Raw genomic sequence first — 57,928 nt, forward strand, 5'->3', positions numbered from 1 at the left:
CCGATCTTTCTACGAAAAATTTTCCAAGCGAAAATTTTCGTCAGCTTCATTATTTTTTCTAAAGCATTGTGCCGATCTTTTTACGAAAAAAAATTCGAGCGAAAATTTTCGTCAACGTCGTTATTTTTTCTAAGGCATTGTGCCGATCTTTCTACGAAAAATTTTTCGAGTGAAATTTTTTGTCAGCGTCATTATTTTTTCTAAGGCATTCTGTCGATCTTTCATCGAAAAATTTTCGGAGCGAAAATTTTCGTCAGAAAAGCTTCATTATTTTTTCTAAAGCATTGTGCCGATCTTTCTACGAAAAAATTTTCGAGCGAAATTTTTTGTCAACGTCGTTATTTTTTCTAAAGCATTGTGCCGATCTTTCTACGAAAAATTTTCCGAGCGAAATTTTTTGTCAGCTTCATTATTTTTTCTAAGGCATGCATTGTGCCGATCTTTCTACGAAAAATTCTCCGAGCAAAATTTTTCGTCAGCGTCATTATTTTTTCTAAGGCATTCTGCCGATATTTCTACGAGAATTTTTCCGAACGAAAATTTTCGTCAGCGTCATTATTTTTTCTAAGGCATTAAGCCGAGCTTTCTGAGCGAAACTTTCCGAAGCTCGTACAATCGTCGTTTCTCCGTGCGGCAAAAATTCACATGACGTTAACTTTATAAGCGAAACCTTTATTCAACTTCGTTATTATTATTATTATTATTATTATTTTTACGGCATTGTGATCTTTCCGTTCGAAACTTTTCGTCAATATCTTTTGCTCGTAATTCCGCCGTTTCAACCTGCGACACAAATACAAATCTTTTCGTTAGTCTTTCAGACTTAACAAAGATTTGAAGCTAACTAGAAAAAAAAAATACTAACATACCTGTTTTATGCTGTCAAAACTCTTTGACACCGCTTTTTTCATATTATCCGAATTTTTCTCCGTCTTCTTCGGCAACCCAAATTCAATTTTGATCAAAACAAACAATTTGAACTTAATATCCTAGCAGATCCAATTTGAAACTAATCAATCTTGGCATAGCTTATGCGGTCATCTGCACGAGTATCTGTCATATATCCTACCGTCACCAGTAGTTTCTTGAGCAATGATACTAGCCGCGGCGACAAAGCTGCGATCGAATTTCTTCAACATCCCTTCCAACCAGACACAAACTTCCAAGTCAAGATGATTTGTAGGTTTATCAAGGAGAAGTATGGTCAGATTTATGAACAAGGCACGTGCCAACTCAATTCTCATTTGCCATGCACCAGAAAAATCGAGTTTTCTTAGCTTGCATCTTCTTCTCAAACCCAAGTCCAAACAAAATCTCAGCCGCCCACTTCTCAGCAATCGCTGCATCTAATGCATCTAAGCGCTCATAACTACAAACCAAGGCCTCTCCACCACCACCATCCTCCCATTCCTCTGCTGCCAACGCTTCTGTTTCTTTCTCCAATTTCATCCTCTCCTCATCCCAGCATATAACAGACTCCAACGCAGACATATCAGCAACTTCGATCTCCCTTACGCTCATAGTGTTGAGACGCGAGGGATAGTACTTCCAGAACAAATAGTGTTCATATTTTCTTTTAAAGCCCTCCTAATCTTCCGTATTTTGAATCAATTCTAACTCCAAGTTAGACACAAACACACTTTTTGTCTTTTCCAACATGTGCCTTCACGTGAATACCTCCTCTACAATTTCCAATATGTTTCCTAATTCAATTCTTAATTTGTCTTTGCTCCACCATCTCTAAATAATACACAATTGTATTTAATTCTTGATACACATACATGTGCCCCTCCTCAGTATATTAAACCACACTTACTTCTACCTAGCTTATTAATTCGCTTCACTCATTTTCATCTTTTGTTACTCTATCCCTTTATTTGCCTCTTTGACTCAATGTTCTCATTCCATCAGTAAGCCTTCCCAAAAAAGCACGGGTTTTCTCTTCTTTTATGATAAGATAAGATAAGGAATTACAAACAACTTTGGACTTATCTTATCATAAAAATAAAAAATAAAACTTTAAACTTATCTAGTTAAATACATATATCTCGGTACACTTCTTTTGTTTTTTATGAAATACTAATTACGTACCATTAAAAATTATCCAAGTCCACTACTTACTCCAATTCATTCTGAAGTTCTTTTCTTCCTATTATTATTAAATTGCTCCTACATATAATTTCAACGGTCTAATCCTAGTATCGCTATTCCGGTGGCACGCGTCGTCGAAATCAACTTTCGTAGTATTATCACGTAATACGTTCGGTGCAGTTTTCGGCAATCACTTTCTTTCGAAAAAAAATTTCTGTACATTTTTCAGCCATTTTTTAACTACAATGCGTCCCGTATACGTTAGTTTGACATTATTTCGTTTTCGATAATTCACGAATTTTTTCCGATTGTCCATTTTCCTATCGTTTACGTTCACGCGACACTTTGTTATACATTCCGCTTACTCTTTTCTTATTCAATTTTTTCCTTGCCTTTTCTTCTCTTCTTTGCCATGTGAACTTTGTTCTCATGACAAAGAGGGGGTGGTGTTTCGACCCCCACATATGTGGCAAACGTCTATTATTAGGGGTCTATTTCATTCATTTAATCGACAGGGCTAAAACCCAATTTGCAATACCATAAATCAATGTACAGGGCCATTAACTCATGTGTCTAAGGCTGAACCTTAGCCACATGGTTTGTCACTAATGTACAGTGATTTATGTCCAGATTCATTTCTTATCAAAGAGATAATTATTAGTTGAGAGTTATAGTCTATCACAATTACTTGAGCTACAAGGACTCTCTACTCTACCTCTATAAATACCAAACTATTTTTCATAAGGAACTACGTGGAAACTTGATCCCTAGATAATAGATCTTAGGTACGTAGGCAGCCATTATTTGGCTCAGTTTCATCTCCCCCAACATCAAATTCCTCTATTTCTTAGTGTGTTTTTTACCATTGCTCTCGTTGTGTTGAAGCAGCTTACTGCCGAAACAATAATTATGCGTGATATTTGGACTTGAGTTGTTTTTTCTTTTTTTAAAGTCGTTTCATTTTGATATTTTGTGGAATGGACTTATATTTTGATTATTTATATACTATTTATATTGTGCACAACTGGAAATAATGCGTGCCTTTGATGGTGACTTGAGTTCACATAAATATATTGAACGAATACATTACCTGATTGATTACTATTATGAGTTGCTACTTAAATGAATAGTAGTATTTATGAAGGCTTGAGATATTCCATATGGTGTAGTGCAATATATGATTGGCACGTGAAATAATAAGTTTTGAGATTTGATATAGAGATACTTGGATATCGTGCAATGAATAGTATTGGCACGTGATAATGTGGATTGTATCATAACGAGAAACGTTGAACTTCAGTACAATTAAGTATACTGGCATGAGATAGAACAAAAATTATTATTGAGATTATCCAAATATGGTGGCTTAGTGCAATAATTTATTTGGCACGTGATAGAGTGAAATAGTTATGAGATACTAATGTATGACACCTGAATAAATTACGTAACGAAAATCCTAGAACCTAACTACCACAACTCATGTGATTTAGCCCTAGTGATGGGCGTATGTGATATGATGGCTCTTCTGGCGTAGCCGAATAGTGGCTTGATTATTCCGTTCGCAAAATTTAGAACGAGATGCACGATATTTTATGTCGAATAGTGGCAGTACTTACATAATGGCTTTCGTGTGAGGGTTACCTGGTGTGCGGCATCCAGCTCAGGGTAGCTATGCACGGAGTGGTTTATTATGTGAGGGAAGGTATGTGGATGTATATGTTCGGCGTTGGGTAGCGATTGTGGTAGCCAAAGAAACTTGGTAAGACATAGATACAACGTGATTTTAGGGACACTCAAAGAAAGCCTTAAATAATATAATGATGGTAATGTGTTGGTTAATGATATATCTTTAAAGATATGATTGTATATAGTTTTGCAGAAGGGTGGGTCAAACTAATTACTTATGCAGAGACGACTCGCTTTGTAATTGATCGAGCATGAAATGCGGTAAGTATAGAATATGCTTGGCTGGTTAGTAGTTTAGTTAGAACCTAAGGCGCCTCGGTGGAGGAACTAAATGCCTTTGTATTATTGTTGGGAAGCTAAGGCGCTTCAGTGGAGGAACTACCTGTCTTAATTATTGTACTTAAGGATGTTGTATTATTCGTTGGAGGTTAAGGCGCCTCGGTGGAGGAACTAACTGCCTTATTTAGTGTGTAAATATATGTATTAGTATATGTTGTATTTTAGAGCTACTCACACCAGCATTTTTATAATGCTGACCCGATTTGCATGTTTGTTTATCGGGTGTGTTCATTAAATGAACATAGTTGATAAGTCTTGATAGGTTTAGTGTTGAAGAAGGTTGGTTGCTGCTTGTGGTTTGCATTAGCGTCGCATTTCAAGATAGGTTTTGTTTTCCCTTGAGGTGATATAGATTTTCAGTTTAGACAATGTTTTTGTATTTTTATTTGTAATTTTAATTAAAGAGTTATTGAAATGAGAGTTGTAACCTAATCTTATTTGTGAATTTTTGTAATGAAGAGGACTTTTGTTTAAAGTTAAAATTTTTATTGGTTTTTAATTATCTGCATATTTAAACTGTTTATGGGTTTTTGGGAGTTGAGAGTGCATCCTCAAAAATCAAAGAGTCGAGAACAAATATTGTTTTTCCGAACTCTGTCGAAATTCGGGGTGTGACAAGAGGAACGTGAGATACCTCATGAAGAAGAGAATATCGAGCATTACGATGCAGATATCCCCCTTCAAGGGTAGGTAACTAGCATCGATGGACTAGTCGCTCTAGGCGCAGGTACAAACACTCAAGGAGAACGTCAAAATGGCGAGAATATTACTCTTACCACTCCAGGGTCTGTTCAGGCAAGTTAGGCAGTACAGTCTCTGGAACAGCAAAGGTGAAACCTCAAGCGGGAAGTACAAGGCAGTTGTATCAAAATGACACAGGGAAGGAGCCGCACATCGATCTCAATGGTGACGGCCTTCCAGAGAGCGATCAGATTAGGATCCCTAAATGACGGGACCCAGTTCGGCGCGAGCCATTAGAATTAGAATACAGCAGTTCAGACAAACACTCAAACTCTGCTGAAGAGTCAGAGTCATCTAATCAGGATCGCAACATCAACCCTCGACACCAAGTAAGAACTCAGAACAAAAAAGTTTATAGCAAAGAAAGCGCATGGGAGACCAAGAAGAACGACCTGATTCGTCAGATGAACAGGATGACTGCTATAATGGGGGCAGGCCGATCTCCTTTCTCATCACGAGTGGTCAATCAGAAAGTCATATCTTCACGGTTACAAACAACCTAAATTTAGTATTTTTAGTGGCAAGTCAGATCCAGTTGATCACGTGTTCAGGTATAGAGCCACCATGGGACTGTATGAAAGACATGACCACGTCATGTGTCAAGAGTTTAAAGCTTCCCTACTGGCCCTCCATCATCATCTTGAGGACGAACATCCCACTCATCACCCAATACTCGAATGTGGTGATCAGCTCAACCATCATCACTGTGTTTCCCCTAAAAGAAGACGATCGGAGCGTTCTTGTTTCTGGTCATAAGGTAGTAGCTAGTAAGATTGGTCCCGAATGCGATGAACCTCATAAAAGTACCCAAACACCCATCGATTCAAGACGAATCCATGTTTCTTTGCCAGTATGGTAGAGTACATAACAGTTCTGTAGAACATGGGCCCTGCTTGACCCAGGGCAAGATTGAAGTGAATCAGACATTCCCTCAATAACGGGTGGAGAGGAAGAGTGAGACCAGCCCTAAGTTGACCAATTGTGACGAGCGCAACCTCTTTGTAGGCCAACTCATCAATAATCTCCCCCTCTTAAGCCCAATATTAAAAGGGATGTGAAATTTCTCCCTGATCAGTTTTAGGGAAGAGAGATCCCTGAAGTTGATAAGTGACCAATTGGGATTCGTCATGATCAGAAAAGATAGAAAGTTTGAATCTTTAGTTTAAAACCTAGCGAGAGGACGAAAGGTTCAGTATACAGCGAATGCTAGCTGAAGAGATAATGAGGACTCTCTCATCCAAAACTCTTTATATATGGATAAGATGAATGGTTTGAGATTGCCTCAAGCGTTGCGTCTTTTCGGGATGGAACTACCATCATTACTTTTTTTTGGGAAACGGTGTGTCTACTCGAGCTGTCTTTTCAAAATCTTAATTAGGTAAGACCATAAGCAGTTGCGACAACTGTTTATGGAAAAGATTCTCGCACCAAAAGCAGTGTCATTTCGAACGCCCACGTGCTAGATGGCACGAGAGGGGGCATCTGTAAGGGGGATTTCTCGTCAACTGCAAAAAGAGATGTGGACAGAGAATAAAGGGAACTATAAATACCCAGAATGAGACGAGAACCATCAAATTAGTTCTGGGAATAAGTAATCTCGTGTTTATCACGAGTGTTGCATAAATATGTGCTAGTCATGTGACAGGCCACTATGCAAGGTTGTTACAGATTTATAAGTATATCTCCTAGAATATGGGAGGAGATCAATACAACTAGCTAGCAAACTAATAGATAAACTAAGAGTCCTGAATAATAGGAATCTACCACGTCATTACTCCCCCTCAAGGTGGAGCGTGAATGTGAAGAACGCCTAGCTTGGAAATCAAATTGTGAAAAATATATTTTCCCAATGGTTTAGTGAAGACATCAGCCAATTGAGAAGATGAAGAAACAAATTGTGGAAGAAGAAGCTTGGACATGATCTTCTCATGAACAAAATGACAATCAATCTCTATATGCTTAGTCCGTTCATGAAAAATTGGATTATTAGCAATATGTACAGCAGCTTGATTGTCAAAATAGAAGAGATAGGGAGAATTACTCAGAATACCAAAATTTTGAAATATAAAACGCATCCATTGTAATTCAGAAGCAAAAGTAGCCATGGCCTTATATTCAGCTTCAGCAAAATACTTTGAAACAGTGTTTTGTTTCTTTATTTTCCAAGAGATCAAATTAGCTCCCAAGAAAATATAGTAACCAGTCGTCGAGCGGTGCATTTGAGGACAACTAGCCCAGTCATAATCACAAAAACCACGCACATCCAATGTGCTAGAAGATGAGAAAAAATGTATTTGCCAATGGAACCCTTCAAATAACGAACCAAACGATGAGCAACATCTAAGTGAGCACTTCGTGGAGAATGCATAAATTGGCTTAAGACATGAACTGCATAGTTAATATCTAGTCTTGTCATTGTGAGATAGATAAGGCTACCCACCAAACGCCGATAAGAGGTAGGGTCTGTTAACAAAGTACCATCAACAGGAGATAAACGAAGATGTTGCTCTATGGGAAAAGGAGAGATACGACCACCAATAAGACTAGTATCATGTAGAATATCAAGAACATATTTCTGTTGTGATAATTAAAATGCCTCTTTTAGAGCGAGCCACTTCAATCGCCAAGAAGTATTTAAGCTTGCCAAGGTCTTTGATAGAAAATTTGGATGCTAAAAATTGCTTGACACTCATAATAGCCATATCATTGTTGCCTAAAATGATAATATCATCGACGTATATCAAGACAATTGTCATAGAAGTACCTTCTCTTAGAATGAATGAAGAGTAATCTGCTTTAGACTGAGAGAAGCCATCACTCAAAAAAACATAAGAAAGTTTAGCAAACCACTGACGCGAGGCTTGCTTTAAACCATAAATAGACTTATGAAGATGACAAACTCGCCTCTCCCCTTGTCGAGCAAATCCTGGAGGAAGAGTCATATAAATCTCTTCATTTAAATCACCTTGTAAAAAGGCATTATTAACATCAAGATTTCAACAAGCTTTGAGTTTGAGACTTAACATGCATAAGATAAATCCAAGTTCTAGTATAATCATCCACAATAGTTAACAAATAACGAGATCAACCATTTAAAGAAGGTTGCGAAAAAGGACCCCAAATATCGCAATGTATTTAACTCAAAAGCATGCAATGTAGTAATGGAACTAGAAGAAAACGGTAAACATGTTTGTTTTGCTTGAGGACAAACATCACAAACATGATAATTCGAACATGAAATGAAAGAAAACTGCTTAACTAGGTGTTCTAAGGAACGAAAAGGAATATGGCTTAAACACCAATGCCAAAGATCAAGAGTAGGAGGTGCAACAACTACTAGAGCCACTGGTGACTCTTTGTAATAATAAAGACCATCATGGATGCTCCCTGTCCAATCATCTTCCTCGTTGATAGGTCCTTAAATGAATAAGAGTTAGGCAAAAAAGTGACATCACAATTTTTAGTTTTGGTGAGTTGAGTGACAGATAATAAGTTGTATTTAAAGTGAGATTTGGTGAAAGAATAACAGAGCCAATATGAGAAATATGCGTATCTGAACCATTAGGGAGTTGAACAAAGGATGGCTTAGGACATGATTTGTAAGATGCAAATAATGTCAAAGAAGAAAACATGTGATTGGCGGCACCAGTTTCAATAATCCAAATGGAATTTGGGAGAATAGAAAGAGCCATACCTGCAAGGTTAGCACCTGAATGGATGTTACTTGTAGCCATCATAGCAAGAAGCTTATGGTATTGCTCTTGAGTGATATGCGGAGATGGTGTAGGTCCTCCATTTTTCGGTGTGCTACCTGAAGTATCTGACTTCTTTGGAGGACATCCATGAAGTTTGTAGCAGGGATCAATGGTATGATTATCACGACCACAATGATCACAATTTAATGAAAACGTGACTGACTATTGGAACTGGTAGCCCGAGGTACATGGCGAGTAGGATAGGTCGAACATAGCCACTAGATTTAGTGCTGGTATATATAGCTTCGGCTTTAGTCTTGCAAGATTGAAACGAATGTATCTCTTGCTGCTTTTCTTCTTGGCGGACAAGAGAGTACATTTTTGTTGCGGTAGGAAATGGTTCCATAAGCAAAATTTGGCTCCGAATAGCGGCATACCGGTCATGTAAACCTTGTAGGAATTCCATAGCTCGATCTTGTTGAAAACTTTCAGCCACAGCCTTACCATTGCCACAGGTACATGGCTGCAAAATAGTGAATGAGTTTCAATTTCGTAAAATAAGCCGAAACTAACAAATCATCCTATTTGAGAGAAGAGATGGATTGCTTTAATTGGTAGATCTTAGGTGCATTGGTTTGAGAAAACCATTCAGCAAGATCAGCCCAAATATTGTTCGCGGTATTGGCATACAAGATGCTACCATGAATTTCAGCAGAAACAGAGTTAAGGATCCACGAGCTAATGAGGTCATTGCAGCGTTCCCATTGATGCAGGTCCTTTAGAGATGTTGGAAGGGGTTGTTTGATGGTGTCATCAACAAACCCTAATTTGTTTTTGGCATGAAGGGCATAGTGATAGCTCATAGCCATGAAGAATAGTTATCACCAGTTAAAGGTGGTGGAACAAGAATAGTAGTTGGGTTATCAGAATTATGTATAAAAAAAGGATCAACAGAGTGAGTTTCAAAGATAACAGTTGAGAGAGTATCTGTTGGTGTTGTCATTATTGTTGAAAAAAAAGGAAAGATTAGGATGTTTTAGGCTGTTGGTACCATGTAAATAATAAGAAGGCTAAGAGACTGAGTTACGTTTTGATTCTCACGAATTGTTGAGAGTGTTCACATTTCATATATATGCAAGGTTGTTACAGATTTACAAGTATATCTCCTAGACGTTATTACTGTATTTCACCCTTCCAATGTGCTTTTGTCCCTAAAAGACAAATCACAGACAATATCATTTTGGCTCATGAGATTATGCATACACTCAAAAAGAAAAAAAGGAAACACTGGTTTAATGGCTATTAAATTAGATATGTCCAAAGCTTTTGATAAAGTTAATTGGTCTTCTCTTCTGACCATCCTCTCATCTATAGGTTTTGATAATAAAATAATCCACCTTGTTACTTAATGCATCTCATCCTCGCAGTTCTCTATCATTGTAAATGGTTCACCTGTTAGACATTTCAAATCTTTTAAAGGGTTAAGACAAGGTGACCCCTTGTCACCAATCCTTTTTCTTCTTTGCATGGAGGTCCTCTCTCGCATTCTTAACAAAAAAGTGGAGAACAATAAAATACATGGCATTAAGATTTCACAGCAGAGCACACCTATATCACACTTGCTCTTTGCAACCTTCATCTTTTGCAGAGAAAATCTTAATGAAGCTGGAGAGCTTCTTGATGCCCTTAACACTTTCTACCAAATCACTAGCCAAGAGATAAACTACACAAAATATGGTGTCCATATTTCAGTAAAAATATGCCACAAGATCAAGCTTCTTTGACAAAAAAATATCTTGACATAAGGTCTATTGCAATTGGAGAAAAATATCTTGGAGAGGGGAGGGGGGTTCTTGGGCCAACCAAAGTCTGAGATCTTTAATGTTATTTCTAAGGTTAATAATAAGATTGCTGGATGGAAAAGCAAGCTGCTCTCCCGGGCAGCAAGAACTGTGCTAATTAAATCCATTTCATCTGTTATCCCTTTGTTTCACATGCATGAACACTTTCCTCTTACCACAGCATGCCACACAGTCAATAAATGTTCTTCAAAGAGATTTTTGGTGGGGTACTCCACAAGGTAAGAAGCATCCTGTATATCTTAAAAGCTATAATTTCATTTGCCAACCAAAGCTCAATGGGGGTTTAGGAGTTAGAGATATGACTCTAACTAATCATGCTCATCTCTTCAAAATTATTTGGAATATTGTCACTAATCCAAACTCTTTCCTATCTAAACAGCTTAAAGGTAAGTATTTCTCCAAATGTAATGTCTTACACTCTAAGAGTAATCAAGGGATTTCTTGGTTTTGGTTTGGCATGATACACATGATACAAAACATTAAAGATAACTCTTTATGGCAAACTGGAACAGGTATGAACATAAATGTGTGGGCTGACTCTTGGATCCCTAGTCTTCTTAACTATAAAATACCACCCCACCTAGCTGTAAATAAAATCCCTCTCATGGTATCTGACCTTAGCTTATTGATCAACACACTAGGACATGGAATGTAAATATCTTAAATAGTTTGTTTGACAACAAAACTTGCCCTGAGATCCAAAAAATCTTTCTGCCTAGAAGTAATCCTATAGATTGTCTTAAATGGAATCTTGAAAAAACTGGAAAATTCAGTATTAAGTCTATGTACATTAAGCTTAGTGAAGTTACCTCTACTATAAATCTAATCTAGTTTTCTGGAAAAATACTCATAACCTGAGGGCCTCTTTATTTGCTTGGAAATGTTATTATGATATATTGTTCCTACTAGAGATCATCTTAGCAAATTCATGTACATACCTGATAAATCTTGCCTACTATGTGGCTTACATATAGAATCCATTCATCATATCCTTCTGAAATGCAGTTTTACAAGAGCCCTATGGTATGCCACTCCTTGGCTGATCCATATATCAAATTTTGATAACCTACAGGTAAAGGAGTGGATAGATATGTGGTTTGCACCCACCGCTAGGTGGCCCATTGACAATGAAACATGGACAAAATTATGCCTGATGCTGTACTAGAACATCTGGCTAGAAAGATGTTCAATCTTCCACAGTAAACTTCCACCAAATTTGTACAAACTAATTATTTTAGTTCAAAACTTTTTTGCTTCTAATCATTCTAATGTGAGCATTTCATGTGGCCTACATACAGATGCCAGAAAAATACCAGAACTGGAAACCCCCTTTGGGGAATTATCATAAACTCGATACTGACACAAGTTTTAAAAAACAGGGAGCCAAATCTAATTATAGCTATGTCTTAAGAGATTCTTATGGAATCTATATTGTTGTAGGAAGAGAACAGGGATGGGACAACTGCTATGAAGAGGCAGTATGCAGAGCCTTACTCAAAGGAATCAATTGGTGTAGGAAGTTCACTTCAAACAATATAGAGGTGGAGACAAGTTCCTAGGCAGCAAAAAAACTTTTGGAGTGGAAGTGTAATGACCCGGAATTTTACCTATGGATAAACCGGTCATTTTACGTGTTAGTTCAGTGCTACTCTAGGTAATTACGTACTATATGGCGAGGTTTAACATTTATCATTTGGTGGGCATGATTAATTGATATGGGTTTTTCATTGATGGGTAATTTTATGTTGGGCCAATTATATTTTGGGCCTTATTTATATTACTAGTGTAAATTATGTGGGCTTAGAACTGTTTTGGGCTTTATCGTAATGTATTTGGCTTATGCTATTACATGGGTTGTTCATATATATTGGGTTGCTCTTACTGTCCTACGGAAGGGGTGGGGAGGATAAGGATAAAAAAAAAAGGAAAAAGGGAAGGAGGAACAGACTCTTCGTCTCTAACCATACAAAAGCCAAATCGGAAAGGGGGGGGGGTTCAAAATTTGAAATGAGGGGACACCTATTGAATTTGCAAGTACATTTCGACCGGTGGGAAAAAGAAAAGGGAGAGGTCTGGAGGGAGGTGGCCTCGCTCTCTCGGGAATACGAGATATTTTGGGGAAAAAATAGAGAAAAAGAAAATGAAGCTTTATGCAGGCGTACAAGAGGAGGTGTCTGGGGGATGTTCAATTTTTTGGAATTTCAAGCTTAAAGGTTGGGTAATATATATATAGGGCTCGCTATGTCGACATACAAAATTGATATACTAAATTGACATACGCATTCCAAAAGAAGATTTGCACATTGAACTAAAGGTTGATTTTTGGTAGAGATGACTTACCTACTATGGATAGTATCTCCACAAAAAATCACCTCAATCGGATATGTCTAGTCTTGTCAAAAGAGTGTTAAAATTCTGGACCATCAGATAAATTTCAAATTTGAACTCAATTTTTGGTAAGGTTTGGTGGGGTTAGAAATGTTCAAAGGAGCTGATTTTTTGTGGAGATGATCTCCATGTTGTAGAGATCACATCCTCAGAAAATCAGTTTTTAGTTCATTATGTAGATAAGTAGGATTGCGTATTTCAATTTAGTAGCAAGCCCGTATATATATATATATATATATATATATATATATATATATATATATATATATATATATATATATATATATATATAGTAGCGGTTGCTCAAGAATTTGGCAAAATCCTCAAAAGATTAAAAGTAAAGGGACGTACGATATAGTATGCTGATTCAAGTTTAAGAATCGGTTAGTGGACGTTATATGGTTAGAACAAGAGTGAGGAACCTATACCGCCTTCCTCATCGGAATGGCTTAATCCATTCCTATAGATCCTTATCCCAATAAGAGAACTACGATTGGCTTGATCCCGAAATGGGTACGTAGGCAGCCACCCGGCTCAGCCGCTTCCATAGGAAAACCCCTACCCCTTTGAGAAAGGAAACCGAATGTTTAATATTCTTTTATCGCTGTTGAAGTTGGGTATGAGAAATATATAATTGTATGTGTTATGCATGGATATATAGAATTATATGGAATGCTAACATTTTTCTTGAGTTTATGTTAATCGATGCACTCACGAGGATTTAATAAGGAAATGGTAAGTGGTATTAAGCAGCGCGCTAAAGGTATGTGTTAACCTTGTCTTTTGTTTTCAATTTTGTTTCAAGTTGATTACTATATATTGACTACGTATCCAACCTTGAGCGTTGGAATATCTTCACAGGGATGAACAGATGCTCCCATAAGACAAGAAAAGGCGTACGAGCAAATTAAGAACAATTTAATGAGAATGAAGCGCACTCTGAGTGATACAACGGTTCCTTTCCCTATTTATTTTAAATTCCAAAGTTATTCCGTCTAAGAGCGTGTTGTAATAAATTATTATTTCTTTATTGTCTTTAAGAATGAATCCATATTAGAATGCATCCATTATGTAGAAATTATGACGTTGAGGAGCGTTCCTAGTGTGGAAGACTGATCTAGAGTAAGAGATTGGTTTCGGGGCACTGCAGCTACTTGATTTAACTAGCATTTGTCGAGATGGTTAAGTAGTCGAGTGCCACGAATCAATATCTTTTAGTAGTTGGGTTTACGGCTGAGGTTTTAATATAATAAATAGAAGTATATTATGTGATCTTCAGGTTATGATAGGTTGTAAATTTATGAAATGTTAGAAATACAGAGGAAACTCTGCCGAATTTTTTTTAGAACACGATGTTCAGAGGGGGTTTTATATTTTAGTTCTAGTTTGGACTCGTGTGAGTCAAACCTGCTCACATCTTGGTTTATTAGATTGTTGAATATTCAGATTCTTTTACCTGAATATTCAATTGTCTGGAAAATCGGGGCGCTACAGGAAGAATTTGAACCTTTCATTGACATCACAGCTCATCCTAAATGACGTACTAGCTTTTTTTGGTTGTTTTGAAAACGTCACTACAAATTGTGTAGGACGTACATGAAACAAACTTGCACATATCCTTGCATCTTTTGATAGTCTGTATATGAATAATATCCATCTTCCTTGTGAATGGGTCCAGCTACCACCTATATGGCTGATAGGAAGAGGATAGACTATATGTAAATTCTGCTTCTTAATATATAAAATATATGTTGATTTACAAGAAAAAAAAAACACACACCTTGTCAATTTCCAAGATTCAGATGTAGCTACTTCTCATTTTCAACTGGTGCTAACTTGTTAAAAATGTACTATGCAATAAGAAATTAAATTGAGAACAGAGATAGGACCATATGCATATATTGGTCTGCTATGAAAATCTCTTTTTTCGCAGGAAAATTGTGAATATTATAATAATAATAATATAAGGTTACAATATAGAGGTGAAGCACCACTTGGGCTAGATTAAGGTCCACTTTGAACACAAAATCATAACCAAAATAAACTAGTTTCCAACAAAAATACTGAAGGTTCCGGTGAATAAATTTAGTTCATTTATATCCTGATGGAATATTTCTAGTCCTGGGTGGAAGAGGGGTAAGATCCACATCTTTACCCTGGGACTTGCTTCCTTTTTTCTTCTAAACCTGCCCTTCTACCCCTTCCTTATACTTAGCCCAATTGATGGAGCTCAGCAAACTTTGGGATTCAAGGAGAACACAATTTCTTTGAGTGGTGCATGATGTATGCAACCACTTCCCGCTCAGTAGGAGAGGAGGTTGAAATTGTTCTTGTAGGTGGAGGAGAGTGCTCCTGCAACATCCAATTGGGCCTATAGTTTTTCTTTGTTTTTGTCTGACCGTATTCTTCATGTAGTTATCTAGTATTCAAAACAAAAATAAGATTGCAACTAGAAACTTATCACTGAGGATTGTGCCAGCATCTTTTGGAAGAGGAAAGATTTTTAGAACGTGCACTAAGGTTTTCTAGAGCTCCCAAGTCCCACCTCCCGAGAGCCCCCAAACCAAGGCGGCCTTGTGTGTGCGAGCACCTCCTTATATATCTCTACACTATCCCTCAATAAGGACACAAAACAATATAAACTTAAGAGACTTAAGTTTAGTAACCAATGTGGGACTAAAGCTCCCCACATTAGAGAGTAGTAGAGACATAAGTTCATGGGTTCAAACCCATAAGGACACAATTTCATTCAAGTTTCCAACACTTGATCATCGTCCTCACTATCCTTGTCATCAACTAGATCAGTCCAATTGATTTGCTTAGTAGAAGTGAATTAGCCGCTCAAGACATTGAATCTGTTACCATTGCCAAAGGGCGGGGAATTGAACTCGGCCATTCCTTTGAAAATCTCTATAATCTTCAATTCGCTGTCTCATGTGATCTTTGCACAATGTAGTAAACAAAAGCATCTCTTGAATCTTAAAATGTAATGGTACGGTTTAGGTTTTGGGTTAAGTGCAGACCGAACTCGACAAATCCAAAACGAACATGTTAGAACATTGATATAAATGGCATTGATGTTATCATTCTTTGTGCAAATATGGACAACACATCTCTGTATAAATAGAGCCTAGTGATCTGCTTTATTCTACTCATCAATGAATGTTCACTCTAAGTCTCACTTCTCCATACAAGGATCACGTGCTTTTAGATGACAAGCTCAGAGCAAGATTCATATTTGTTGTTTCATTAACTGGGTTGCTTTCAACAAAGGAGAGGATCTCGAAAGACTCCTCAAAGCATTACAAGAAGACTCCAAAGGCGACATAAAGCTCGGACATATGGCTGAAATTTCCATGAAACACTTTGAAGAATATTGTGAGAGTCGGCGATCCTAGCCTATATTGATGCTCCATTCTCATTTATGCCCCACTTGGCACGGCTCTCCTTCGAAACTCCTCCTTATGGTTAGGCGGTGTAGACCTTCCTTAGCGGTTCGACTTATTTATACACTGAGTGGTTCACAACTCGAGTCCCACCTAGACGAGTTTTACCAAGGTGAAAGAAAAGGTATAACACCCCGTGTTTTATTCTTTTATTTTTATCCTAAGAATAATAATAATTAAACTAGATAAAATGAATAGATATAGATAACTATCAGATACGGATAAAAGCCTGTAGATAAATAGATAAGTGTTGTCTTGTTTTTATTCTACGTCGTGTCGTCGAGTTGTTAAAACTCTAGAGAAACTCGGATTTGATATAGAACTGTCAAACTCAGATATTCTTGATAATCTTGTCTTTGTTGAACTATCAAAGCTCGGAGGCCGTTTAATGGTCATGGTTGCGTGACGGAGGCCCTATGCTTTGTATTTTTAAACACGTATTTTTCTATTTAATTAATTAATTTAATTATTTATTTTAAAAATTAGGCCGGATTGGACTCGGGATACGTGGCTTGGTTTTGGGCCGAAGTCGGTGTTGGGCTTGGGTTTAGGACCGGTATATAAACACATTGTTCTAGAGAATAGGGTTTTGAAGATAATAAAATATAAAAAATGGAAGGAGAAAGAAGTCGGGTTTGGAGAGGTGGAGCATGACGATTCGGGCTAGGAAAATTCGTCCGAGTCATTAGTTAAGGTGAGTAGCTATTTTGCTATTTCACCAACGTATGGTTTTCGTCGTATTGATATCTTCATTCATTATATTGTTGTGTTGGACTTCGTGCCATTTGTTTTATTAAACCTTATTAAATTTCGGTTGTGATTAAACCGTTGAACTGTTGGAAAAGAGGTCGGCTTGGGTTTTCGTTTTAAACTTCGGTTTGGTCGTGGTTTTTGAAACTCGAAATAAGTCGCTCGAACTTCTCGTCAATGGCGGCATGAGCCCGGGCGTCCCCGCAGTTTAGATATTGTTGTGGTTGTCATTTTGTAAACTTTTTGATTGTTGGTTGGCTGCCGATTGGGTAGTGTGTGTTGTGGTTGGGACGAAATCACGGTGGGAGGTTGTCAAGGTCTTTGCCAAAGCTTTGAGGGAGGCTTTAATGGCGGCCGAGCGCTTTTTCTTGTGTTCTTGAAAGATGCGATTTTTTTGTAGTTCCAACTGTTTTTGGTTGTGATTTTGAATGGTTGATGTATGTTGGTATGTTGGAATGTCGAATGGGGGCATTTGGAAGCTCCCAAAACTCTTTAATGGCGGTTCGAAATTTGGCTAGATCTAGTTTTTGAGAAGATATATATTGAAGAAGTTGGGGTTTTCGGTTTTGTAAATATTGTATGGTTTTTCATTCTCGTCATTTTCGATTTGGTTGGGACGAGTGGGGATTAGTGGTGGTTGGTGGTGGCCGGATTTTTGGTGGAGGAGAGAAGTTTAGAAGATGAACGAAGAATCGTTCATCTTAGTTGGGCTTGGGCCGGTTTTTGGTTTTTGGGCTATTTTGGTTTTGTTAGTTGGGCCAGTTTATTAAGTTTTTGTTTGGGCCCTTTTCCTATTAGTTGATAACTTGTTGTGGGCCGGTTTCCTCTTATTTTGTGGACCTGTTTAATTTAAAGTTTTTGAGCCCGTTTCTAATATTGCTTGGGGCCAGTCCATTGGACTTAAAATAGATCTAATTGGGTATTTGAATGTTTAGACTTTCGGGTTCTAAGGTTTGGGCTTGGCCAGTTGGGTCCGAACCGTTACCTTGGTCATGAGCCCATGAGCCATGCACCATTGACTTTAGCCATGAACCATGGCTATGACCATGAACCTGTCGAACATGGAAACGACAGCTTGACTTTGACGATGACAGTTTGACTTTGACCAGAGTTGATTGTTGACCAGGGTTGACTTTGACCAGTTAACCCAATTTGACCTTTTAACTCGAATTATGATTTGGGTTATTAAGATAGGTCTAGGACTATTAGTGTCACACCCCGAATTTCGACAGAATTCGGAAAAACATTATTTGTCCCCGACTCTTCGATCTCCGAGGTGTGACGCACTCTCCACTCCCAAAAGCCCATAAACAGTTTAAAATATGCGGATAATTAAAACCAATAAAAATTTTAACTTAAACAAAGTCCTCTTCATTATAAAACAATTTACAAATGAAAATGCAAATAATATTATCTCAACTGAAAATCTATATCACCTCGAGGAAAACAAAACACAACTCGAGATCTGATGCTAACGAACCCACAAGCAAAGAACCGATCTTCTTCAACACTAAACCTGTCAAGACTTATCAACTATGTTCATTTATGAACACACCGATAAGCAAACATGCAAATCGGGTCGACATTATAAACAATCTTTGGTGTGAGTAGTCCTAAAATACAACATATAATATACATATATATATAATAATCCATACGGCAGTTAGTTCCTCCACCGAGGCGCCTTAACTTCCAACAACTAGTACAACAACCTTAAGAATAATAATTTAGGCAGGTAGTTCCTCCACTGAGGCGCCTTAACTTTCAACGACTAATATAACATACTCAAGTACAATAATTAAAGGCGGTAGTTCCTCCACTGAGGCGTCTTAACTTCCCACTAACCACACAACAAACTATACGCATCATAAATAAGGCATGTAGTTCCTCCATCGAGGCGCCTTAGGTTCTAACTAAACAAATAACCAACCAAACGTATTACCATAATTAGATTATTTCAAGCTTTCTTTTGCGTGTCCCTAAAATCACGTCGTATCTATGTCTTACCTAGTTTCCCGGCTACCACAATCGCTACCCAACGCCGAACATGTACATCCACATGCCTCCCTTACATAATGAGCCACTCCGTGCGTAACCACCCCGGCCGGGATGCCGCACACCGTAAATCCTCACACGAAGCCAAATCTATGTAAGCACTGCCACTATTCGGCATAAAATATTGCGCATCATCGTTCTATTTTGCGAACGGAATAATCAAGCCACTATTTGGCTACGCCAGGAGGCCATTCAAACTTTAATCAAACGCCGGAGAGGGCAGCCGAAGGCCATTCAAATTTTAAGCGAAGCGCCCGGAAAGGGCCAATCACATGAGTTGTGGTAGTCGTTCTAGGATTTTCGATTCGTAATTTATTCGGGTGTCATACATTAATGACTCATAAACATTTCTACTATATCACGTGCAGGTCAATTACCTTATTGCACTAAGCCATAATATTTAGAAACATCTCAATTATATTTCATAATCACTTTCATACTTTCACGTGCCAATATATTATTGCACAACGCCACACTCCCGTGGGCAAATATTCACCAGTGCTATACTAGCATCTCACATATAAAATAATGGAGTGTATATACATTTCTCCAAGATATTGCATCAATATATTATAACGTATTATATCATGTCATGTCACAATGCTTCCACGTATCGCATACATTATTTATTATAACGTATTAGGAATATAATGTCTCCTAACATCTCAATATCGTCACGTGTCAAAAAATACACAACATCACTGTCAAATCTTTCTAGAGCGGTGACTAACCAATTATCAGGTTTTCCGTACCATTTTATTTTATGGCTTGTCCATACAATATACAATATAAAACGTAGCACAATTAGACAGTCAAAAAGTCTACAATCAAAGCCCAATATTTATATACTTTACACACTACTCACGTCAAATCTTAATTAGATAATGACCAACCAAGTTATACAATATCAACAATATTTTCTTACTATATATATCCATATGATCAAATATGTGAAAAACTGGAAAAGTCAACGGTCAAAGTCAACCGTCAATGGTCAACGGTCAACACGTCATGGTCAAGGTCAAAGTCCACATGTCCTGGTCAAAGTCAAAGTCCACATGTCCTGGTCAAAGTCAAACTGTCCTGGTCAAAGTCAACAGGTCCTGGTCAAAGTCAAACTGTCCTGGTCAAAGTCAACAGGTCATGGTCAAAGTCAACCTGTCCTGGTCAAAGTCAACAGGTCCTGGTCAAAGTCAAACTGTCGTTTTCGTGTTCGACAAGTCTAGGGTCATAACCATGGTTCATGGCTAAGGACAAAGGTGCATGGCTCATGGGCTCATGGCCAAGGTCATGGTTCGGACCCAACTGGCCAAGCCCAAACCTTAGAACCCGAAAGTTTAAACGTTTAAAGACCCAAGTAGATCTATTTTAAGTCCTATGGACTGGTCCCAAGCAATATTAGAAATTGGCCCAAAACAGTTAAGTGATCGGGCCCAAAGGGAAACTAATTAAACTGGTCCAAAACAATAAAACTAAGTTTTCGGCCCCAAAAACTAAAACTGAAATTTCGGCCCAACCACCCTTGAAATTTCGGCCCAAAGAACTAATCTAAACTGGTCCCAAAACTTAATTAAATTGGGCCCAAACAAAACATTTAAATTTCGACCCACACAACTTAAAATAGAACCCGGGCCCAAACCAAACCGACCCACTTGGTCTTGACCCAAGCCCAAGCCCAAGTTCGGTTTGTTACTGTTCATCTTCTCTAGCTCCATCAGCCACCAAAAAATCCGGCCACCACAATTCCAATCGACCACCTAATTAAACTAATCGGTTTTAATCCTTGCAAAAACCCCTACAACTTTGTCAAACACAAAATCCCCTACTCATTCCATCCCAATTCTTCCAAACTAGATCTAGAAATTCGCAACCGCCATTAATGGCTTCCCCCCAAGCTTCCAACAGCTGCCCCCTCACTCTACTACACTACCTCACTTCAACAAACCAACCAACAATCAAAAAGCAAAACCCAATCATCCACAATAAAAAAAAACACAAAAGCCCACAACAACGATTCTTGGCGGTTTCTTGGTCGCCATTAACGATTTTCTTAGGAGCTCCCAACGGCTCCCATCTACCACCCCACACCCTTACGACCCCCATCACCAACAACTTAATCCAACCCCAATCCATCTGCCTCCGGCCAACAACCAATCCACCCAACAAAACAGCCCCCACAACGACAAATGTAAAAAAACGTTTAAAGAAACAATAAAAGGACCCGCGGGACCATTCCCTTTATCTTGGGCTCGCGGACCCTCCCCGAGTTTGGAACCGTTCCTACAGTTCACTAAAACCAATATCCACACCACTTCATTATCCCATTTCGATGATCCTAACATTTCAGCGGTTCAACATTTTAGCAGTTCAACGGTTCAATAGTTTAACGGTTCAATACTAACCAAAACAATATACTAATAATTAACCCATTTAATAAATGACGACATGACGAGAAGAATGATGAGCGGTAAAAGCGATTCTATCGTATGCGGTGAAGTAGAAAACTAACTACTCACCTTAATCCCAAAGCTCCACGAATCCCTCGTAGTCCGAGCCATCGCGCTCCACCTCTCCAGCAATCCAGCTTTCATCTCTGCCTCCATTTTCATTATTTTATTATTCTCTTAACCCTATTTTCTAGAAAAAGTGTTTATATACTTGGGTCCGAAACCCAAGCCCAACACAGACTCGGGCCCAAAACCAGGCCCACGTATCCCGAGTCCAATCCGACGAATTTTGAAAATAAAATAATTTAGTTAATTAATAAATAGAAACAATACGTATTTAAAAATACGGGCGTTACAATTAGCATACTTGACTTTAGGCTAAGACCTCTATATATACGTGGGTATGTGTATTAACTACTATGTGATTTTGCAGTATTTTATGATATGCAACGTTATGACACTAAGACATCCCTGAAATTAATAACGCGTAAATCAAAAATACAGGAATCAAGATACTCATTCGTTATCTTAAATGATATATAAAATAAAGTTCAATAATGCATAAATAAATTTACCGCGACTCTTTTAGAACTCCCACGACTCAAGTTTTGGATTTGAGTTTTATGGATGATGATGTCATATGTTAGGTGGGCATTTATTGAATGTGCCATAAATGGCCCATTAGCGTTATATAGGGGTATTCAATGAATGTGCCATGAATGACCCGGTATTCATTGAATGTGCCATGAATGACCAGATTGTTTGGACTACCCTAGAGAGGAACTAAGGTATTAAGCCTTGGGTTAGTTGTATTCCTTGAATGTGGCGGGAATGACCTAAGGTACATAGGTTGTGAAATATGTGTATAAGAAAAGAAATTGATTAATTAATAAGATAAATTAATTTGATTATGCGAGTGTATTTGGGCTTGCATTGGAATACCTATAGGATATCTACACATATTATATAAAATTGCTAACTTTCTTTTGCAGGAGGGTAGGACTTAATAATATTTTTGTGTAGGGACGCGGTCCTACCCTTATACAGCAATGGATATCGGTAAGTTTTAAATTCAATGGTTTAAATATTAAAACGAGTTATTATGATGAGTTATATAATGGAAGTTTTGCTTGGGAAGAACTATGCCGGTTGAAACGACGGAACTACCTGTCTTCCAAGCTGTGAATGATTAAGTTATGGGAAAATATAAAGTGGTTATTTGGATAATTAAAGTATGATAATGTTTATATGTGGTTAGTCTACTCATACCAGCAAATTCAATTTGCTGACCCATGTTTGCTTTGTTTTGGCAATGTGGGTGTGTTCTTGGGAACATAGGTGGAAGGCAGTGGGACCGTGGCGTGTGATTTGGATTCTCGCCTGGAGCAGTCTGGGAGTTTAGTTTATTAGGTCTGATCTTTTGGAAGGATGTAATAACGTAGGTTACATTTTTATATGACATGAGAATACGATGTTGGAATTTGTTATTCTTAAAGTTTGTTTATGTTTGTATTGGGATGGAAGAAAGTTTGTTTAAGTAATAAAGAGAATTTTGGAGATTGAATTTGTGGTTAAGATTGTTTATGATGTGGGTTTTAGGTTTTGACATGTGTTGTATCCATCCCGTCATAGCCTGGGTTTTTAGACAATTGAACCAAGTGATGGTTGAGATATTTATATTTTAATTATTCATTTATTTTAATTGTTTAGAAAATCGGGTTGTGACAAAAGGAGACCTTGGTGAACTCCTGGCTTCACAATTGTGCCTTATAAACAAGCTACATTGCAAGACAATCAAAGAAGAGGAGAAGTTGTCCACTTGGATGGCAAGTTTGCAAGAAACAATTGCGGATCAACCATTAGCTATGGTGGCCTATATTCAAATCATTCTAATGAATCGGATGGAGATGTAGACTGTGCACTTCGACCACAAGTGCCCGGGTCTTGGCTAGTATCTTGGAAGAAGCGAGATAAGGCTGAAAACCTTAAGGGAAATTATCAACATTCTCACTCCACTGCAGGCTCTTGATTTTCTTATGGCCACTATGAAGCTTCATCTATCGATTGCACGAGTGGGGCAAAAGAAGAGATCATCATAAACATGGAAGGTTAAGTGACAACTAAACAAGTTTTAATACAACATGGATTAATTAAGCGATCCGAGATCTGTCTAAATGTAGACCGTTCTTTTTAATGCCATAATGTTCATTGTAAAAGTTGATGCATGACATCAAGTATAAGCATCCAATATTTTGGTTGCTAATATTATTGTTTTGAAATTAGAATTATTATTTATTAGAAATTTGGAATTTGGAATACAATCTTTTGGAATTTAGAATCTTTTGGTGCATTCATTATTGTTTTGGCCAATCTAACTTCGGGGAATATGGAGAGGCCAACAAAATCACGGAAACCAAAGCACTGGGAACATTAACTAAAAAGAACATTCCATGTCAAGAAATATACAACTAAAAAATATTATTTATTATTACTACTATTCTTACAAAAGAATAAAAGAACATTGAACACTTTTAATAAAATACAACTTCTTCTTTACATGAATTATAACGACCTAAACTGAACAACCCGATGCGAGTCATGCGAACTTTATCATGATCCATGTTCTTAATCACACTAACCTGTAAAATGGTGAAAAAATGGCGTAAATCAATGCCCGACAAAGTGCACTATAATATTGTTTTCTAATCCTAACATAAGAATTATCAGTAACACTTACATACGTGTTAAAATAAAATAACATGTAACAGGTTAACTAGTATTACCCCCTCCCCCTCCTCCTAGATGGGGAATTAGGATTCCCCAATCTAGTGGGGGGCAATACTCGTTAACCCTACAAAACTAGATGAACAAATCAAATACACTCATATGTAGAACACACAATTCCAATTATATATTAATTAAATGTTTTCTCTTTCACTTTACATGGTTTCGAAAAAATTACACAATGCCCTCAACTGTCCTCGTGAAAGGTCGTGTCCAGAGCACACCAAGTCATGCTATCAATTGGTTGAGTAATACGACGAACTGTTTTCCATTACCAATTTTCTTACAGTTAATGTTCATTATTACAAACTCGCTAGAAGCAATGCCTAGCATTACACGTAATCAAAATAGATCCCAAACTGACAACAACGAACACCTAAATTAATTTCACAATGCAAACCAAGAAACAAACGTTTCCAATTCTTGTATACAATAAGTGTACATATATACATACAAATACCTTATAATACAATCTATATATACAGACATTATATACATCCACTTCTTACAATATCAAAACTAGTATTTTGACTCTACATAATATATTGTTATGAGCAAAACTTAGAATAAATACTAACATATATAAGACACACATGTGCACTCAAACTATTAGACAATACAGTAATTAAGTACAAGATTTCATCAAGTTTGGATAAATATAATATTATACTATATAGAAACAAGTTTGGAACAAATAGTGGTATAAAGACAAAAGCATGTGACAATACTTGTAATGGAGATTTCTTGTCATTGGATAGATGACACGTGTATGGGAAATAACCTAAGACTATAGATGTCTAGAATGAGACAAGGACTATCAGATCAATTCTGTGAATAAGTGATCTCGTGCTTAGCAAGAGTGTTTAGTGGACATGTGCCAGACACATGACTGACCGCCTCTAAGTATAACAGTTCTCCAAGTCATTAGGAACTGATATGGACAGTTCCTGAACAGAGGGAAAAAAGCGATCTTTGATGATAAGGAAGGAATCGTGATGCCTGTCTTTAAGAGTTACCTTTTAGATATAATATTTCCATATACGATGAGACATTATGATCAACAAGTAAACCTACCTCTCATAAGATATGGTCTAGATTCAGACTTCCATAAGGAGAGAATTCCCAATAGGAAGGTAGAGTCCAAAGATGGAAGGGAACTCACAAGCGGTGATGACAACCCTAACCCTAGGACTGTCAAAACTCTTCCTATATAAACCATAGGGATTCACTCTTAGGAACTACATAAAATAGGATTTGATTCTCCTAAATAAACAAGGAGATACGTAGGCAGCCGCCAGGCGTTTCAACCCTGAACTCACCATCATCTCATCCCTTCTCTACCAAGTAAAAACTTATATATCACAAGGCACAAAGGAAGATCAGGGGATACTCGGAAATTCCCCTACAATACTTAATATTACAAAGAATCTCAAAATAAATTCAACACTTATGCAAAGCGTACATTAATATGAATGATTATGTAAGTATCTACTTACTATTTAAAAAAACATAAGCTATACATAGGCTAGACCATAGTTTAAGATTTCGGAATCTCTAGAATTCCGACAAATCCCAAAACCGGAATTTAAGCCCTTATTCCGTTATATCGAAAGTATATTATGAAATTCATGTTTTTTCGACTCTTGATCCGGAATTCCAAATTTCTCAAAAATCAAAATATTGGGCGGAATTACGAGAATTTCATTGAAATCACGAACTATGGGCTAAGCACATGGCGTACATACATTAATCATCAACAAAGGTAATAACATGGTAAGACAAACAATCTCGAAAAAATGTGCAATAGAAAAGAATGACTAAAAGCAACAAGTCAAAAAATTGAATACTAACAGATCATGGACTAGCCTCTTTGTACGTGTCTTCGTCACGTAATCAATCCCAACAATTCTCAATTTTTTTTCCGACGTAGTCGACCCCACCGAATATAGTTTATTTTTCTTTAATAATTTATGAACATGAAAATACAACTGATTAGGCCCCTTCAAAAAAGACAAAATAAAAATAAAACAAAAATAGCATGAACTGTAATATTGGCATTTGGCAAGGGGCAAAATAGGAAAGAAAAATGAATGATGTGATGAATTTTACTGTAGAGCCCCCCGTTTTCTTTAAAGAAGTAAGATATATATTGTATATCTACACCAAAACAACATGCATATGAGCATATAATTCATTATACATACCATACATAAAATACAAGACAACCAATAATTCTTAAGCTAAAAAAAGACGAACAACAAATAGGTACTTGCCTCAAAGCAATGTGAACTTTCCTTCCAAAGCAAATCTTGGTTACTAGCAATCACTTTCTTCCCTTCTCTCTCATCTCTTAGTATTTTTGACTTATGACCGCACTCTAAATCTATATATTAACTAGTTCTTATATTATTAGGACTCTAAAAGCTAATTATATTTAACCCACACAATTAGGCCTATAACAAGCCCAATAAAACAACCGTACTCAAAAAAGTGTCCAAGCCCAAACTCATATCAATATTAGGCTAATTTTATCAACTAATAATCAAAACAAGAAATTGGGCTACAAAGCTGCTTCAAAAATAAAATTACTTTTAAAAACCCGGAAGGATTATTTTTGGGTTTTAATACCATTTTGGTTATTTTCATTACTAAAAATCGTTATTTTTTAAAATGTTTTCGAATTTGGAGATATGACTCAAGACCGCCAACGAAACCTTTTTTTTCAAACTTTTTCATCTTCTCTTTTTACCCTTTAACCGTTTTTCATAGAAAAAAAAAACTACTTCATAGTTTCTGTGATTCATATTCTTCACTTAAATTCTTTCTTTTTATTTCAAATTTATTTCTTCCACAATCTCAATGTACATAAATTTCGTCAGTACTCCGGTATTATTGAGGTCATACTCTTTTCTCATTTTAAAATGCATTATATTAACGTCTGTACACTATAGCTTTTTTTATTTATTTCTGCATTAAATCAACATTACACAACAAATTATTTATCCACATTTTTTTGTTTGTGTTGCAATTCAATGGGATAATTGAGTTGTTAGTCGTTTCGTATAGTATGGATACACTTGTTGTTCATTTTGTGATGAATCTATAGTTGGCCAAGTTAAGCGCACATATGTGAAAAATGGCGATGGGGATTACCTTAACGTTCCTATAAGTTTGTAACCAAGCCTTTTATTGAGATGGGTTCAGTTGAAGATGGGAATCTTATAGTTAAAAAAGCAATCAAAGAGGTATTGCTAGTGTCAAATCTGTAGCACGCATGCATTTTGAAATGCACTATTTGTTCACTTCCATTGTTTTGATTCACAAGAATGCAAATAATTGTTGTAAAGGCTTTTGAAGAGAGGTAGCATGTAATGTGGAATGGTGTTTGAATTTTGATAATGCTTGTTTTTTATAACTTTATAAGGTCATTGTATCTGCTTCCTCTGCTCTAGCCATAAATAAGGTTTTCTGTAGCCAAATTTTCTATGTTGTAGCTCGTCAGAAAAATAGGGGTTTGGCTGTCTAATCAAGTCACTTCTCTTGCTTGGAAATAACTCTTTCTATGAGTTTAAATTTCAAAATGCATGGTATAGGCTAGTTCTTAGTATACTATTTCAGAATCTAGGCCACTCATAACAGCAAAAGGTATTGGTGTATTGCTCCACAAAGTACTGTCCAAGGGCATAAAAGCCTGGGCACGAGTACACCCTGCGCACCCTAGATGTCCTCATTTATAAATCCATTTATTTCAGAAGAATTCTGTTAAGCGTAAAAAAACACTTGATTTCTAAACTCATAAAAGCCAATTCGGCTAGATCTAGATAGATTTCCCTATTTCTTAAAACTTTTCACTCAAAAATATTCTTTTGTTATTGAGTTTTTCCTATTTCGAAAACTGAAGATATTTCTGGTTTGATAACTGATTTCGAGAGATTTGGGGGAGATAAATTGGTTAATCCCCGTACAAATAGTTGATGACTTGATGTTCTTATCTCAAAAGGTTTCTTTTATGTAGAACCACTACATTTTGAGTAGTTAGTCGGTTTTGGTTGTTTGCAATATGAGGATATTTTCATCTACTTCTTGTAAAATTAGGTGACGTGTCAGTTTTCTATTTTGGTCAAATTAAAGTATTAAATCCTAATTTTTTTTTACCCGAGTCTTAGGACTACTAAATATTCTTAACTGACCCTCTAGCCTAATTTTATGATAATCAAAACTAATTAATTAAAAAGTACGGGATATTACAAGATGAAATAAAGCTTCGCCTACTCGAGGAAATCAACATGAAACACTACGAAGAATATGGTGCAAGTCGAGCTATCCTTGCCCAGGACAATGCTCCATACTTTTTTTGTCCCTCTTGGGGAAGTTCCTTTGAAAATTCTTACTTGACATTAGCAAGGTGTAGACCGGCCCTCCCAATCGATTCAACTTGTTTACACACTATATGGTGCAATTTTTTTTTTTTTTTTTTTTTTTTTTAAATTGTTAAGGGTTATGATAGACCCCAACATGCATTCATTTTAATATGTTGTACACAATTCCTTTAGCATCATTTTCTACTATTACATTCAGTTCATCCTCCATAGGACCTATGCAATATAAATTGCTAACAAAACTCATATCTTGATTTAGCAATGTAATCAGTGACTTTGTTTCCCTCCCTAAAGATGTATATGCTCAATCACTAGAGAGCTAAAATCTCTTTTTGCGAAGAATAATATCTTGCATGATATTCCTACTGATTACCACAGTAGGTTCTTTTCCATTAACTATATGAACTACTCTCGGAGATAGAGTCGAAGTTTACCATCAAATGTCATTACATCAACCATCATATCGAGATGCCTTCATACCTTACGCAATTCCCTTTAGCTCTTGAATCAAAATAGATCTTTGATTTGAAAAACCTATATAGGTTAGTAATACTACTCCATTCTCATACCCAATTCACTACTAAAAAAGGGGGTTTTTATCTCGGTTATGAAATTATCAATATCTCAGTTATGCTGATAAGTGAGATAATATGTCCCATAAACTAGTTATTAGCTATGAGTAGAATTATGTTATCTCGATTCTTATATATCCGAGATAAACCAAAATATAATTATCTCGCATGGTGTGGCACTGATATAATAGGAAATTTCAGTTATCTCCCACTCAATCGAAATAATTGAAATTGTACTAAATATCTCAAAGATTCAACCGATATAATTGATGTTAAACCAAATATCTCGGAATAGATAGGCAAAATAGATTAATAGAAAATAGAAATCGCGAAAAAAAGGAGGACACAATTAGATAATGGCAACCACCCTCTTCTCGTCCACTCTTCACACTCTCTCAAGACGAACTTCGGGGATGGCAACTTGGGCCCCATTGTGCTCCCGGCCTCCCAAGCATCTCGCTTCTCCACTCTCCAACTCAACTCCCTTTTCATCTATATTGCCCTCTCCAACTCAACTCTCTCTTCATCTGTATTGCCGTCTCCAACTCAAAACAATTCCTACTCCTTCCGGGTATGAAAATTTAATTTTTTACTTTACTTTTATGGATTGGGTTTTTAGAAACCGAATATCTAATCTTGGGCTGGCCACTAGTTAGTACAGAACCAAGTATCTTTTCCAATTAGAAAGAGGGAGAAGAAGTAGAGTCGAGAAAAGAAGGAGAAAATATTATAAGGAAAGAAAAGATGAGGAGGTGGAAAGGAAAATCGTCGAATTTTGGCGTCAAAACTTGGAGCTCGGTAGCTCGAAGTCGATTCTTGGAGTTGGGAATTTGCTAATTGGTGAGTAATCATTCTACCAATTTCTTATGGATTTGAAATTGAAAGTTTGGGTTTACCTATACCATTATTTTTCTTTAATTTGCTTTTATGAATATACATAGTTACTAAATCATGGACTATGGTGGAGGAGATATTTGAACCAATTGATATTATTGCTTAGTTGATTTAATTGTTTGAGTATGTGGTATGATTGTCTAACTGTATGGTTTGCTTAACGTTTGTGCTATAGTTGATGTTGATCCCTCACCTTTTTGTATTCTTCACATAAATTTTGGTGTGTATATATTGTTGTTCAGGTGGTGTTTATCAAGTGTATATAATCTGGTCATGAGTTGGCACACTGTGTTGGATTGCCTAGTATCATTAAAATCATGTGGGAAATGTTGACTTGCATCTTGAAATATCAGAGAATATAATTTTAGTTGTATTTGTGACTTGTATCCATTTTTTAAGTTTTGAACATTTTGAATCATTCATGAAACAAAAAAACTGGAACACTAGTACTTGTGTCCTGTTTGGAGCTAATGTTTGTATACTTCGAGTTTATGTTAGATTTTCCTCAAAACATGAAAAACCATGTTTCTTGGGTATGCTTTTTATAACAAAGTCGTTCTTCATTTGATTGCGAGTGTGAAAGGTTAGGAAGTCGATAAAGTACACCATCAGAAATCTGTCTTCTGAAAATCAGGATCTGCGTCAGTTTTGGAGCCACGTTTTCACCTAGTTTGGCTGAGATTCAAACCCATACTAAAACATGAAAAAGTAAGACCCGTGTGTCTTCTTTCCAACCCAGTTGGTCTCGGTGCATTCCGAGGCCTGTGGAGATACTTACGATGCCTAAAAGTTTGGTTGGCAGAAAACAGTGCGTCAGAAATCAGTTTCTGCGCATTGTGTTCGAGCCTACTTTTAGCATATTTAGAACGAGATTGAGAATTTTCGTAAAACATAAAGAAGTAAGGTCTGTGTGTTATTTTTATAACGCAAAAAGCCTCGCTGCTTACAGATATCTGTGGAAAGAGTTGTACTATTCCGAAGATAGCCCGTCAGAAATCTAGTTTGCTGAAAATCAATATTTTTACTGTTTTTGACCTAAGTTTTCTTCTAGATGAGCTGAGATTGGAACTTTGAGTTCTACCTAAAAAAGTAAGTCTACATAACCTAGTTTCTAAATAATCAAGTTACGTGTGATTTGGATGAATGTAGGGAATGTTTTTACTTTTACAAGTTGGCTAGAAAGCCTACCGTGCCCTCTTTCCAGGTGCACGGACCTATTTTGAGGAATATTTCTAGAAATGAAGTAAGAGCTTCTTAAATCATTCCTGGGCATTTTGTACGTTGTTTGTATCTAGGGTTCCGATGGGAGTTCCAAAACAATTCTAGAATTGAAATAAGATAAATGATTGATAATGACTGTTCATTTAACTTGTTGAGAATGTTTGCACTGTGCTAGTGACTATCGAGGTAAAGGTAGGTTTAAAACTCATGAGGGTGATGAGTGGAAGAAAAAGCCTGATATATCAAATTCATCAAGTGTAGTTCAGGTCACATCAGAAACATGATCTAGCACTAAAGGCACAGGTAACATCACTAGGCAAAGGACTTATGAGAACTCTGATTCAGTTTTTCAAGAGGATGCGATCGAGAGAAAGGAATGCAACATTTGCTCCGCCTGTAACAAGTGATTATCATAAGGCAAAAGTATTGTTTGTCTCTATTGCTTTCTCGCCACCCGATTCCCAATTAAAGCTCAAAGGTTGGTCAATAACTAGTTAGAATTTTCTTTTATTGTTGTATGACCATCAATTACGTGTTAACACACCTAGTTAGAACCTTTTGTTATTGTTGTGTGGATAAAGCTAGTTATTGTAATGGGAAAAGCACAGCTATATTAGTAGATCACTTCAATGCCCTTATCAAGCTTGCCCTTTCCGAAGACGCCGACGATCGAGGTACTCTCCTTTCTCTAATAATTCACTTCTGCTTCACTCTTTTTTTTATACTTCATTTTTTAGCACAACCCCACTCATGTTGTACCATATTATATATATGTCCTTTTCTTAAATGTTTTAAATGTTGATAAAAACTATTCAAATCTAAAAATTGTTGGTTTTTTATTGGATTTTGATATGTGATCTTTAGTGCATTAATTTATGTGTTCTATTTATCGGGTTGCTTCTAGGGGACGTCACTTGTTTGGCCATCGTTCCAATTGATATGAAAGTAGAAGCACATTTCTTCGCCAAGGAGGACGACATCATTGTCGGAATTTCTCTTGCAGAGATGATATTTAACGAGGTCGATCCTTCATTGGAGGTATGTAGGGAGTCGTTTATGCAATTCCTATCTCTATTATATTTATTTTAAATGCACAAAAGCGTCTATTTATTAACAACGTTTTTTCGCTCTTAGGTCGAGTGGTTTAAGAAAGATGGAGATTCTGTAAGTAAAGGGACACAGTTTGGCAAAGTTTTTGGTAAGGTCACTGCTACAACATTTTTATACTTGTTCAACCCTTCTTTTTTTTGCCCTTCTTCTTTTGTTTATATTCTCTTTTATTGTGTGGTTCTATTTCTTAGAAGTAATTTCTAAGCAATGTGAGGACCCTGTATCTATCCTACCAGAGCTTCATTGGGGTGAGATAGCTTCCCGTGGCACACATAGTAATGATGTCCTTGAGCAATCAAATAATTATGTTTAGGTAGGGGCCTCCACTAAAGTTGCACTTCAAGTTGAGTCCTCGGTTGCCAAGCGTTCTACTCGGGCGTGGAGATATTCTTATTGACATCAAATGTAGTTCAGCTCAGGCGTGGAGATATTCTTATTGACATCAATGACCGATTCCCTCGGGGATTTCTGTCGGATATATTTTCAAAGGAAAGATTGATGAAGACTCCTCTAGCATAAGTCCATTTATACGGTGATGGAACTGGATTGAGCATGAACATGGAAAACCATGATCCTAAACATTGGTCATTCTTTCAAAAGTTAGCATAGGATGAGTTTGTTAGAAATGATGTTTCTCTTATGGTTCAGGACCATCTTGGATATTCGTCTCCACTTACTAAAGTTAAGATCATGTTCGACATTGTTCTTTCTTATCTTAATGAAATGGGTTCTTTAAAGAATTTACTTATGTTGGGTTGCTTTTGTTAATTGGTGGTGATGTTTATGAATATGAAAAGGAATGTGGTGGTTTGGGACAGGTTTTTATTTGCTGGTTAATTGTCATGAGCAATACCAGCAAAAAATGACAAAGGGTGAGATAAAAGGTTGTCCAACAATCTCCCGGCCTTTCCAAAAGAATTTATCATGGTTATTTTTTGATATTATCTCGGTTTCAATAAAATAAACAGCTCAGTTTTCTTCTATACTAATTGGTTTCAATCAACAAGTTATCTCGGTTTTATTCTATATAATATCGGTTTTATTCTATATAATATCGGTTTTATTTAGAAAATTGAGATAATATATTTAGATAAGACGTCAGACTTCTGAGATAATTTAGTAACTTATTATCTCAGTTTTATAGAATTCTATTATCTCAGTGGATTTTACCTCAGTTGTTTTTTTCTAGAAAACCGAGGTAAAAACTCTAACATCTCACCTTTTAGCTGAGCTTATAAGCCTTTTTTTTAGTAGTGATTATACCTCCAAAACCTGAGTTATTAGCTAGTGACAAAGTACCTGTATGTACCACCATATTCGTACCCCCACAAGCGACCATTGTTATGTACCAAGGGTTGCATACTTGTGTTGCCCACTAGTGTGAGGGGAAAAGAGTGACCCACTTTCATTGTCCACTAGTGCGGCCTACTTACATTGCCCACATAATCGGCCATCTAATCTAGATACAAAGATGGCTAGATGTTTTTCATTTTAAAGAGCTTGGTAAGATTTTAAACAATTGTGGAAACTTTTCAACTGTTAAGGAAATTATATTCTTTAAACAACAAGAAATATAATTTCCTTCACATATAAATAAGACTTCTCATTTACAAAGAACTATGCATATGGAGACTTGATTATGGAAAACACTCTGAATACGTAGGCAACCACATGATTCAATCTTTCCTCTACCATAGTAAACACCCGTTACGACTTTATTAGTGTGTTTAGGTGAGTTATTGCCCAAACAATACCATCTGAGTTTAACATCATAGCAGGTGGTAAAGGTTTATTCCATAAAGATGAGTTTAATCCATGTGGTGCACAACTTGAGTCGCATCTACACGAGTTTTTGCAAGGTGTGCGTAAGGGAGACCTTGGTGAACTCTCGGCTACACAACTGAACCATATTAATGAACTCCAATGAAAACGATCAAAGAGTAGGAGATGGAAGCTCTCGACATGGATGGCTTGCTTGCAGGAGAACATTGCTAATCAACTGTTAGCTTGGATGGCATATACATCGAATAATCCTAGTGATACGGATGGGGATGTTGAGCACGCTATTGATGCAAGTGCTCTGGCCTTGGCTAGCTAGTGTCTTGGAAGAAGCAGATAAGCTGAGGCTAAAAACCTTGAAAAAGATGATCCAAATTCTCACACCACTACAAGCAGTTGATTTTCTTGTGGCAAATATGAAGCTTCACCTTGCAATTCATGAGAGGGGCAAAAGACAGTACAATCAACATGGAAGGACTTAAAGGAAAATTTGTTTAAAATATTTAGAAAATTAGCTAAATAAATATTATTAAGTAAAATTCGTGTATTTAACAATGTGTTGATTACACAAGGTAATCTTAATGAGATAGGAAACACAAAAGAGGAGATTGACCACCCTTAAAAGCTTACACAAGGAGGCATGTGTGAACTTTTAAACGGAAATTCTCTATGAAAGTTCTCGAGGGTGATAAAATTCTCTTTCCAATCTCACGTCAACTGTACAATGTTAATAATTTGGAGTTACCTGTCAGAAAGATGGAGATGAGTTTATGAGCAAATTTCTAGACACTTGGCAAAACCAAGAAATTGAAATTTTCACTCATTTCAATGTGATATATTATGGATATTGAGTATGTAGAAGGTACATGTATATGTGTTAAAGGATCAAGATCCTCAATGCCTGTATGAGGAGAATCAGAAGAGTAAGTACACATGTTGTATACATCTGATGTTTGGAGAAGAGTACGTGTTGGAGTAGATGTACTTACATCTATGTGCTTAAGATGTTTTTGCAACATTTTTACATAGTTGGCACTTGGCAGAGACTAGTATAATGGTATATTATTTGCTTCTTTTACCATACTAAGTGGTTATTGTCTATCTGTCTAGTCTTAATTTTACTGTGATTTTTGTACAACACAATTGAATCAATGTCAATACTGCCAACATAATATGGCGTAAGTATTGGTTGGTCATGTAAGTACCTTCTTCACATTCTGAATTTCTGTAAGTACGTATAATCTGCTGATAGCTAACACAGTTTTGTAATTGTTGATAAATGGGCTAAAATGGCATAGTGGAAGTATGTCAGGATGATGCATACAATATATCATCCTGTTGGCTCGCACCATTGTTACTGGAATTGCTGGTCAGGATGATACATACAATATATCATCCTGTTGAGCACTTGTTGGTTCACACCATTGTTATTGGAATTACTGATCAGGATGATACATACAATATAACATCATGTATGTCAGGATGTCAGGATGATACATATAATATATCAACCCGTAAGTCAACTTTGTAACCCACTATATAAGGGATCAAGAGAGAGAGAGTGGAAGAACTTTTTCTTTGTGAGAGAGTTAGAGAGAACTTTTTCTAGGGTTTCTAAAGAGTACGTGAGAAAGAGAGAAAACTTGTTGAGAACATTCTTTGTGAGTGATTCATTCTTTGTGAGTGATTGAGAGTTGATTGTTGTGTACAATCAAAACAACTCCTCTTGTAACTTTCTTCTTCATCTAGTGAAACCATCGATCTCGCCGTGTGGACATAGGCACATTGTCGAACCACGATAAATCATCATCTTGTGTATGTCTGTTCTTTATATAGTCTCTTTATGTTTGCTTTTGTTGATATTGTTGGTCTTGGGTAGTTGCTTGGAGAGTTGTTGAATACTTTGTTGGTATAAAGTTCAAACCTTTAAGGGTTAAACTAGTTTGTTGTTGATAGCTTCCGCGTTAATCACAACAATTGGTATGAGAGCGAGGTTTACAACCTTGGAATTTGAGTTTTGGGTTAACTTCCATAGTGCTCAAGTTTGTGAAGACAAGGTGTTTGATAAAATTCCCGAGTGAGTTTTCTTGTGGGTTACTTTGTGTGACTTGTAGAAATGGCTCCCAAGATGTCAAATGCAATGTTTGAAGAAGAGAAGTTTGATAAAAAAAAAAGCACAAGAATTGTCAGCAAAAGTGAGGTCGAATGAGAAGACTTCCACAAGAAAGTGGAAGGGTAGTTCTAAGAAACCTTTAAAACATGTACGGTGCTACAATTGCAAGGAAAATGGGCATTATCTAAGTAATTGCCCTAGTCCGAAAAAGAGTAATAAAATAAGTGGTAAGTTGGAGAATGAGGACGTGAGTGAAGCAAGTCTTGCTTCTGGATTTGATAGGGATGATGTAAGTCTTTCGGTGCCTACACAAGTCGACCACATGACCGATAAGTGGATTCTTAATTCCGGGTGTTCCTACCACATGTGTTTAAATAAGAAGTGGTTTACCTGTGAGAACTTGAGTGGAGGTTCCGTTTTGATGGGTAATGACGTTGCTTGTAAGACGGTAGGGATTGGAACTATACGAGTCAAGATGCATGATGGTGTGGTGAGGACTTTAACCGATGTGAGGCATGTTCCCGAATTAAAAAAGAACCTCATTTCTCTTGGTACCTTGGATTTTAAAGGCCACAAGTTTATGGAAAATGGTGGAGTCCTAAAGATCATTAGTGGCTCTTTAGTCATTATGAAAGGTCAAAGATATGGAAACTTGTATACTTTATTGGGTAGTACAATGATAAGCGATATAGCAGTGGGTATATGTGGTGATAATTCTAAGTGCACAAAATTGTGGCATATGCACCTTGGGTATATGAGCCAAAGGGGTCGGATTGTCTGAGTTGTGCAAGCGATGGCTACTAAAAGACTTGGAGAAACCAAGTATGGAATTCTGTGAGCATTGTGTCTATGGCAAACAATGCAGAGTCAAGTTCGGTATAAGCAAGCACAAGATGAAAGGTATCCTGGATTATGTGCATTCGGATATATGGGGACCCTCTAGAGTGGCTTCTAAGGGAGGTAACTGGTATTATGTCTCTTTCATCAATGATTATACACGCTATGTGTGGGTATATATCTTAAAGTCCAAAGATAAAGTTTTCGAGACATTTAAAAGGTGGAAAGCAATGGTTGAGAAACACACAGAAAGAAAGGTGAAGACTTTGAGGTCTGATAATGGTACTGAGTATACCTATGACCCTTTCAAGGATTTCTATTGTAATGAGTATTGCTAGGCGATTGGACGGTCGGGGGCACATCTCAGCAGAATGGGATGGCAGAGCGGATGAATTGAACATTGCTTGAAAGAGTGAGATGTTTGCTTTCCAATGCCAATCTTGACAAAGAGTTCTGGGCAGATGCAGTGGTCATGGCGTGTTACTTGTATAATAGATCACTAGTTCCGGCGATAGACTGCAAGACACCTTATGAGATGTGGATAGGGAAACTAGCTGATTATGATACTTTGTGTGTGTTTGGATCTAGTGCTTCCTACCACATGAAGGATAGTAAGCTTGATTTTAAAGCTAAGAAAGTTATATTCTTGGGCTATGCAAAAGGAGGAAAGGGATACGGATTATGGTGTCTTGAGAACCACAAATTCCTAGTCAGCAGTAAGGTTACTTTTTATGAGACTTTGGTGCTATATTTTAGCAGGCCAGAGAAGGCTGGAGATAGTGGTGATTCTATAAAATCTCAAGTGATTGAGATGGAAGCGTCAGAGGATGCTATAGAGAGTGAGGTTCTTAATGAAAAAACTATTCAACAAGAAGTAGAGCTACAACAACTTGAGCAGTAAGCTTTGGCTAGATCAAAGCCAAAGCGAAATGTGAAACAAGTTATGAAGTATAGGCATGATAAGCCAGTGAAGAATTATGGTTGACCGGACTCAGTTACATACGTACTGAATATCGAGGGTGATGTGCCAAACGACTTCAAAGAAGTTGTTAGAGATGGTCATTGCAAAGATTGGTCGGTGGATTTGTAGGAAATGGTGGAGGCTCATGACAAGTTTTGTACTTGGGAATTTGTTTCATTGCCTAAGGGCAAGAGAGTTATTGGTTGTAAAAGGTTCTCTATGGAGTTGAGTTCTAACATTGGTTGGAGGAACTCCAGATCCACTTATTGTGTTGTTGATTGATGTCTTTTGTAGGCATGGCCCTTTGTGGGCATTATTGCTCTTTGTGAGCATGACTCTCTGTGAAGATAGCTCTTTATGGCCTGGGCACAACACACCCTTTGTGGGCATGACTCTGTATGGGTGGCTCTTCGTGGGCAAGACTCATTGTGGGTATGGCTCTTTGTGGGCAAAGCCCTGCGGGGCAAATTGGTGGCGAGTTCGAGATGTGGTTTTGAATACTAGTTTCTTGGTGGATAGTGTTCGGCTCAGTTTTATGTGTTAAAACCTCACCGAGGTGGAGAATGTTGATAAATGGGCTAAAATGGCATAGTAGAAGTATGTCAATATGATACATACAATATATCATCCTGTTGGGCACTTGTTGGTTCGCACCATTGTTACTGGAATTGCTGGTCAGGATGATATATACAATATATCATCATGTTGGGCACCTGTTAGTTCACACCATTGTTATTGGAATTGTTGGTCAGGATGATACATACAATATAACATCGTGTATGTCAGGATGATACATATAATATATCATCGACCCGTAAATCAACTTTGTAACCTAATATATAAAGGATCAAGAGAGAGAGTAAAAGAACTTTTTCTTTATGAAAGAATTGTTGGTTCGCACCATTGTTACTGGAATTGCTGGTCAAGATGATACATACAATATATCATCATGTTGGGCACCTGTTGGTTCGCACCATTGTTACTGGAATTGTTGGTTAGGATGATACATACAATATAGCATCGTGTATGTCAGGATGATACATATAATATATCATCGACCCATAAGTCAACTCTGTAACCCACTATATAAGGGATCAAGAAAAAGAGTGAAAGAACTTTTTCTTTGTGAGAGAGTTAGAGAGAACTTTTTCTAGGGTTTCTAAAGAGTGAGAAAGAGAGAAAACTTGTTGAAAACATTCTTTGTGAGTGATTGAGAGTTGATTGTTGTGTACAATCAAAACAACTCCTCTTGTAACTTTCTTCTTCATCTAGTTGAACCATCGATCTCGCCGTGTGGACATAGGCACATTGCCGAACCACGATAAATCATCGTCTTGTGTATGTTTGTTCTTTACATAGTCTCTTTATGTTTGTTTATGTTGATATTGTTGGTCTTGGGTAGTTGCTTGGAGAGTTTGTTGAATACTTTGTTAGTATAAAGTTCAAACCTTTAAGGGTTAAACTAGTTTGTTGTTGATAGCTTCCCCGTTAGTCACAATAGTAATTGTTAATATAATTGAAAACTATGCATACACCCGTAGATTTAAATACTTTAAGATGGTATATTGACATACTGTATATAAATCAAGATAGAAAATGCTCAGATGTAGTCGTCTTAAATAAATAGTTTCGGTTTCTGAATAACAAAGTCTGCCTAGCATTTGAAGGCCGACAACAGGATGAACTCGACCTAAAAGTGAATGTTTTCCAGTTTATTGGAATTGGAAGAGAGCCCATGTACTAGAGAGCTGAACAAAGCCAACAGAGCCTGAACAGAACCAAATTGCAATGCACTTACTTTTATTTATATTAATTTCGGAATCTCGGACCATAGTGAAGTCAGATTTTAACAGAGTTAACATGAACACACAAACCATGCGTTGGCACTGATGATGATGTATGAATCAGTTGGTTTTGGTAGCTCGAACAAGTATGCAATTCCGACCATCATGGCATAAATGTGTGTTGGCTATGTTGCTATGATGGAAGAAGCAGCTAAGCTGAGGCTGAAGGCTTAAAGATATCGATAATCAAAATTCTCCTACCATGCTCTTCAAGTGGTCCTAGTCACCACGGAGTCCTGCCGTGCCAACCAGGTATTTCTCACGGTAAGCCAGGGGATTGCTCCCGCTTCTTAAGGGATTGAAAATGATTTGCGTAAACTATACTAATAAAACTTAGTTTCGACTCAAATTTCTGATCATATTAAACAAACAATCCAAAATTACATATTCAACTTGGAAGTTATAGAGGAGACAGGTGAATGGTGATGAGCAAATTAATGTAGGACTATCCTCGAACAATAACTAAAGTTAACCACAATGAGGCAAACAGTCACGAGTGTAAAATAGTGTTCGTGCTAGGTTAAAACTTGGTGTTTCGTTATATAAAAGCGAGGGGTAGAGCGCGCGGTTAAACCTCTGGTCGCAGGCGTAGATGATCTGGTCTACAATATTCATATGGAAGAGGTATACATGTAACATGTTCCCTCTTTTTGCACCACCCATGCATGGTGAGATGAAGCTTCTTATTTTATTAGCCATTAGCAACTCAACGATCTGTATTCATGAGAAAATGTTAAAGAGAATCACATTCCAAGTTTTAAGCCTCATTTTATCTTGCCTCATCAAAATACTTAGTAATGCAAGTTCGAATGCCTAAAGAAGCTCATGAACATTGAACAAGAAGAAAGGGGTATTCCTAGTTCCTTCCCTATTTTTTACGAAGACGAAAGCATGCTGAAACCTCACCATTTCAAAAATGGTACTTGTGTGAAGGACGAAAGAAAGTGGTCATCTTGGAGTTACTTATAGGCAGGAATCAGATCTGCATCTTCGAGGTCTAGATAAATTTTTGATTACTCTTAGATATTCACTCCTTTAAATCATGTGAAGTAATTTTGTGAATTCAAAAGTGGCAATATTACAATTTAATTTTACCCAAGGGCCGATGAGAGGAAATTGACAAACTCACTACTCAAGTACTCAACAAAGCCACTATTCTAACTCTTTCTGTGAGAGGGGAAAATATGGAAGTAGCAACTTCCTTCCCCTTCTTCTCCTCCCTCTTCCTGAGTTCTGATCTCATCTTTCTCATTCGTCCTCCATCAATCTCTTAAAATCCCCTTTATAATCTCTTTTATCTCCCTCTCTTTATCTCCTCTCTAGTTTTTTTATCTCTCTTTTCCATATCTTCTTTTTTTATCATGTATTTTCAAATATGAGTTGTCTAGATCTTGATTTTATTCTTGATGAGAGTGAAGAGGATGAGCTTCACCGTCTTCATCTCCAGATGGAGTCTATGTGGAGGATAAATAAGTTTCCAGACAAGATTAGTCTGAATTCCATTAATGATAAAGAGAGAAAACTCTGATTGGTAAGCTTTTCACCTCGAGGAAGTTTGATGAAGTAGATATTAAAAATGAATTAGTGAAATCCTGGAATACTAATTCAAAAAATTTGATTACTTTCTTATCTAAAGGTTTATTCAAATTTTAGTTTGAAGATGAACAGGAATTAAGATTTGTTCTTGAAAATGGTCCATGGTCAGTTCATGGGTTTATTATGTCTCTCAAGCAATGGATTCCTGATAATCCTACTAATAATTATAGATTTCAAGAGTTTAGATTGTGGATTCAAGTGTTTGGTCTCCTTCTCGAAAGGTCTACTTGGGAGAATATCCATAAAATTGGCTCTGCTTTTGGGTTAGTTGTCGCTATTGATTTTGTAGGAGGATCTGATGTTGGTAATTCCTTTTCTCGAGTCCAAGTTATGTATCCTATCTGGAAGAGGATGGTGAGTAATGTTGTGGTTAATCTTTATAAAAATAAGTTTGTTCAGATTTTTTTTCAAATATGAGAAGCTTCATTCCTATATTTTGTTATTGTTGATGTGGGTTGATTGTGCATGATTATAAGGAATGCAAAGATTTTATTAATCATCCGTTGTTTAATTTTAAAGAGGGTATCAAAAAAACCCCTGGAGCTTCTGTTCTTCCTTTTTCAAATAGAATTAAAGCTGTGCCTTTTAAATTTGGGATTGGCATTCAGTCCAGAAAAGTTCTAGAATGGGATCCTAAGGCTGATAAGTTGAAAAAGAGTGTTCCAATGGATCTCAAGATGCAAACATACAATAGGAAAGGTAAGTAGATTTCTTCTGCTAGACTTTCCTCTAAAGCTAGTTCTGGGTATTCTGATGATGTCCTGGTGGAGAAGATAATGGTAGCAGATGAAGTAGTTTTGCCGTCTGTGGTTAACGTGATTATTCCCAATATGGATGTTACTTTCTCTGAGGCATCTACCAATGATAATTTGCATATGGCAATTCTGTTATTCCTGATCTGACAAAAGACAGTCCTGTGAGAGATCCTTAAGGTGAGTGCGTCCAAGCTGAGTTGTTGACAAGTGGCACCTCTCTTGTTTCTGGGCCAGGCCTGGAAGGTGTCTGCTTGGACTCTTCTCTTGGGGATGCAGATCCAATTTTGGTCAATATGGATCTTGGGCTCCACCCGGATCCCTTGGTTAATGGGCTTTCTGAGGACTCAGATTTTCTTGCTTTGTCTGATATGGATGTTGGGCCCCCTCAAGAGTCTGTTCCTGGGCCATCTGAGTCCAGCATAGAAGTTATGTTCTCTGAACCTCTTTTGGACTCCTTACCTGTTTCTATGGACTTTATGTTTTCCAGTTTAGCTAGGCCCACTTTAAGCCCAAAGCTTCCTTCTTATCTTCGGCCCAATCTAAGCCCAAAAGCTAGAAAAAGCCCGGTTTCTCTGGCCAAGCCTCATACCAGCAAGCATGCAAAACTCCATAATCGTGATCTCTTAGTTTCTGATTCCATACTCTGGCCCCTCTCAAAAGGAAAGTTGTCAAAAAATCTAGCTGATATTTTCAAAAAAATTGGCAGCTCTAGGAAGCATATATGTGGTTTCCAAGAAAATTTCGGGAGTTGGTAGTTTTGTATTATCTCAAGAATATGAAACGAAAAGTTACACCTTGGAGACTTCACAAGCATGCGCTGACATCTCTGAAGAAGTACAATATTTTTCTCGCAAAAGGATTATGGTCTCTACAAAAGTTTTCTCCTATGAGTTTAGAAATTCTAAGAGATAAAAAATGAGTGATAGTTCAGGATCCTCTCAGGGCTTCCCACCTCACATGTTCTCTCAAAAGAGGAGAAAGGTAATATTAAGAAGAAGCCAGTGGAAGTGAGGAAAGGAAGATTTTTGTAAGTTTTAAAAACAAAAGGAAAGTTGATGATTCTGTTGAGGAAGATGATACAGTAAAAGGAAAGAGGTTGAGAACCCAATATCTTATAGATTGAGATATAGAAGGAAAAGAGATCATGTCAAGTTCTGATGGTGATGGTTCTATGGGAATCACTCCTTCCCCTTCTCCTTCTGAGTTAATCAAGAGTGATTCCTTTAGCAAGTATTCAAGTAACCCAAGTGTCTTTTTTTATGGTCCAGGAGAATCTGATTCTAGGAGTTCAAAGAGTTTGGTTTTAGCAGATTATGGTTCTAAAGATTCGGTAAGCTCTGGGTCTCATGACACTGTCTCTAAGGGTTCTGGGTCATCTAGTTCTGGTTTTTGGGGTTCTGGTGATAGTGCTTATGGTTCACAAGGTTCTAGTTCTTTTGACACTGGTTTTAATTCTTCAGATAAGAATGTTGGTTTTTTTGGTTCTGGAGGTTCTTCTAGTTCAAATGGTCTCTCTCTCTCTGATGATGAGTCTGATGATGGGTTTAATAATTCATCTAGTTATTCGGGTCCTGACATTCCTAGCTCTGAGGGACTCAATGTGGCTGCTTTAAACAACTCAGAAGGGTTCGCGGTGACTGACCCATTTCAGTCACCTCTAGAGCCATGACGACAACTGCATAGAATTGTCGGGGAATTGGTTCGGCCTCGACAATGGTAGCTCTTAAGAACCTGATTATGGTTTCAGATCCTAATATTCTTTGTTTGTCTGAAACCATGGCTACGGGGAAAAAAAATGGTTCTAGTTGGTAAGAAAATTACGTATGGTGGTAAATGTATAGTGCCTGCAGCTGGATTGACTATTTTTTGGAAAGAAAACATTCAGCTGGAAATTTTAGGAGCTACAACTAATCATATTAAATGGAAAACTCTCTAATTACTTTTCAAATTCTGATTGGTTTTTCTCTTTTATATATGATGAGTCTATCTCCTATAAGAGGAAGAGGGTCTAGGATGAGCTGCGTGAGATGTCCTTGCTAATTCTTGGTCTTTGGGTCCTCTTATTTGGTGACTTTAATTAGCTCTATTTCTTCTCCTTAGAGAAAGTTGGTGGTAATGGTACTTTCAATTATAGAAGCATGAATGCTTTTAATGATTTTATTAATGACCTTGGGCTTATGGATCTAGGGTTTAAAGGATCAAGGTTTACCTGGGCGAATAAAAGATTCTTTGGAGATCATATCCTAGAAAGATTGGATATAGCTCTAGCCACCATAAATTGGCTAGAACTTTTCCCTCACTCTCTCATTCAAAATATTTCCATCTCTCTCGATTATTTTTCCCCTGCCTATAAATCTCAATAATTCCCTCCAAAAAACCAAAAACCCTTTTAGATTTTTTGAAATGTGGACTAAAGAGTCTTCTTGTAAAGATGTTATTGCATTGGCCTGGGAAGATACTTCTTGGGGAGACTGTTCTGGTACCTCTGCTTTGTCTGTTCACAATAGATTAAAAAATACCATTAAGAAATTGAGAAAATGAAATGCTGAGGTTTTTAGGGATGTTTATCTTAATATCAAGACAGTTAGAAGGGAGTTGGATAATATTCTCTCTAAAGATATGGAGGTAGCAGTAAACTACTCCAAGTTCCTATCTCTTCAAGAAGAATTAGAGGTTTTACTTGATAAGGAAACAAGCTTTTGAAAGCAGAAATCAACCACAAACTGGGTCAAGGATGCAGGTAGAAATACTAGATTTTTTCATCTGTCTACTATCTATAGAAGGAGGAAAAATAGTATTGAAAAGCTCAAAAATCAAAATGGTGGTTGGGATACAGAAAAAGTAGAGGTTGGGCTCAATATCAATGCTTATTTCAAGAATATTTTTACTTCTGATGAACCTAATACCAACCCTGATATCTTGAATCTCTTTGATCCCTGTATCACTCCAAGTGAAAACATTTTGCTAACTAGAGTGCCTTCTGATGCTGAGATCTGGTCTACCATTAAAAGCATGGGTGCCCTTAAAGCTCCTTGCCCTGATGGATTCCAGGGTATTTTCTATCAAAAGTATTGGGATACTATCCATCTTGAGATTTCTGAAGCAGTCAAAGCTTTCTTCACTTTCTCTATATAAGTTAGCTCCTTGTCTAAATGAGACTTTCATCACTCTTATTCCTAAGATTTCAAATCCTGAGCACATCACCAAATTTAGACCCATCAGTCTCTGCAACTTTTCCTATAAGATTATCTCAAAGATCATGACCACCAGGCTAAAACCACTCTTTCACAAATTTATCTCCCCCCTTCAAGGTGCCTTTGTCAAAGGTAGATCTATTAGAGATAACATTGGGCTTGCAAGTGAAGTAATGCATATTATGAGAAAGATGAAAAAACATAAGTAAGGCTGGATGGCCATAAAGTTGGATATGAAAAAAGCTTTTGATAGGGTTGAGTGGTGCTTTGTGGATCAAATTCTGGGTAAACTTGGGTTTTCTGCCAAGTGGAGGAAAATGATTCAACAATGTCTTAGTACTGTCTCTTATAATGTTCTGCTGAATGGATCCCCCCTTGACAAAGTATATCCTGAGAGAGGTGTCAGGTAGGGGGATCCTTTATCTCCATACCTCTTCATCATTGTTGCAGAAGCTCTCTCTAGACTTATTGTCATAGCCCGATTTTCTAAACAATTAAAAATAATGAATATTTGAAATATAAATATCTCAAACATCATTATGTTCAATTGTCTAAAACCGAGCTATGACGGGTGATACAACACATGTCAAAACCTAAAACCCACATCACAAGGATCAACTTAACAACAAAAATCTCCAAATTCCTCAACTATCACTTTATTGAACTTTCTTCCATCCCAATACAAACATAAACAAACTTTAAGAATAAAATTTCCAACATCGTATTCTCATGTCATATAAAATGTAACCTACATTATTACATCATTCCAAAGATCGGACCTAATAAACTAAACTCCCCGGACTGCTCGGTGAGAATCCAAATCACACGCCATGGTTCCTTTGCCTTCCACCTATGTTCCCAAGAACACACCCACGCGTTGCAAAACAAAGCAAACATGGGTTGACAAATTGAATTTGCTGGTATGAGTAGACTAAACACATATAACCATTATCATATTTTAATTATTCAAACAATCCATTTATTTTATCCCATAACTCAATCATTCACGGCTTGGAAGAAGATGTAGTTTCGGCCATTTTAACCCGGCATAATTTCTTCCTAAGCAAAACTTCCATTTTATTAACTTCCATCCGATTAACTTCCATCTTATTAACTCATTCTAATAACTCCTTTTAATATCTAAATAATTGAATTACACTTACCGATATCCACTGCCAGATAAGGGTAGGACCGGCCCCTCAAGACAAAATGTTATTAAGTCCTACCCTCCTGCAAAAGAAAGTTAGAACTTCTATATATTATATGTAGATATTATATTAGGTATTCAAAAGAAAACCCAAACACTCACATAATCAAATTAATTTCTCTTATTAATTAATAAATTACTTTTCTTATACACATATTTCACAACCTATGTACCTTAGGTCATTCCCGCCACATTCAAGGAATACCCAATCTTACATTCATGACACTCAAGGAATACAACTAACCCAAGGCTTAATACCTTAGTTCCTCTCTAGGGTAGTCCAAACAATCGGTCATTCATGGCACATTCAATGAATACCCGGTCATTCATGGCACATTCAATGAATACCCTATATAACATTATTTAACGGGCCATTTATGACACATTCAATAATGCCCACCTAACATATGACATCAACAGTCATAAACTAAAATTCCAAAACTTGAGTCGTGGAGTTCTAAAAGAGTGCGGTAACTTTATTTACGCATTATTGAACTTTATTTCATGTATCATTTCAGAGAACGAATGAGTATCTTGATTCCTGTATTTTTTATTTACGCGTTATTAATTTCAGGGATGTCTTAGTGTCATAACGTTGCATATCATAAAATACTGCAAAATCACATAGTAGTTAATACACATACACACGTATATATAGAGGTCTTAGCCTAAAGTCAAGTATGCTAATAACTACAGACCTATCCAAATAGCCCAAATCATAATCCGGGTTAAAAGTCAACTCTTGTCAACGGTCAAAGTCAACTATGATCAAAGTCAAAGTCAAAGGTGCATGGCTCAAAGTCAACACATCATGGTCAAAGTCAAAGTCAACCCATCATGGTCAAAGTCAAAGGTCGATGGTCAAAGTCAACGGTGCATGGCTCATGGGCTCATGGCTAAGGTCATGGTTCGTAATCTAACTGGGCCAAGCCCAAACCTTTAAGAACCCGAAGCGTCTAAAACCAATTATTTATTCCACCGATTGGGATCAATGTTTAAGTCCCTATGGAATCGCCCCAAAACAATATTAGAACACGCCCAAAAGCGTAAAAAGTGGTTCGGTCCAAAAATACAAATGAAACGGGCCCATAGACTAATATTAGAACTGGTCCCAAAACTTAAGTTAAACTGGGCCCGAACTAAACAACCAAAATCGGGCCCAAAACTAAAACAAAAGAAATACAAAATGGCCCAAAGGACTTAAACCAAATTGGTCCAACTTAGTTGGCTGGGGTCCGCCCCCAAGCCCTGTGCCCAATCAAATGAAAAATGTCATCTCCTTCCTCAAGTTTCTCTCCTCCACCACCAGCACCAAACCGACCACCCCACCTTCTACACGACCCCCCAATTAACCTAAGCGGTTTTACTCCAAATGAAAAACCCAATCACATTAACAAAAGCAAAACCCCCATTCACTAACTCGATAACCCATCCCCAAAACTAGATCTAAAACCTTACCGCCGCCATTAATGGCTTCCATCCCCATTCAACAGCCCCCATCCACATTCCAACATCAACCAAACATCAACCACCCATCAAATCAAACAAACACAGGTTCAAAGCGATTTCAAAGCGCAAAAAAACCAATCCCGAATGGCAAGAACGCCATTAACCCTCCAAGGCTTCATCGCCCCACTCGACCTTCCACCGCCACCAAATCATCCCCAATCATCAATCACTCCCATAACCACATACAACAGTTTAACATTAAAAAAAAAACATAGTTTATACAATATGAGCAGGGGATTCCGTTCCGTCGGGCAATACTTTATCCATTGGCCATTCCGAAGCTTGAATAATTTTAAGCTCGAGTTTCCAAAACCGAAGAGTTTACGCGAAACACAAACCGACATCTTCTTGTGGGGCTTGCACCGCCATTAACAACTCTGTCGAGCTTTTCGGCGGTTTTAAGTTCGAGTTCAGCGGTTTAACAGTTAAATTCAAATTGAATTTAATAAAATTTAATAACACAAATAGCCTGAGAATTCAATACGGCAGGATAATGAGCGATATAAAAGATAAAGCTTAATTATCGCCCGATGTATGTAAACTACAAATCCGGTGAAATAGCCAAATAGCTACTCTCGCCCAGATGAGCAACTTGACCGAATCCTCCTAGCCCGATTAAATGGCTTCCACCCTCCAAAAAATCGGCTTTTCTTTGCTTCCATTTCCATTTTTCATTATTTTATTATTTCTCGAACCCTATTTTCTAGAAAAATGTGTTTATATACTTGGGTCCCAAACCCAAGCCCACCACGTGCACTCGGCCCAAAACCAAGCCCACGTATCCCGAGTCCAATCCGGCCAATTTTTAAAATAAACAATTAAATTAATTAATTAAATAGAAAAATACGTATAAAAAAACACGGGGTGTTATACTTATTGCGCAAGCTGAAGGCTCTAATTCTATCTCTGGTATCAAGATTAGGAAAAAGGCCCCTAGTATCAGTCATCTGTTCTATGCTGATAATTCTATTGTTCTCTGCAAAGCTGACTTAAAACAATCTGATTGTATGATGGATCTTATTAGAACTTATTGTGAAGCTTCTGGGCAAGCAGTGAATTTTGAAAAGTCAAGAGCCTTTTTCAGTGGGAATGTTTCCATACACACCCAGAAAAGTATCTTGAAAAAATGGAAGATGAGATTATTCGATGAGAAGGAAGTTTATTTGGGAGTTCCTATTTTGCCGGGGAAAAAGAAAAGTGAGAATTTTGAATATCTAGTTCAGAAGGTACAAAGGAAAATCACTGGCTGGAAGGCCAAAGTCTTATCTCTTGCTGGCAGAACTACTCTTATTAAAGTTGTTGCCCAAGCAATGCCTATATATGTTATGAGTACTTATCTTCTTCCTTGTAAGATCACAGATAAGTTGGATCAGCTTAATAGAAACTTCTGGTGGAATGGTTATAAAACATCTCATTCCTATCATACTATCAGCTGAGACAAATTATGTAGAAGTAAATCCAATGGAGGTCTAGGGTTCAGGAAAGCAAGGGATATGACAAGCTCTGATCAACAAACATTTTTGGAGGATGATTAAGGATAAGATTTCCAAATGCACTATGTTATTTAAGAAAACTTATCCAAAATGACAACATATGATTGATATGAAAAGTCTTCCTAGGGACACCTCTTACTTCTTTAAAGGCATCATCAGAACTTTGAAAGAGATCAAAAAGGGTTTTCTATGGAATATTGGAGCTGGCTCTTCTATTTCTATCTACTTGGTGCCTGAAGATGCTCTTACAACTTTTTTTCACGATACAAAATCTCTTAATTCAATGCCTTAATTTGGGTCTGTAATCTATAGATGTTGGAAGTTGGAACTTATCCTTAATACAGAGGCTAAGTATCAAACCATCAATCCGTATACCACCATACCTAGTGGCTACATCGAGCGTTTTTAACTCTTTAAAATATCGTAAAACGTGTTTGATATGTCGAAGTTTTGAAATGACACAACAAAATATTTCAACAAACTCGAGATAATAATCCATGGTCCCACATCTAGTAGAATTGAACTCTGCGGTCCAACCAATGAAAACAGTCCAAGCATGACTACGGAATACCTACTCATAAACGCAGCTCACCAAAACAACAACCACTTTATCCCACAATTACCAACCAACCCCAAAAAACAACCCCACACTCCAAAACACCCTAAGGACATACTCGGTAATGTACGTCGACTGGAGCTCTTCGATATAAACAAAGCGAAAAAAAACGAATATAAAATCTCTATAATTGGCAACCCCCAAAAAAACACATTCACTCTAATTCAGTAGTCACACTCTTCGTGCTCTCCGTCTCGCTCTCGTTTTCTCAGAATATCTCAGATCTCATTTTGTTTGTTTCGTTGTAATCGAAATCTATGGCGGCTTTTGCGGGAAATTCTGTATTTGTTTCTTCTTTCATGTGTGCTACTCAGGTATAACTATTATCACGATCTTCATCTTTATTATTAATATGTGATTTTTTATGGCATCACTATGTTCATTTATTGTTTTTTAGTGTATAGCTCAATTTTTTTGGATTTTTGTGGTAAAAAATGAAACTTTTTTTGTATGTTTGTGTTCAAATGATTACCAATTGACTGCTGACTCTTATAGAGTAAAATTAGTAGTAGGATTATGATTCAAGTGTTTGTTTTTTGTATTTTGAGCAGGCAACAACCAGGTATTCAGGACTGAAGTCAGTTTCACTCTGTACTCAGAGGAAAAGCTTCCCATCGCTTTCGCTGCGACAAGGGCCCCTCCGTTTCCGAGTCTCTTGTGCTGTATGTATCTCTAATTACAATGCTGTTACGCACTTTGAGTTTAAATTTCAGTTTAGTGATTTTTGTTGAGTAATAATTAGTCACCTATTAGTTTTGTGTATTCTGTTGCAATGTAATGAACACGAGTACAGCTATTTGTTTAATGTATTCAACTCCGTGTTTGAGTTATTTAAAAAAAAAATACTGAAAGACAAAGGAATAATAACTTTCTGTTTTGTAACAAGAAATATGAACCTAAAATTGAAAATTGAACTTTATTTTTTTAAATTTTTTTTGGTATCTATTGTTTTCAAATTGTAGAAAAAGAAGCATGCTGCTCTGTTTTAAGGTTTTTTCTAATTCGACAATGTCTTATGGGATGGAACTCATGTGGGTAAACCTCCCATCCCAAACACCAAAGATAAAAAAGGACATGTAGGTAAGTGAGTTAATGACACAGTTGTATTGTTGTGCTTTCACTCTTGATATAATCCTTGCTAAATAGAATTTGACTGCGCTATCTGGCTCTTTGGAGATTGATACCAAATTGGTTTCCTTTTGTTCACCTTTAGGGGAATCAACACTTCCCTTTCCACTTTTCTGCTACCTAGGTCATGCATGCATATATTCGGTAGGTTGTAAAGATTGCTATACTAGCAGCGCAGCTGTAGCAAATGCTAATTCTTCATTTTGGTGTGCAGGCTAAACCTGAGACAGTTGAAAAGGTGTGCGAAATAGTAAGGAAGCAGTTGGCATTGCCAGCTGATTCTGCTGTTTCGGGTGAGTCAAAATTTGCTTCCCTTGGAGCTGATTCTCTCGATACGGTAATTATTCAGCAACTTTACATTCTCCATAGCTTACCATCTTAAACATGTTGGCTGGCAACTTTGTGAACTTTTATGGTTTTAGTGGGGACACTTCCATGATATACAATATTCTCGCTCATATTGCGTGTCTGCACTATCTACGCCCTTTAACTTACTCACCATGGCATTCATGTTAATAGGTTGAGATTGTGATGGGACTTGAGGAGGCGCTTGGGATCAGTGTCGAAGAAGAGAGCTGCGAGACTATTGCAACTGTTCAGGATGCAGCAGATCTCATTGAGAACCCTCATTGAGAAGAAGGTTTAAAGGAAGCAGGGCAGGGCTTATAAAGTTATGGAAGATAGAAGTAGTATTAAGAAGGAGGTTTTTCTGTGTGGTGCTCTTGAGTTCGGTTTTCCTTTAGCATTTGATGTTTTATTAGTTACAAAAGAACTTTTTCGGTAATTTGTTTCGATGTCTGTTCCTAAGTTCTATCTTTAGAATGAACTAATAAAGTCTGTCTTGTCTGTTTGATGGAAACTTATTTTCTTTAGCAATTTATTCGTAGAATTCAGGAATTCTATTTCAGTGGCAATTGTGGTTTCAGCTAGAATTGTTTTCTGGGTAGTAAAAATAACAACAGTGTGTTAACTGTTAAGGGGGTAAAAGGAAAAGGAAGTAAAACCAAAATGCCAGATGGATGATTTTGCTGTATTTTGGAAGTAATCCACTGTTACAATTTTTTACCTTGGTAAATATCCTGATCCAGAATGAGGGTTTGGAATCTCTGTATACTGTGATGTGCAAGCTAGGACGCTCCTTTAAATTCTTTTGACTTTTTTCGTCATATTCATATGTGCTTGTGCTTACTACGTGTCTCACCTTCCCTTTTGAACTTGTACTGATACTACATGTTGCATTTTCGGATAATTTCTCTTAAAGCGGTGTTCGCAGGTATCTCACTTCTCCTGTTCCTTTTCGATTTTTTGGTAAGATTGACTCTTGAAAATTACATTTGGAGAATAGATTCCATTTATTCTTTTGGCTTGAATTTTAGCTTGATATGCAAGCTAGGACGCTCAACTTTTTCCTTACTATATATACTCAATTTAAACTTTCTTGATTCTAAATTTGGTACTTCTTGTTTCAATGGATTCAAGTACTTCTGAATTATTAGATCAAGGGTCTGTATTCTTTTTTGCAATAGTATTTCTTGTTACTATTAATTAGTTTCTAGTTTCTTGATCAATATGTTGTTGTATGTATTTACTGTCTTTCGCGTGTTCATAACTATATAGATAATTTTCTTCCTTGTACATATATGTACTGAATAGAAAATTCTTGTATAGATCAAAGATAAAAATGGGAAAAGCTATTGCTGTGCTTAATGGTAGTGAAGGTGTGAGTGGCACTGTCAAGAAGTCTCTTATTTCAGCTAAAATGAGGGGGTGTTGCATTTTGTTTATCTTTTCTTGATTGTTCAATTTGAAGGTCCTCATTTCGACCCAGATGGCAAAGAGCACGGCACTCCTGAGGATGAAATACGTCACGTTGGTGACCTTGGAAATGTCGTGAGCTGGTTGGGATGGTATTTTTATTTTTGAGTTGCTTTGTGTTGCTCTGCTGCAGTATCTCTCATCTTGGTCATCACTGTTCCCATTCATATGATTGTTGGTAATCTTGCTGCTATTGCTGAGTTTATAGCAATAGAATAACGTAACTGGGTACAATTGCTTTTGAATGTGAAATACTCATTAACAAAGTCAGACTTCATTGCAATTATAATTACAATACTCAGTGGTGGCATTCTCATAATCATTGAAGCAATGAAGAATTGAGTAGTATAAATAGATTGGTCGCATGTTTCAGGTGTTGCTGAATTCACCATAATTGACTAACAGGTTATATATCTGATCTTTTCTCTCTTCTTGCTCATTTTTACTAGTAATGCACAAATTTCAGATAGTTATACATAAGCAGGTTACAGAATAACCGGTCCTCAATGTTGTAGATTTCTCTCATTGGTCCCAGATTCCATTATTGGAAGAGCTGTTGTTGTGCATGCTGACCCTGATGATCTTGGAAAGGGTAATTTCACTACACTTGAATTTCTATATCTTCAACAGCAAGTAAGTGCGGGTGCATATGTGTGTGTGTGTGTGTGTTTACGGGGTCAGGGCGGATGCAGGATTCACCACAAGGAGGGGCTACTGGTCTTAATTGTCACTGCTATTTGGTTTTGACTTTTGGGGGTATAATTCATGAATAGTGACAACTATATATGTGTGTTTTTGGGGGCAAAGTTGGGGGGCTATTACCCCGGACAGCCAACTCATAGATCCGTCCCTGGGGCGGGGTGAGGGGAAGCAAAAGGTGTTCAAACTCCTAATTATGAATACCCCTTTGGTAATATATGAATATGTGCCTCTTCTATGACACAGTCATTGTTTCATGTTTCCTACACGATACTGCTTGTATTTACATGTGTATTTTCATCTTTCCCAGGGGGTCATGAACTCAGCAAAGTCACCGGAAATGCAGGTGGGAGGGTTGCCTGTGGTGAGCATATTGTTGCTCTTGCTGCATCTAAATCTGCCTGCGCCCAACTTCTAGATCTTGTTATCGTATCAACTAAGTTTCACTGGTTTGATTATGTTTCTAATATAGGTATTTATCTTTCCTCAGGTGTTATCGGCCTTCAGGGATGACCTCTTACTTAACCGTGAGATTAATAATCTCACGGTTAAACATTTTAGTGGTTTACGTTAGTTCCAAGTAACAAGGTGTTGTAAAAATCTCGAGGAATAAAGGAGTTCAGTGATTGGGGGTAGAATTCCGTAGCATTAGGGCTGGTCATCGAGCTACCCGAGTCGAGTTTTGCTATACTCGAGCTCGACTCGCACATGTAGAAGCTCAACTCGAACTTGCATTCGAGCTTAATATTGAAGTTCAAGCTCGACTCGTCTAGTTCTACTAATAGCTCGAGCTCGACTCGGCTCGACTCATTTTACACTTCGAGCTCGAGTTCAGTTATGTTCGTTTGAACTCGAACTCGAAAAAAAATGTATATAAAACATTAAAACTAGTATAAATTGTAAATTATAGTTGGGTATAAATTATAAAATAACGTATAAATTATAAATTATATACTACCTATGGGTTTATAAAACGAGTAGCTCGCGAACTACTCAAGCTCGACTCAAGTAGTTCATAAGTGGCTCGCGAGCTATTCGAACTCGAACTACTCGCTATCTAGAATGAGTTTTAAATTAAGCTCAAACTCGACTCATACTTTTGTGTGCGGATTAGTTTGAGTCGAGCCTTCGATGAGCCAAGTTCGAGTTACTCACAAATAGCTTGACTCGATGACCAGCCATAGGGAGCATTATGTTGAAATAATAGACATGTAACATACTTATACTTGTAGTTTGTGCACTCTATAGCATATTAGTTTACGAATACTGCTTTTTTACCCTCTTCACCATTACAAAGGGTTCTTGTACAGAGGTCCAATGTTAGTTAGTAAAATTGTCGCCAAAATAAACACAAAAATAACCAAAGCCAATTATATCTCTCCTATTCTTTTACACCGACCTTCTTGGCCTGGTTTGGAAGGAGCTGTGTTTTGGTCTTTTGGATCTCAAGAGGGGTAATACTAGTACGTGTGGAGAACGAAATGAGACTTGGAACTGCAGGACTATTGGACAGAATACCAGAATAGAGATCGTGAGAACATGCATGTATGGTGAACAATTGATCAAACCTTGATTAAAAAGCTCTTTTGGATGGCGATCCTTTTGAATCAACACTAGAAAATCTGGCCGTTGAAGATGGTATTTTTGGACAAATTTTCTCTGCGCCGATCAAAGGGCTACTCATAACAAAGACTTCAAACAACCCGAGTTTTGATCAATATGATGATGTCGAGGGTTGCCCTATGCTTCATGTGATTAATTTCACAAACAAACTGGTTTTATCTCGGGAGGTGATGATGCTTTAAAATGCAAACTTTTCCTTCTACATTAAAAGGGGAAGCGTTGGTATGGTTTAGCGAATTACCTCCGCTGATTCGTCGATTCAAGGACTTAACCGAAAGTTTTCAAGGCGTTTTCATCATAATCTCAAACGTCCAAATGGAGTACGAAGTTCTTTTCAATATCAAGCAACAACGTGAGGAAACTCTCCGTAGTTTTTTATCGCGACGTTTCTTCAAAGGCTGGTGAGATTTCTCGAGCAATCCGATCTATGGTGGTTTACGCTTTTAAAGAAGCTATCTTGTTTGATAAAGATGGGTTATACAACTCTCTTTGTTCGATATTCCATCTTCCCGGCGTCGCGTTTATACCGGCGAAGTTCAACAATTTATCAATGTTGAAGGCGACATATTTTGCTTTCGAACTTCTCATGACAAAGATAATAAAGGAAAGGATTTCAATGATCGTGAATAAAGCGGAAGAATCCGACTTTTGATCAACAAACAACCCGGTCGAGGAAACCTCCGTGATAAGAAAGAAGACTCCACGAGCGGATTTGGAAAGCCTTTTACTGATTTTGAATTAACTCCGCTTTTAATACCAAAATACGAGTGGTTTACGACAAAATCAAGGATAAAGCCCCGCTCCACTCGCCGCTTTCCTTTGGCGCACGACACTAAATCAACTTCGCGATAAATCGTTATGGGCTAAATTTCATAATGATTATGGTCATGAGACAGAGAATTGTCGATCTTTTTGGGGGAAGAATTGAAAAGCTTGTGCGGAATGGGAAACTTGATCAATGCGTGCGTAAGAAAGTAACAACTCAAGCTTTAACTATCACTAATCACAATGTCATTAAGGTTGGACATGCCATCATTGATTTATTGTCCAATACTCACCGGAAAACTGCTCGTCGTTCTAAAAGTCAAATATGTCTAATTTGTGCGTTAGTTAGCGGGATCAATTTCGTGGAAGGTTTTCGCGACGGAGACTATTGAAGATGAACCATTATGTTTCACCCCACCAAGATCTAATGGGCGTGCATGTTCCTCATTATGATCTTCGTCGCGTGATAAGCTGCGCAGATATCATTTGTATCGTGTACAACGATATAATGATTGAATTTGGTAGTTCACTAAGCGTCATGTTTTACGGGTGTTATCGCAATTATTCCTTTTATTGATAACTTGGTCACCCCCGAAAATCGCCTATCGTTGGTTTTGATGGTACCGCTACTCATCAAGGTTGAAAGGTGTCTCTCGGCCACTTATGCGAAGGAAGTCAATATTGATTTCTTATTGATGGATTATAAATCCTTTACAATGTCATCCTTGGTAGAGATTGATTCATTATATGGAAGTCGCCGCCTCAACATATCATCAAGCCATCAAGTTCCCATTTAATAAAAAGTATGTAAAGGTGCTCCGGTGATCAACTCGGCATCTCTAATTTGCCACCGACAATGTTCTCGATGATTATAAGAAGTCGGGTTGTTGGATGAACTATTCTGAGTTCCAACGCCATCAAATAGCAATTACAAAGATCAGGGACCTTCGGTTTACTCTGCCAATAGAAATGTTGAAGGACCCGACGACCGATCCACTTTTAGAAGTTCAAATTGGCCAACTCCCGAAGAGACTACTTTTTATTTCAGCCAAACTTCCGGGAAGAGGAGAGACAAGAGCTTTATTTTGTTGGGCGGAAGAATAATCATGTGTTTGCTTGGCGAATAGAGCAAATGCCCGGTATAGATCCTTCGGTGGCTTGTCATAAACTTCGACATTGATCCTAATGCAAAACCAGTTCGACAAAAGCCCCGAAGGATGGCCCCCAATAGAAAGATGAAAGTGAAAGACGAAATGTCACCCGCCCTTGTCTCCATTAACTTTATAAGGCGCGGACTTATCCAACATGGATGTCAAATGTTGTCGGTGCCTAAAAAGAACGGCAAATTACGTGTTTGTATCGATTTCACAAATCTCAATAAGGCTTGTCCGGTTCATCCGTATCCATTGCCGTGATATCCGGAAATGGTCGATGCAACATCCGGGTTTCAGCGTTTGTCTTTTTTGGATACTTATTCGGTTATCATCGATTCCGTTATTCATTGAGGACCAAGAGTTCATCAAGATTCATTATG

The 57,928-nt window shown here is 37.3% G+C and overlaps 1 protein-coding gene, 1 long non-coding RNA gene and 2 pseudogenes across 5 annotated transcripts; all 4 read left to right on the forward strand.

The window, feature by feature from the left end:
• The first annotated feature begins 28,570 nt into the window (after window positions 1–28,570).
• LOC147478149 (protein DOG1-like 3) lies at window positions 28,571–34,721 on the forward strand (annotated as a pseudogene).
• LOC147478150 (uncharacterized) lies at window positions 29,956–32,831 on the forward strand. 3 transcript variants are annotated; one of them, XM_086584870.1, is made up of 6 exons: window positions 29,956–30,075; window positions 31,612–31,828; window positions 31,932–32,024; window positions 32,255–32,388; window positions 32,485–32,548; window positions 32,652–32,831. In XM_086584870.1, the coding sequence occupies exons 2-6, from the start codon at window positions 31,678–31,680 to the stop codon at window positions 32,771–32,773; spliced, it is 564 nt and encodes a 187-aa protein (XP_086440996.1). In that variant the 5' UTR covers window positions 29,956–30,075; window positions 31,612–31,677; the 3' UTR covers window positions 32,774–32,831. The 3 variants fall into 3 exon arrangements, with proteins under 3 accessions (XP_086440996.1, XP_086440995.1, XP_086440997.1); XM_086584869.1 differs by lacking the exon at window positions 29,956–30,075 and having other exon boundaries at window positions 30,120–31,828; XM_086584871.1 differs by lacking the exon at window positions 29,956–30,075 and having other exon boundaries at window positions 30,120–31,828; window positions 32,697–32,831.
• A 15,771-nt stretch (window positions 34,722–50,492) lies between the features above and the next one.
• LOC147478151 (acyl carrier protein 1, chloroplastic-like) lies at window positions 50,493–52,368 on the forward strand (annotated as a pseudogene). Its single transcript, XR_015209031.1, has 4 exons — window positions 50,493–50,678; window positions 50,916–51,026; window positions 51,707–51,829; window positions 52,012–52,368. The product of XR_015209031.1 is annotated as an acyl carrier protein 1, chloroplastic-like (transcript).
• Window positions 52,369–53,762: 1,394 nt separating this feature from the next.
• Window positions 53,763–54,956, forward strand: LOC147478152 (uncharacterized). Its single transcript, XR_015209032.1, has 3 exons — window positions 53,763–53,899; window positions 54,317–54,370; window positions 54,497–54,956. It is a non-coding gene; the product is annotated as an uncharacterized LOC147478152 (long non-coding RNA).
• Window positions 54,957–57,928: the final 2,972 nt, after the last annotated feature.

Source organism: Coptis chinensis, chromosome 9 (assembly GCF_015680905.1).
Source record: "Coptis chinensis isolate HL-2020 chromosome 9, ASM1568090v1, whole genome shotgun sequence".
In the NCBI taxonomy this organism is placed as follows: domain Eukaryota; kingdom Viridiplantae; phylum Streptophyta; class Magnoliopsida; order Ranunculales; family Ranunculaceae; genus Coptis; species Coptis chinensis.

Excerpts from the sequence above, each read along its gene's own strand:
- LOC147478150 (XM_086584870.1), top strand. The coding sequence starts at position 31,678 with ATGAGAACTCTGATTCAGTTTTTCAAGAGGATGCGATCGAGAGAAAGG. Across the intron at positions 31,829-31,931 it reads TTCCCAATTAAAGCTCAAAG|CTAGTTATTGTAATGGGAAA; the intron begins GTTGGTCAATAA and ends GTGTGGATAAAG. Across the intron at positions 32,549-32,651 it reads ACAGTTTGGCAAAGTTTTTG|AAGTAATTTCTAAGCAATGT; the intron begins GTAAGGTCACTG and ends TCTATTTCTTAG.